This window comes from Arachis hypogaea, chromosome 18 (assembly GCF_003086295.3).
Source record: "Arachis hypogaea cultivar Tifrunner chromosome 18, arahy.Tifrunner.gnm2.J5K5, whole genome shotgun sequence".
NCBI lineage: Eukaryota > Viridiplantae > Streptophyta > Magnoliopsida > Fabales > Fabaceae > Arachis > Arachis hypogaea.
The window spans coordinates 93,274,091-93,346,179 of record NC_092053.1 but is presented as its reverse complement, the minus strand read 5'-3'; the positions used below and the strand labels follow the sequence as shown (position 1 = coordinate 93,346,179).

The 72,089-nt window shown below is 36.5% G+C and overlaps 2 long non-coding RNA genes and 2 other non-coding genes across 4 annotated transcripts; all 4 read right to left on the bottom strand.

Annotated features, from left to right (window-relative positions):
* Positions 1-33,339: 33,339 nt before the first annotated feature.
* LOC112774434 (small nucleolar RNA R71) lies at positions 33,340-33,447 on the bottom strand. Its single transcript, XR_003188926.1, has one exon. It is a non-coding gene; the product is annotated as a small nucleolar RNA R71 (small nucleolar RNA).
* A 17,513-nt stretch (positions 33,448-50,960) lies between these two features.
* Positions 50,961-51,484, bottom strand: LOC112771890 (uncharacterized). The gene is made up of 3 exons (XR_003187257.3): positions 51,327-51,484; positions 51,186-51,247; positions 50,961-51,073 (listed from the first exon to the last, which is right to left on the bottom strand). It is a non-coding gene; the product is annotated as an uncharacterized lncRNA (long non-coding RNA).
* A 6,882-nt stretch (positions 51,485-58,366) lies between these two features.
* LOC112771891 (uncharacterized) lies at positions 58,367-58,833 on the bottom strand. Its single transcript, XR_003187258.3, has 3 exons — positions 58,733-58,833; positions 58,592-58,653; positions 58,367-58,479 (listed from the first exon to the last, which is right to left on the bottom strand). It is a non-coding gene; the product is annotated as an uncharacterized lncRNA (long non-coding RNA).
* A 4,284-nt stretch (positions 58,834-63,117) lies between these two features.
* On the bottom strand, positions 63,118-63,225 carry LOC112774779 (small nucleolar RNA R71). The gene has a single exon (XR_003189240.1). It is a non-coding gene; the product is annotated as a small nucleolar RNA R71 (small nucleolar RNA).
* Between the last annotated feature and the right edge of the window lie 8,864 nt (positions 63,226-72,089).

Sequence of the window (72,089 nt, the reverse complement as noted above, 5' to 3'; positions counted from 1 at the left end):
ACCCTAATTACCCTAATCCTTACCTCATGCCGTAAAGCAAAGGATAACTAAGTACCATGACAATTCTAAGGCTTATACCATAATATATATATAAAGGAAAATAATAATACAAGAAGCACGATGAAGAAATATAGCTCAAGGACATAAAAACAGAGATACAATGAACGAAATGTCACTCACGATAACTAAACACGTAAAGGCACAAGATACAACATGAGATATAATATAATAATAATCAAGATAAATATATATAAATATGATAGTAAAAAAGGACACTAGCCGAAACCCCCGAAGTTTAAGTCGACTGGTTAATACAAACAATACAGAGTATTTGATTTAAAACAACATATACATTCTATCTCTCAAGTTTAGTTTCTAAGGCAACAAAGATATACTTATACAAAATATGAAAGAATAACTATAACAAAAGTAAATTAGATACAAAATAAATTGAAGCCATCCTCTGCTCTGTCACCAATCTGCAACTCACATAGGTGGGTTGCGACCTGCATCTGAAAAATAACAACAATATATGGTATGAGAATCGGAGGTTCTCAATATGGTAACAGTGCGCAATATGTAAGATATAAGGTTCTAGGACGCCAAAGGCAATCCTATAACTTCACATCGATACAAATATTCAAGCTTAAAGAAATAAATAACTTAAACCATAAACGGGTAATCTAACTTAAGCGATTACTAACTATCACTAAAATCACCGCTATCCCACAACCTTCGCCAACTTACCCTCTGTGCGATCCCATCGTCATCGCCTGTCGATCATCCTCAACGCCAGTAAAACACATTTAATGCAAACAAGTAAAGCACAAATAGTATATATATATAGCAAGTAAATCAACTAGAATTTAGGCATGTTATTCAATTAGGCATAACTCAAGTAATCAAAGCAAGTAAGCATGTAGAAGATGCATATGATGAATGTCTATCCTATTTAGCTTGTGATATCACTTGTCGGTTCAAAATTCCAACCCAACACATCTTCGGGATGTCGCCTTTCTACCACGACCAGTGTTATAGTGCCTTGCTCACTCTTTCTAGGCCCAGCACTTTTTCTTGCGGCCCGTGAATTATAGTGTCTGGCACACTCTTTCGGGTTATAGTGCCCAAGTTCACTCTGGCGGTAGAAAGGTTATGTGAGCGAGAGACTGTCTTAGTCCTCACATCTCAACGTTGGCGGGAGACTGACTCGGTCCCTACACCGGTACCGCTACCTCGACAAGCGAGAGACTGCCACAGCCCTTGCCCGAGGCGTATAGCGATTTACCAAAACAATACATGTCACAATAACATACTAAATCTTATTAACCATAAGTATTCATTTCCAAGTCTCAAACTCATCATCCGTCCTCAATATTACAAGTTCATCATCAATATAGTACACCGTCAAAATACCCAACTAGTCCATCCCCCGTACTCCAGAAACCTAAGTCTCCATCTTCTAACTTATTACCAGGAATATCTAGGTAAACTCACCTATTGTACTGTCATATGTTTCAAAGCTTAAAATCATGCTAAAGAAACTTAAAGAAGTATTATGAAAGTTTACAAGCTTACCGGGGAGGTAAAACAGTTAAAAACAGAGTTTTTATTGAAAAACAAGGCTTGTGCGTACGCACGGGATGTGTGCGTATGCACGCAACAAAAAGATTTCCCGGCCTATGCATACGCATGGTGTTGTGCGTACGCATAACTTGAACCCGCTCTGTTCTGTGCGTGAGTACAAAAGTGTGCATGGGCACACATGACAGATTTCCAAACTTTTTGCAACATCACAGAAATCATATTTTTTATCCTAACTTCCAACCTCCATAACTTTCTCTACAAAATCTCAAATTCAATCATCTTTATACCGCTTTAAATCTCTCTTAATTATCTTTAATTTAAGATAAATTTCACTCGAATCCAAGCTCTCAGAGTGAAGTTATAGCCCGTCGAAATTGGCTCAAAACATTTATTTTACCTAATTGTGTAACTTTTCTAATTTACCACATTCTTCCTCCAAACCAATTCCATCACATTTCAACCATACCAAAACAACATTAAACTCATACCAAACCCTTTTCAATCCATTCTACTTTCTAAATCCATTCCAACCTCTCAATTCAACATAATTCCTATCGTTATCCATAAGTTTCCAAACTCGTAAAATTCTTCCAAAATTCATACTCATACATCACAATTCTCAACAACCATCAACCCAACATCAAACAAATCACATATACCTCATTTTAACCCATTATACTCATACCAAACCGTTTTCAATCCATTCTACTTTCTAAATCCATTCCAACCTCTCAATTCAACATAATTCCTATCGTTATCCATAAGTTTCCAAACTCGTAAAATTCTTCCAAAATTCATACTCATACATCACAATTCTCAACAACCATCAACCCAACATCAAACAAATCACATATACCTCATTTTAACCCATTATAAACAACATTTATCTACAACAACATCATCAATCACCATCAATCATCAACATCATCATTCAATATCATAATTCATCAAAAATTCAAAACCAATCCTAAGGTCCACTAGCCTATATCTTACAAAACATTATATATTACATAAAGAAAAATAAAACCATACCTTGACCAATTACCAATATGCACCAAAATCACCAATTGATCACAACCAAGCTCAATCAAGTCACCAACTCAACTCCACTTGCTTCCAATATCACAATTATCAAGCTATACACAATTAATTCATAAAGAACAATACCTAGGATTTCCAAATACACAATTTTACAAGTGTGGAGAGTAAGCTTACCTTACCCACAGTAGATTAGGATGAAACCCAACAAATTCTCGCTAATGGGTGGCACCTAAACAACCAATACATAAAAATCTACTCAAAACCAAAATCTAAATTTCAAAATTCTTAAGGGTTGAGAACTAGACAGATATTTTCAAAAAAATTACCACAATTCTTAGTTAGGAACGATGGGCTCGGCGAGAGTTTCTCGTGGTCGCAAACCGTTCACGAATCGGAGCACCGTAACTCGACTTACAAGCGAAAGAAGATGAATGTGAATAGTATTTTCTTGCAACCCTCACCTCTCTTCTCTAATTCACGTTGCTGCTGCTGTGTTGTGTTGAAAGTGGCTGAAATGGCCACTTAAATGGCTTTATATATGTTGGACTTGGGCCCAACTTAAACTCGGTCCAACCTGTTAGCATTTCTAGCCCGTTTGACCTACTTTGGGCCAAAACCTTTAAAATTAGTGCCTGGTTTTCAACTTTAATTATTTTCCTAAGTTTTTCTACTATTTTTATTATTCTTACACCGTACTGGACAGTCTTAAACCGGCACTGCTGGCTAAATTACCGATACGCGTTTTTACAAAATTTTTCGCAAAAAATTACATTTTCCCACCCAGAAAAATTCACTGAATTCAAATCTCGCCGTTAAATTTTCAAATTAAGACTTATAAATTTTGAACCTATTCCGGGAAATTAATTTATTATGTTAGATTATCTAAACGATCAATTTTTAATAATTACAGTTCTTACATTATCCCTTCCTAATTAGAAATTTTGTCCCCAAAATTCGAATCGCATATTATTTCCTCCAACTCCTAGTTTCTTGATTCTCGGCTAGCCCCTTTTAATATGAAGCATGCCCATATCCTCACAATTCCTTCCTCCACGAAGTATTCTGCTTGTAACGTTGTCAACCTAAGTCGTCAAAGCATTTCGTCCATTGTAGTTCTACCATGTCGAAGTTTCCACACAGGGTTCATCGTTCTCGTCAAGGAAGAAAGGTCGGGCATCTTCAATAGCTTGAAATTTGAAAAAGTAATTTTTAGAATTGTGAAAAGACTCGAAGAACATAGAAAAAACTTTTATCACCTAAATAGCCCAGAAAGAAACCCAACCTAGTTTTTAGAAGAGCTAAAAGGTTTGGTCAACACAAAGAGGTAGAAGAACACTTTAAGAGAAGGTCGGACATCCAGTTCCTGACAAAGGAGCTAGTATATTTATAGAAAAGCCCATGAGTTAGGGTGTAGTTGGGTAGGAGCAACGTTACAAGTTCAGAGGACGTTAATTTCAAAGTCGGAAAAAGGAAGCCTAACATCTAGCTTAGTGAAGAAGCAATCATAGACATAGAAGAAAGGGCGTTCCGACCTATCAATTGGGGAAAACACACCTTCTCTTCGGGATCTGCAACTACTATCTCATAGTTCCTCTCATCCTCCAAGTTTTCACACAGTCTATGGTGCCTACAAATGGTCTCGGCATACTCTCTATCAATAATGGACATCGGAGTAAGAACAAAAATATCTACCCAGGTCAGGTCAAAGGAAATTTCGGTCGACATGTTGTGAATTACAGATTGAGACATTTAAAGCTATACCTACAAATGCAACACACAAAGGAAAAATCGTCACAACAAGTTGGGAAGTCGAGCAAATAATCACAAGAAGTCAGGTCGTCGTCGACAACACCAACAATTCACTACAGCTCGTATAAAATCACATAAATGCAACCAATCACTATCAACATTCCAAATACAGAAATGGTATTGCTTCTGAGAAGGAAAAAGCGACACCATTTGAGGACAACACAACCATATCAAAGCCCGTAGCAACAATCTCAAACAACAAACAGTTTCAATAAATTTCAAGAATAAACAACAAGTGACAGTTCCAAAAGACAGTTCCAAAGAAAATGAAAAACCCTCCATCGACATTTTAAATCACGTTTCAAAGTATCATTCAAAACAAACAAAAAAAATACAAAGTGCTACCCAAAACAGAAAATAACAAAAATGGGCAAAAGCACTAACCTTGGTGGAACAAAAATTAGTAGAGCATGTCAAACAGTAAAAACACGAACGATTCTCTCCAAAAGCATAAACGAAACCCTCTAAAAGCTTCAAGAAAGAAAATTCTTGAATGCTGGAACAAGGCGCACGAAAGGAAGAAGTGAAAAAAAAAAGAGAGGTAAGAGTGCTAATGCTTAAGAAACAGAAAAGGAAGAAATGGAAAAGAATGAGGCATTTATAAGATACGAGGGGTAAAAAAGAAATTTCACACCACTCTTTTAATGTCCCGCACGGATCCCTAGGAAATTACCACTTAACGTACACCATGTGATTAAAGTGGCAACGTTTCAAAATTTGATACACGTCGAGTACCCGATCTCTTGAAGGCGGCGTACCCAACGAAGGAAATTGTAACCACAAATGCTTAAGCCCGACCTCATGAAAGCTCGGACTCAAGTAGGGACACTGCTCATACCCTTGTCCAAAACATAAAGCCAGACCCAACAAGGAAGAAGGCCCACCCAAAAAATGGTAGCCACTTCTATCTTCCCAACCTATTAGGAGGTCGGACGCGACTAGGGAGGTTCAGTCCCACTTATCCAAATAAGTAACTACCTCCCCGAATCTCTCTTACTATCTCTACCTCATCTAGAATGTAGATCTCAACAAACTTCCAAGATAAAAAAAATGGTTATCCACCAACAAAGTTGGAACTACTCCAAAAGATGGTTATATATTCTACTATAAATACACTGATGCCCCTTAGGTATATTCAAGTCTCAATCTGCTAAAAATCTGCTTAAATCCATTGCTAACTTAAACATGAAAGTCTCTTACAGGTACCACCCCCCACCTCCTCACAAGGAACTCGGATGGTGGCACCTCGGCACCAGTACAAGTCAAACATTGCTTAAGGAGTCTGGACCTCACATTCAGGTCCAAATTATCGTTTCAAATAATCCTCGAAACAGAATTTATTAAATACTTTTTGTGAGACAATTTAAACACTTTTTTATGAATAAAAATTTTGAATTACTTTATTTACATTTTACCGTGTGTAATCAAGTGATGTAAAGTAAATTAATGTTAGTTCTTTTAATTTTAACCATTTAATCTAAGTTGTCAAGAACAATTTTTTTTTAAAATCTAATAAAAAAAACTTTTATCTATCTTTTTGTTTCCTCCATATGGTTCATTCATACTCGTTCCTTATTTTCTTATCAAAACTTCTAATAAAAATAGCTGTATTTACTAAGCCACTTGCAGTCTTGCACTATAATTAATAATTAATAAGTAAACCCATACTATTATGAAGAAATAAGATTACGTTTGGGCGGGATTTTTCATCAATGTGTCATTTTTTGAGATTTGTTATCAAAATATTATCTTTTAATAACTAATTATCTATCTGAATTATATGTCATTCTTTGACTACAGTAATTAATTTGATTTTCTATTTTATTTTTAATTATAATTATTTATAGTAATGTAAAAAAGTATCATTTGAATAATTAGTCTCAAAAAAAATAATATTTAATAATAAATTTTAAAAAACTTAGCACATTTGATAAAAAAAACCTAATAAAATAGAGTAAAACTCCTAATAAAAAAAACCCTAATAAAAGTTAGTACGTACATTGAAGTCGGACATGTGGCCTTTTTCATTAATCACTAATTGTGACTATTGATGTGAAACGTTAATTTACACATGTAGAATAAAGTAAAAAATAGTTTTAAAAAATTTAAAAAATTTTAAAATAGTCTCTAAAAAATTTTAAAATAGTCATTTTTTCTAAGTTTATTTGGTATCAACATTTTAAAAGCTAAAGTTAGGTATATTTATATTGACCTTCGTTAATTCAATAATTTCTTAAATTTAGTTGTTATTATTATTGTTTCTATATCACCTCAATGTTGGTATCATATATTAATAATTAAATAATATTATTTCTTATGATATTTTAGTGTTAATATATAAAATTATATTTTAGTATATATTTTGTTATTTTTTGTATTCTTTATTTATTATATAATTTTTAATACTATTTTATTTTTTTATTAACAAAATTATTAGACGATGACTTTTAATAAAGATTAAAAATATCTGAAGAGATTATTTTGAAAATTTTAAAAAAATTCATGAACTGTTTTGAGATTTGTTAAATTTTTTGGGGACTGTTTTGTACTTCACTGTAAAGACTGATTTGTCCAAAATGCACACATGAACATTTAACGACCACATATGTGAGTTAATGTTCTACATCAATAGTCACCGTTAGACGTTAGTAACTAACGGAAGGAAATTGTATTGTATAATGGAAGTAAATGTTAGAGATTATTTTGTATATTTTAAAACTTAAGAGACTAAAATGTTTGACTTCAAAAATTTCAGAAATTGATTTGAGTATTTATTTTATATTTTAATTTAAATAAGTTTAAAATATTTTTTAATTAAATTATAATATCAAATACAGAGAATATATGGCTAAGAATAAATTTTAATTTTTCATGTTATAAATGTCATTCATTAATTGTTGTCCTTTTAACACTTATGCATTTGAAAATTTAGTTATGCTTAATACTTAATTAATGAGTTGACCGCAAATAAGGAAACAAATATTTGAATTAGTAAATTTTGGAAAAGTAAGATAAAATTCTCAACTAATGATAAATGCAATGATATATAGCATCAATGTCACATTTGATTACTGCTCACCAGTTTATTATTTCATTTGACCATTTGAAAGAAAATAGTTAATGCAATAATAATATAATTAACAACGTAACTATATTATTTATTATCTATTATATCTATTATCTGTTATCTATTACATCTATATATTATATTCTATTAATTATATAAAAATTAGTGTTCTCCACTTAATGATAGAATTGACATAATATATTTTAAAAGTATTTTTTAATTTATTTTTTTAACTCATTAAATATAATTTATTATAATAATCTAATTATATAAACTAATTAATTTAATTATTAGATATTTAAGTATTACACTAATTGATTTAATTAATTCATAAATACCAAATTAAATTTCAATCATTTAGTTATGAATTGACATAACTTTCTCTTAAAGATATTTTTCAATTTTATTTTGTTTGATTGATTAATCTAAATCAATTATAATCAATTGTAAATAATCTATTATTATATCATATTAATAACATGTCATAGGTGACAATTTTTTTTTTCCATTTCATTTAGCCTAACATAGTGAACCTAATTATATTAATATGCTAACGTTAATCTAACTCATTAATAAGTTTTATTTTTCATGAAAATAATAATGTTTCACGTTATCTTTAACCTTTTACTAATATTATATTAAACTTAATTTATCATTGTTATTTGATTTTTCAATTATGCAATATGTAATGTTCAAATGAATAATGTGAATTTTTCTTTGCAAATCACATTAAATACATTATTATTTTAATTTGTAAATATAATTTTAAGTTCTCATTTATTATTTAACACTCTTCATATCTTTCTTTTTTTTTAGAGAACTTTTATTTTCTTTTACTCTTTAAAATGTTCAAATAATTTTTTGTGTTATATATTTTTTTCATATATTTTTTTTATATTTTATAATTTTTTTATTTTTTAACATTATTCTTTACGGAGTTATATATTATTTTATTTTTTATTAATTTTTAATATTTTTCTCTTACAAAGAAAGATAAAAGTCCTTTAAAATAAAAATGAATTTCATCTATATAAAGTTGTTTAAAGTATTTTATTCAATTTTTTATACTAATTTTATTTTTTTATTCATTCTACTAAACTATATTTAGTACTTTTATTTTTTAGACTTTATAGGTCCTTCGTTCCTTTCGATTAAACGATAATAATAATATTTTTCCTTCTTTAATATTTTTCTATTTTTATTTTGTTTTATATTTTTGTTATTCTTCATACAAGTTATAAAATATTTACTTTTGTTCTACTATATAAAAAATTTTTATTTTTCTTTTGTCTAAATTAAATTTAGAACTAATTTTTTAGATACTATTATGATTAAAATTTATTTGTTTTTACTCTTCATTCTTCATGTTATTGATCTTATTTATATAGATAATTTGCAAATACTTGGTGATATAAAGAGAAAGTTTATGCGGTATAATCTAAAATTTTTAGTAATAGAGTTGAATTTGGATCTTCTAAATTTTGAATTTTCATTTTAGAAGGTAAAGTATGATCTCTTACCCTTGAATGGTTTCTGTCTCATATTTTCTCTTGATCCTATTTATGAAATAAATGGTGAGAAATCACACTTTTTTCTCTACAAAATTTAGAGGATCCAAATCCAATAGAGTTAGATATCTATCTTTTAGACTTTTAAATTTTGTAATATTTTAATTTATTATAGAGATAAAAAAAAGTATATTTTTGAAGGTTTTTTTAGTTTTAATTTTTATTTGTTAAACCATATTTTGAAACTACAATGATTGTGATTACGAAATTAGCTTATACATTATGATTGATTATGAAAAGAATACAATAAAAAAATTTGCATGTATTATTGGACTCATCAACAAGAAAGTATATTTTTATTTAAAAATTATTTATTTTGATTTAGTGTCGCGTGTTAAAAGTTTTTCATACTCAATAATATATAAAGGTAAGTTACATCTTATGAATAAATAGTGATTCCTTAATTATTTGAATATCAGTATTTTTGTATATTAAATATTTTTATTATTGATCAAACTTTTTACCTTAATAGGTCATGAAAATAGTAAAAGTCAGTCTCTTAATAGAATTAGCTAGTATAGACAAAATAGTTAGTTAAAGTCAACAAAAAGTATTGAAAAAACTTGATAAGATTAAATAAATTTAATTAAAAGTAACATATAATAACTACAAGAAAAAAAAAAGCTTTTGTTCAAATATAAAACTTTTGGATGTCAAATTTATGATAAAGTTGGTTTTTTGGGGGGGGGGGGGGAGAGTGAGAGAGGGGGGACATAGATTAAAAAAATTAGGAGAATTAATATGATTAGTATAAAAATTAAAAAATTATTAAATTATGAAATTTGAAAATAAGAAAATTTAAATTTTGTGGTTAAATTTTTTCAATTTATATTTCTAATCCAATGAAAAAAAATATGTTTTTCCTTTCAATAAAAAATCGATATCATTTTATTTTTTTTATTTGAATTATATCTTACTTTTTTTTACTATAATTAAAAGTTTTTCAAATATAACAAACTATCACATTATTAAATATAATATTAGAGATAAATTATTAAAAAATATATAATATTTAGTTAATTATCATAACCACATTTAAAATTATTCAAGTTATTTTTATATAATAAAAGTAATACACTTCAAAAAATATTTTGTATAATTTACTGACAAATATATGTGGTATTTATCATAATTTTTATTTTAATAAAAAATATTATTGTGTTAAAGTCATATATTTTAAAGGTATATAAATGTAATTTTTATTTAGAAAAAATTATAAGAAAATAAATACAATTTTTTTAATTTTATCCTTAATATTAAATTTTAATTTTACTTTTGACGTTTCAATATATTTTAATTATACTACTAGGGTTAGTAATATTATATATAAATAATCAATTATATTAAATTATTTAGTAAATTATGAATAACAAAATAAAATAAAAAAATTAATTTAAAATTTTTTCTATTATTTTCTATATAAATGAAATTAGAATATAATTTATACCTTTCTTTCTCTCTTTTTCTTTTGTACTTTGTTTATAATTTTTGTAATTTTTTATTTTTTGATTTTGTTTATATTTATTTTGCCAAAATTTTTTATGATTTTATTTTATATTTTTTATGTATTTTGATTAATAATTTTTAAGAGTGTTACTATTTTGTTTATTAATATTTTTCTATAATATTTTCTTAGAATTTGATTAATAGATTTTTCTTCACGATATTTTTCTTGAAATTTTTTAATAAGAATATATTTTAATTTTTGTCTGTCATTTTTTATATTTATTGATGAGTAAAGTATCATTTTTTTCTCTAACATTTGGGGTAAGTCTCAAAGTTGTCCCTAACGTTTAGATCATCTTATTTAAGTCTTTAACGTTTTAAAATTGGTTCAACATTGTCCTGCCGTTAGGGATCTGTTAATAGAATTGATGGCAGAACAAAATTGAGACGATTTTGAAACGTTAGGGACTTAAATAGGACGAAAACGTTAGGGATAAAAATGATACATAGAAATAAATTTTAATTTTATCCTTTAATAATATCAATTTTTTACGGTATATAGTTATTCAATTATTTTTAATCACAACTAAGTAAATTACACTTAATCACATTATTTTCATTCTAAATAATTTTTTTTAATTTTACTCTTAAAAAATTTTACTCATTGTAATATATTTGTAGAATGAGTAATACATAAAATTGTTGAATAGAAAAAAAAAATTATACATATAAAATAAAGTATAAATTGTACATTTTGTCTTTAATATATTGAAATTTTTTAATATTTAATTTAGTTAAACTTTATTTTTAATAATTTTAATCTTTTTTTCAATAATTTCATACGACAAAATCAATACTTAAATTTATTTTTTAATTTTGCTCTTAATAAAAATAAATTCACTTAGAAAAAATAATGTGATTAAGAATAAAATTAAAAAATAATTGAATAATTATCTACCGTAAAAATTTGATATTATTGAAGAATAAAATTAAAAATAAAGTTTAACTAATTAAACATTAAAGAATTTTGATACATTAGAGACAAAAGGTACAATTTATACTTTATTGTCTATGTATCATTTTTTTTCACAAGTTTATATATTAGTCATTCTACAAATATTTTATGATGAGTAAAAATCTTTAAAAGTAAACTTATAAAAAAATAAATTTGTTTACAATGAAAGTAATGTGATTAAGTGTAATTTACTAAGATGTGATTAAAAAATAATTGAATAAATATGTACCGTAAAAAATTGATATTATTGAAGGATAAAATTGAAATATTATTTTTATGTATCATTTTTGTTCTCAACGTTTTCGTCTTATTTAAGTTCCTAACGTTTCAAAATCGTCTCAATTTTGTCCCGCCATCAATTCTGTTAACAGATCCTTAATGGCATGACAACATTGAACCAATTTTTAAACGTTAGGGATTTTAAATAGGACGATTTAAACGTTAGGGACAACTTTTGGACTTATCCCAAATGTTGGAGACAAAAACGATACTTACTCTTCATTGATTTATACTAAACTTTTCTTACAATGTATTTTTTATCAACTGCACTCATAGTCTTTTCTGCCTACTTCTACTTCTTTTAGTTATTATTTTTTACTTTATTTTTAATTGTTTATTTAAATTTTACTCCCAATATGTTTATTATATTCCACCTCATCTTAGTCTCAATTTCATAGTTATCTTTCAATCATATAAAATTGAACCGTTTCTTTTAAAACATACTTAAATATATTATCTATTATAAACAATTATTAGGATAAACAAACAAATATAAATTGAATATATAATTTAATTTTAATTCAAATTAAAAATTGAATAAATTATCAAAAAAATATCAATTAATTTTATTTTTAATTTCTTTATAATTTTATCTAATGGTAAAAGTCTCTCTATAATCACTAACATCGTCGATACGAAAAAAGTATAAATTTATATAAAATAAAATAAAATAGATATAAAATAAATAACACATATGTAATTTCGAAGTTATTAATCATAGACTAAAAATAAAATTTAATCTTATGAATCACTCAGTAATTTTTAATATTTTTTTATTTCTTCTTAAAGTTGTCCAAAGTTATCAATATTTTATAATATAATTTCACAAGTTATAATATTTGATACCAGTCATTGTTATTATATACATAAAAAATGTGATTAATTTAGTGTTTAATCATTTATCTTCGATTAGTATTGTTATAACAAGAATACATGTGACTTTATAAGAATGATATAGCTTGAACTTTGATTATTTAAAAATTTATTAAGTGGTTGGAGTAGCTCCACATCACGAATCATAAATAATCATAGATATCTGTGTTTTCTAAAATGATAATTAAATAGGAATCTACGATGAAGATGGAGAGGAGATGAGGGGCATGTTTTTAACACGGGAGTGAAGGACAGAAAAAGGGGGTCTACATACCTACACAAGTATCTATTACCATCTCTAACTAACAATGAAAATTCAATTTGAGCCGGTTTGAGATGAGACACGTGGACTTCATCTGTATTGGATTCTAAGATAATGAACCTTATTCGGATTTGGAATCCTAACAGTGAACCTAGTTTGATCTTGCTCACTTGAATTAATGTTTTGAGTCATTACTGTAACAAATACTATACTATTAAATATTACTATATTTAGTACATATAAAAATTGGATATACTTATAAAAATTTTTTTAATCAAACTAAAAAAAATTCTGATTATCTTTTTTCTTTCTTTTATTTTTAAATATTATTTACTGACGTAATGAAAAACAGAAAAAGTGAATAACAATAATAATCACTCACATAATTAAAATAAATCATTCTAATATATACATGACATACATTACATATATCAAGGTTTATTATATATGATAATTTTTTTTGTAAAGAAAATTTATGTGTAAATCAACTAATCTTTATAACATATAATTTACTGTATAATTTTATTCCTCTTAATATGGGTAAATTAATAAATTTAATATACAAAATATAATTTAATATTATTTAACATAAGAAATAAAAAAATAAGTCATTATCTAGGACAATAAATATAATAGTACCAATATCTACTAATTTATTAAAATTAAAAAAATATTTAAATAGTATAAACATAATTTTTTGGTAAAAAAGCAATAATAAAGATTATTAATTAAGTTAATTACATAATAAAAAAATATGAATAATTTTTTAAATAATAATAAAAAATAAGATCACTATTTTCACATATTATAAAATTTATAAAAAAAAATTTTTGGACAATAAATCATGTAACACCCTAACTATCAAAATGCTACACTTCCGGTTGTGCCACTCTGATAGCTCGAATATTACGACTACTTTTATAATATTTAATACTAAAATATGAGCTTGTTTAAAATTTTAAACCGTATATTTTAAAAACTTACACCCATACTTACATTGCAAATTGTAATACTCACAGAGAATACATATAAATATATATACTCAAATATTTTTACAAGCATTACATAATCAAATTCCTATCCCTCTTATAAAAATTTGTAAAGATAAAGGCGAGGGAAAAAGTAACTACTACAATACATCATATAAACAGAAAATAGAATAAACTCTTTGTGACTTCTTCGTCCATATCTTGAAAAGCAAACATCTGTAGGGTAGTGATAATATTGTTCTCGAAAGGATTCTCACTATAGGGTTGCAGAATTATTATAATATATAGGATACATGAAAATAAAAACTGTTTTTAAAGTACAATGATTGTTACCCGCCTTATGTATCTTTTCAAAATCATAGATCCACATTCAAAATTCGAAATCCTTTTTAAAAGAGAAATCCATTAATTCTCCAAAAATCCAAACCTTTTTAAAAGAGCTTTTCTTAGGCAGTATGAATGACCACACTGTTCAAAGCATAGGTTCATTAAGTCTATAATGAACCAGTTTAGTTTTTCATAGTTTACTAAACTAAAAACACAAAGCATTCACGGCCTTCGGCCCATCACATAATCAATCATGGCCATAGGCCCAAACATTTCAATCAACAGTCAATCCACCACAATCCAACAAGTTTTTAGTCACAAACACAAGTAAGAAGGTTCAAACACAATCAAACAGTTATATCAAGTAGAGCAATTAGCAATTAGACATAATTATTCACGTAGGCAAACCAATTACAATATGCACACCCAAACAATGTCACATAGATGCATATGATGAATGCCTGCCCTATGGCTGATGATTGATTTATTCATTTATTCATCATCATTTCCGCACTTCATTAACAATTCATATCAAATCAATCATCATTCAAGCCATAAGTCACTTATTCTCAAATCTCTTTCTTTGAAACCAAAAATCAATCCATATCAGTCTTAACTTTAAAATTCTCATTTCTCAAATCATTTCAAGATCACAAACCACTTTTCCTCAAACGTAAATTTCCCTTTTTAAAACACAGTCACCATTGGTGCACGAAATTGTGTATGTCAATGTCAATATTACTATTTCTCACAAATTCGCACAACTAACCAGCAAGTGCACTGGGTCATCCAAGTAATACCTTACGTGAGTAAGGGTCGAATTCCACGGAGATTGTTGGCTTGAAGTAATCTATGGTTATTTTGTAATTCTTAGTCAGGATATCAATTATATTTATCAGTTTGAATTGCGAAAAATAAAAGAGCATGAAATAAATACTTGTTCTACAGTAATGGAGAATATGTTGGAGTTTTGGAGATGCTTTGTCTTCTGAATCTCTGCTTTCCCCTGTCTTCTTCTTTACGCACGCAAGGTCTTCCTATGGCAAGCTGTATGTTGGTGGATCACCGTTGTCAATGGCTACCATCCGTCCTCTCAGTGAAAATGGTCCAGGTGCGCTGTCACCGCCCGGCTAATCATCTGTCGGTTCTCACTCATGCTAGAATAGGATCCGTTGGTCCTTTTGCGTCTGTCACTACGCCCAACCTTTGTGAGTTTGAAGCTCGTCATAGTCATTCAATCCCTGAATCCTACTCGAAATACCACAGACAAGGTTTAGACTTTCCAGATTCTCAAGAATGCTACCAATGGATTCTAGTTTATACCACGAAGATTCTGATTAAGGAATCCAAGAGACATTCATTCAATCGAAGGTAGAACGGGAGTGGTTGTCAGGCACGCGTTCATAGATTGAGAATGGTGATGAGTGTCACGGATCATCACATTCATCATATTGAAGTGCGAATGAACATCTTAGATAGAAACAAGCATGTTTGAATGAAAAACAGAAATACTTGCATTAATTCATTGAGACACAGCAGAGCTCCTCACCCCCAACAATGGAGTTTAGAGACTCGTGCCATCAAAGAGTACAAAGTTCAGATCTAAAAATGTCATGAGGTGCGAAATAGACCTCTAAAAGTTGTTTAAATACTAAACTAGTAACCTAGGTTTACAGAAAATGAATAAACTATGATAGATGGTGCAGAAATCCACTTCTGGGACCCACTTGGTGTGTGCTGGGGCTGAGACTTAAGCTTCTCACGTGCCTAGGCTGTTTCTGGAGTTAAACGCCAGGTTGTAACCTGTTTCTGGCGTTCAACTCCCATTTGTAACCTATTTCTGGCGTTTGACGCCAGACTGCAACATGAAACTGGCGTTGAACGCCAGTTTACGTCATCTATCCTTGAGCAAAGTATGGACTATTATATATTGCTGGAAAGCTCTGGATGTCTACTTTCCAACGCAATTGAGAGCGCGCCAATTGGACTTCTGTAGCCCCAGAAAATTCATTCCGAGTGTAGGAAGGTCAGAATCCAACAGCATCAGCAGTCCTTTTTCAACCTGAATCAGATTTTTGCTCAGCTCCCTCAATTTCAGCCAGAAAATACCTGAAATTATAGAAAAATACACAAACTCATAGTAAAGTCCAGAATTGTGATTTTTATTTAAAAACTAATAGAAATATAATAAAAACTAACTAAATTATACTGAAAACATACTAAAAACAATGCCAAAAAGCGTATAAATTATCCGCTCATCACAACACCAAACGTAAATTGTTGCTTGTCCCCAAGCAACTGAAAATCAATTAGGGTAAAAAGAAGAGAATATACTATAAATTCCAAAATATCAATGAAACTTAGCTCCAATTAGATGAGCGGGACTAGAAGCTTTTTGCCTCTTGAATAGTTTTGGCATCTCACTTTATCCATTGAGGTTCAGAATGATTGGCATCTATAGGAACTTAGAATTCAGATAGTGTTATTGATTCTCCTAGTTTAGTATGTTGATTCTCAAACACAGCTACTTTATGAGTCTTGGCCGTGGCCCTAAGCACTTTGTTTTCCGGTATTACCACCGGATACATAAATGCCACAGACACATAACTGGGTGAACCTTTTCAGATTGTGACTCAGCTTTGCTAAAGTCCTCAGTTAGAGGTGTCCAGGGTTCTTAAGCACACTCTTCTTTTTCTTTGGACATTGACTTTAACTGCTCAGTCTCAAGTTTTCACTTGACACCTTCACGCCACAAGCACATGGTTAGGGACAGCTTGGTTTAGCCGCTTAGGCCAGGATTTTATTCCTTTAGGCCCTCCTATCCACTGATGCTCAAAGCCTTGGATCCTTTTTATCACCCTTGCCTTTTAGTTTTAAGGGCTATTGGCTTTTTGCTCTTGCCTTTTGGTTTAAAGAGCTTTTGGCTTTTTCTGCTTGCTTTTTCTTTTTCTTTTTTTTCGCAAGCTTTTGTATTCACTGCTTTTTCTTGCTTCAAGAATCAATTTTATGATTTTTCAGATCATCAAATAACATTTCTCCTTTTCATCATTCTTTCAAGAGCCAACATATTTAACATTCATAAACAATCAAATTCAAAAGACATATGCACTGTTCAAGCATTCATTCAGAAAATAAAAAGTATTGTCACCACATCAAAATAATTAAACTAGTTTCAAGGATGAATTTGAAACCATGTACTTCTTGTTCTTGTGTAATTAAAACATTTTCTTATTTAAGAAAGGTGATGGATTCATAGGATATTCATAACTTTAAGGCATAGACTCTAATCTTTATTTATTATTTAATAATATAAATTAGGCATAAAAGCAGACACTTAATAATAAAAGACAGGAAATTAAGGACTTAAAAATAAATGACTCTAACTCTAATACTCATATACTCTTAAAATAGATAAAAGGTTATCTCAGAGTTAGGACTCAACAACCTTTATTTTGGGAGGTAGATGCTTCTTTAGTCTGTGGGGTGCTTGGCCCTTCAAGAGACAGCTTCTGGCGCTTCAGTTCCTTTATGTCACGCCCTTGCTCTTCTTGTTCTTTAAGCAGTTTGCATAGCATGCTATTTTGATTTTGCTGTTCTTCCTTTAGTTGATTCACAGCTTCTTGCAACTTGGTGACAGATGCTTCTAGGCGCTCCCAGTATTCAATTTGAGGGATTTTCGGGAGGAGCTCCTCTGCTTTTCTCTTGATGGGGTCGTCCTGCATTTGTAGTCCTTCCATAGACTTTTTGGTGATTGGTTGCTCAACTGAGATATACTTATCTACTTCCATTTTTATTCCAGCATCTTTACATAGCAGAGAGACTAAGCTTGGATAAGCCAATTTAGCATCTTTGGAGTTCTTGTTTGCAATTTTGTAAAGCTCACAAGCAATCAGCTGATGAACTTCCACTTCTTTTTCTAGCATAATGCAATGAATCATCACTGCTCTTCTGATGGTGACCTCACAGCGGTTGCTAGTGGGCAGTATAGAGCACCCAATGAAGTCCAGCCAGCCCCTGGCAACTGGTTTGAGATCTCCTCTCTTAAGTTGGTTTGGGGTACTCTTTATGTTGGTTGTCCACTTGGCTCCAGGGAGGCATATGTCCTCTAGGATTTTGTTCAATCCCAGGTTTGATCTCATCATTCTCCTATTAAAGGAGTCTGGGTCATCTTGCAGTTGAGGCAGCTTGAAGATCTCCCTTATTTTGTCAGGGTGGGTGTGAACAATCTTCCCTCTGACCAGAGTTCTATAGTCATAGAATGCGGTTCCAGCTATTCTCTGCTTGTCCGTCTGCCATAGATTAGCATAGAATTCCTGAACCATGTTTCTTCCCACCTTTGTTTCAGGATTAGCTAGGACTTCCCAGCTCCTGTTTCGAATTTGCTCTTGGATCTCCGGATATTCATCTTCTTTCAAATCGAATTTAACTTCCGAGATCACTGAACTTAGACTCATTATTTTGTAAAAATGGTCTGAATGTTCTTTGGTTATGAACTTCCCTTGATTCCAAAGTGGTTTTAGAATATTCTCCTTCTTGCCTCTTGGGTCGGTTTGTTTTCCCTTGGGAGCCATGATCTTAGTGGGTATTGGCTTAGTGATCACGGATAAACACACCAAACTTAGAGGTTTGCTTGTCCTCAAGCAAAAGAAAAGAAAAGAGAGGGAAAGAGGGAGAGCCAAGCGCAACTTGTGGAGGAGAGGGGGAGGCCGAATTAGGATTTAAAGGGAAAAGGGAGGGTGGGTTAAAAAATTTTGAAGGAGATATGATAGAAGATATGATTTGTAAAAGATAAGTATGATAGGAAAAAGATATGATTTAAAATTGAAAAGATATGAAAGATATTTAAAAAAGATAAATCTGAATTTTGAAAAAGATGATGTGAGGATTTGAAAAAGATATTGATAATTTGAAAAGATTTTAGAGTGAAAAAAGATAGATTTGGTTTGAAAAGGATTTGAAAATAATTTGAAGAGGATTAAGAAAAAGGGCTTATGAATTAAGATACATTTGATATCTTTTTGAAAAAAAAAGGATTTGAAAAATTAGGATTTGTAACATGTTTGTACAAGAAATCATGAATTGAAACATAAAAATTGGAAAAAAATTGAATTGGAAATGAAATTGCCTACTCCCCACAATCCTGGCGTTAAACGCCCAACTGCTGCATGTTCTGGGTGTTTAACGCCCAGTTGCTGCTTGTTTTGGGCGTTTAACGCCCAGCTGTTGCTTCTAGCTGGCGTTAAACGCCAGAAACCCCTTTGTTACTGGGCATTTTTCTGAACGCCCAGGATGCTGTCAATCTGGCGTTAAACGCCCAGAAGCTGCTTCTTTCTGGCGTTTAACGCCCAGATGGCTATCTTTACTGGCGTTAAACGCCCAGTGGATGCTCCTTTTGGGCGTTTAACGCCCAGTTGTGCCTCTTACTGGCGTTTTCTTGCCAGTGAGCTCTTTTTCTCTGTTTTGTGTGCTGAATCCTTCTGTAACCCTTTGAACCTATGCAATTGACTCTTTACCTTATTAACATTGAACTTATATGCTTTAAAAATAAATAAATAAATAAATGAAGAATAAGGCAAAATAACAGAAAAAGTTTTGCTAATGGCTGGGTTGTCTCCTAGCAAGCGCTTCTTTATTGTCTTTAGCTGGACCTTGCTGAGCTTTTAATCTAGCCTCGGCCTTGAGCACTCTTGCTCAACATTGCCTTCAAGATAGTGCTTGATTCTCTGTCCATTGACAATGAACTTCTTATCAGAATCAATGTCTTGAAGCTCCACATAACCATATGGTGATACACTTGTAATCACATATGGTCCCCTCCACCGGGATTTCAGTTTCTCAGGGAATAGCCTGAGCCTAGAGTTAAACAACAGAACCTTTTGTCCTGTTTCAAAGACTCTTGATGACAGCTTTCTGTCATGCCACCTTTTTTATTTCTCCTTATAAAGCTTGGCATTTTCGAAAGCAGTGAGTCTAAATTTCTCTAGCTCATTTAGCTGGAGTAATCTTATTTCTCCGGCTAATTTGGCATCAAAGTTCAGGAATCTGGTTGCCCAGTAGGCCTTATGTTCCAATTCCACGGGAAAATGACATGCCTTACCATACACAAGCTGGTATGGAGAGGTCCCTATAGGAGTCTTGAATGCTGTTCTGTAAGCCCACAGAGCATCATCTAGACTTCTTGCCCAATCCTTTCTACGGGTACTTACAGTCCGTTTTAGGATTTTTTTTAGTTCTCTGTTAGAGACTTCAACTTGTCCATTTGTCTGTGGATGATATGGAGTTGCCACCTTGTGGCTAATCCCATACCGGACCATGGTAGAGTAAAGCTGTTTGTTGCAGAAGTGAGTGCCCCCATCACTGATTAGCACTCTAGGGACACCAAACCTGCTGAAGATATGTTTCTGGAGGAACTTCAACACTGTTTTAGTATCATTAGTGGGTGTGGCAACAGCCTCTACCCATTTTGATACATAGTCGACTGCCACCAGAATATAAGTGTTTGAGTATGATGGTGGAAAAGGTCCCATGAAGTCAATTCCCCATACATCAAACAACTCAATCTCCAAGATTCCCTGTTGAGGCATGGCGCAACCATGAGGCAGATTACCAGCTCTTTGGCAACTGTCACAGTTACGTACAAACTCTCAAGAATCCCTATATAGTGTAGGCCAGTAGAAGCCACATTGGAGGACCTTGGTGGCTGTTCGCTCACCTCCGAAATGGCCTCCATATTGTGATCCATGGAAATGCCATAAGATCCTCTGTGCTTCTTCTCTAGGCACACACCTACGGATTATTCTGTCTGCACATCTCTTAAAGAGATAGGGTTCATCCCACAAGTAGTACTTTGCATCAGTAATTAATTTTTTCTTTTGTTGCATGCTGTACTCCTTGGGTATGAACCTTGCAGCTTTATAGTTTGCAATATCTGCAAACCATGGTGTTTCCTGAATGGCAAACAAATGCTCATCCAGAAAGGTCTCAGAGATCTCAATAGAAGGGGGAAACTCCCCTTCTACTGGTTCTATTCGGGACAGATGATCAGCCACTTGGTTCTCTGTCCCTTTTCTGTCTCTTATTTCTATATCAAACTCTTGCAGAAGCAACACCCATCTTATGAGCCTGGGTTTTGAATCCTGCTTTGTGAGTAAATATTTAAGAGCAGCATGGTCAGTGTACACAATCACTTTTGATCCTACTAAGTATGATCTAAACTTGTCAATGGCATAAACTACTGCAAGCAATTCTTTTTCTGTGGTTGTGTAATTTTTCTGGGCATTATTTAAAACACGGCTAGCATAGTAAATGACATGCAGAAGCTTGTCATGCCTCTGCCCCAGTACTGCACCAATGGCGTGGTCACTGGCATCACACATTAGTTCAAATGGTAAAGTCCAGTCTGGTGCAGAGATAACTGGTGCTGTGACCAGCTTAGCTTTCAGAGTCTTAAATGCTTGCAGACACTCTGTGTCAAACACAAATGGCGTGTCAGCAGCTAGCAGATTGCTCAGGGGTTTTGCAATTTTTGAAAAATCCTTTATAAACCTCCTGTAGAATCCTGCATGCCCCAAAAAGCTTCTGATTGCCTTAACATTAGCAGGGGGTGGTAATTTTTCAATTACTTCCACTTTAGTTTGATCCACTTCTATTCTCTTGTTTGAAATTTTATGCCCAAGGAGAATTCCTTCAGTCACCATAAAGTGACATTTTTCCCAGTTTAAAACTAGGTTTGTCTCTTGGCATCTTTTCAGAACAAGTGCTAAATGGTTAAGGCAGGAGCTGAATGAGTCTCCAAATACTGAAAAGTCATCCATGAAGACTTCCAGAAATTTTTCTACCATATCAGAGAAGATAGAGAGCATGCACCTCTGAAAAGTTGCAGGTGTATTACACAGACCAAAAGGCATCCTTCTATAAGCAAACACTCCAGAAGGACATATGAATGCTGTTTTCTCTTGGTCCTGAGGATCTACTGCAATTTGGTTGTAACCTGAAGAGCCATCCAAAAAGCAGTAATATTCATGACCTGCTAGTCTCTTTAGCATCTGGTCTATGAATGGTAAAGGAAAATGATCCTTTCTGGTGGCTGTGTTGAGCCTTCTGTAGTCAATACACATGAGCCACCCTGTAACTGTTCTTGTAGGAACCAGTTCATTTTTTTCATTATGAACCACTGTCATGCCTCCCTTCTTGGGAATAACTTGAACAGGGCTCACCCAGGGGCTATCAGAAATAGGGTAAATAATCTCAGCCTCCAGTAATTTGGTGACCTCTTTCTGCACCACTTCCTTCATGGCTGGATTTAGCCGCCTCTGTAGTTGAACCACTGGCTTAGTATCATCCACCAATAGGATTTTGTGCATGCATCTAGCTGGGCTTATGCCCTTAAGGTCACTTATGGACCACCCAAGAGCTGTCTTGTGTGTCCTCAGCACTTGAATTAGTGCTTCCTCTTCCAGTGGGTTTAAAGCAGAGCTTATGATCACTGGAAAAGTGTCACCTTCTTCCAAAAATGCATATTTCAGGGATGGTGGTAATGGCTTGAGCTCGGATTTAGGAGGTTTCTCCTCTTCCTGAGGAAATCTCAAAGGCTCTTTCAGTTCCTATGAACCTTCCAAATCAGGCTGAACATCTTTAAAGATGTCTTCTAGCTCTGATTCGAGACTCTCAGCCATGTTGACCTCCTCTACCAAAGAGTCAATGAGATCAACTTTCATGCAGTCTTTTGGTGTGTCTGGATGCTTCATGACCTTGACAGCATTCAACTTAAACTCATCCTCATTGACTCTCAGGGTTACTTCTCCCTTTTGGATATCAATGAGAGTTCGTCCAGTTGCTAGGAAAGGTCTTCCTAGAATGAGAGTAGCACTCTTGTGCTCCTCTATTTCCAGCACTACAAAGTCAGTGGAAAAGGCGAATGGCCCAACCCTGACAATCATGTCCTCAATCACGCCTGATGGGTATTTAATGGAGCCATCAGCAAGTTGGAGACATATCCGGGTTGGTTTAACTTCTTCAGTTAAACCAAGCTTTCTGATAGTGGATGCAGGTATTAAGTTGATGCTTGCCCCAAGATCACATAAAGCTGTCTTGGTACAATTACCCTCTAATATGCATGGTATCAGAAAGCTCCCGGGATCTTTAAGCTTTTCTGGAAAGCTTTTCAGAATGACTGCACTGCATTCTTCAGTGAGAAGAACTCTTTCAGTTTCTCTCCAATCCTTCTTATGACTCAAGATCTCCTTCATGAACTTGGCATAAGAAGGTATTTGCTCAAGTGCCTCTACAAATAGAATCTTTATTTCAAGAGTCCTGAGATAATCTGCAAAGCGAGCAAATTGCTTATCCTGCTCCTCTTGGCGGAGTTTTTAAGGATAGGGTATCTTGGCTTTATATTCCTTAACCTTAGTTGCTGCAGGTTTATTTCCTACAGAGGTGGTTGGAGAAGCCTTTTTAGAGGGGTTGTTATTAGCAATTGTGTGTGTCTGATCCCTCACTGGCATTTGAATGCCAGGGTTAGAAGCTGGAGTGGCATTGGATGCCAACTCCTTACTTGTTCCTGGCGTTTGAACACCAGAACTGAGCTTCCATTGGGCGTTTGACGCCAAATCCTTGTCTGTTTCTGGCATTTGAATGCCAGAGTTATTCCTCTCTGGGCTCTTACTGTCCTCAGAGGGATTTTGGGTAGCAGTTTGTTCTTTTCTTGGCTTCCTGCTGCCTTGAAGTGAGGTATTTAATGTTTTTCCACTTCTTAATTGAACTGCTTGGCACTCTTCTGTTATTTGTTTTGATAACTGTTTTTCTGTTTACTTCAACTGTACCTCCATATTTATATTAGCCATTCTTGTGTCTTGTAGTATCTCCTTGAATTCGGCCAGCTGTTTTGTTAGAAAGTCTAATTGCTGATTGAATTCAGTAGTTTGTTCTGCAGGACTGAGTTCAGCAGTTACTGTTTTAGCCTCTTCTTTCATGGAAGATTCACTATTTAGGTACAGATGCTGATTTCTGGCAACTGTATCAATAAACTCTTGAGCCTCTTCAATTGTCTTTCTCATGTGTATAGATCCACCAGCTAAGTGATCTAGAGAAATTTGAGCTTTCTATGTAAGCCCATAATAGAAGATGTCTAACTGCACCCATTCTGAAAACATTTCAGAGGGGCATTTTCTTAGTATCTCTCTGTATCTATCCCAGGCATCATAAAGAGATTCATTATCTCCTTGTTTAAAGCCTTGGATGTCCAGTCTTAGCTGTGTCATCCATTTTGGAGGGAAGTATTGATTCAAGAATTTTTCTGACAGCTGTTTCCATGTCCTTATGCTAGCCTTAGGTTGGTTATTTAACCACCTATTAGCTTGGTCTTTTACAGCAAATAGAAATAGTAATAATCTGTAGACATCCTGATCTACTTCCTTATCATGTACTGTGTCAGCAATCTGTAAAAACTGTGCCAGAAACTCTGTAGGTTTTTCCTGAGGAAGACCGGAATACTGGCAACTTTGCTGCACCATGATAATGAGCTGAGGATTCAACTCAAAGTTACTAACTCCAATGGAGGGTATACAGATACTACTCCCATATGAAGCAGTAGTGGGGTTGGCATATGACCCCAGAGTCCTTCTGGACTGTTCAATTCCACTTAGATCCATGATGGAGAAAAGGGAATTGATATGAATAGCAAATAGAATATATTTTTATATTTTTTTTGTAAAAAGGGAACGAATAAATAATAAAAGAAAAGAGAATAAAATAGTTTGAAATTAAATATAGAATTCGAAAATTAAGAACAAAAAAATTTAAGACTAAAATAATTACTTAATTAAGAAGATTTGAAAAATTTTGGATATGATTTTTGATAAAGATTTGAATTTTGAAATTTTAAAACTAAGATAAGATAAAATAAAAAATTTTAAAATAAAATCTGAATTTTTAAAAGGAAAATTCGAAAAATCAATTAAAATAAAGGAAAAAGATATTTTTTGAATTCAATGAGGAAAGAGAAAAATATTAAAAAGACACAAAACTTAAAATTTTTAGATCTAATGCTCCTTATTTTCGAAAATTTTGGAGGGAAACACCAAGGAACACCAAACTTAAAAATTTTAAGACCAAAACACAAGGAAGACTCAAGAACACTTTGAAGACTCACAAGAACAACAAGAACATGAAGATAGAACACCAAACTTAAAATTTTTAGAAAACCAAAACAAAATTTTCGAAAACTAAAGAAAAATCAACAAGAAAACACCAAACTTAAAGTTTGGCACAAGATTTATTCAAAGAAAAATTAATTTTGAAAAAGTTTTTTTTTTTAAAAAGAAGATAGCCAATTACCAAGAACATAAGCATCACGCTCTAGCCAATTGAGATATAAATTTAAAGTGTTTTAACAAGGTATTTAATAAATAATTTTTTTTAGATACTAATAATTCGAAAATGCACAAGAAAAACATGAAAAATCACAAAACAAGAAAAACTAAAGATCAAACAAGGAAAATAAACAAGAACAACTTGAAGATTAAGAAAAAAAAACAATGAACACAATTTCAAAAATTTAAAAGAAAATAAAAACATGCAATTGACACCAAACTTAAAATATGAAACTAAACTCAAATAGAAAAACTCAATTATTAGTTTATAAAAATTTTTCAAAAAATTTAAAAAGAGAAAATAAGGATTAAAAAGAAAATTTCAACCAAAAACAATAATATAAGACTCTAAACCAAAAAGAAAAATTTTTCCTAATCTAAGCAACAAAATAAACCGTTAGTTGTCCAAACTCGAACAATCCCCAGCAACGGCGCCAAAAACTTGGTGCACGAAATTATGTATGTCAATGTCAATATTACTATTTCTCATAAATTCGCACAACTAACCAGCAAGTGCACTGGGTCGTCCAAGTAATACCTTACGTGAGTAAGGGTCGAATCCCACGGAGATTGTTGGCTTGAAGCAATCTATAGTTATTTTGTAATTCTTAGAAAGGATATCAATTATATTTATCAGTTTGAATTGCGAAAAATAAAAGAGCATGAAATAAATACTTGTTCTGCAGTAATGGAGAATATGTTGGAGTTTAGGAGATGCTTTGTCTTCTGAATCTCTGCTTTTCCCTGTCTTCTTCTTTATGCACGCAAGGTCTTCCTATGGCAAGCTGTATGTTGGTGGATCACCGTTGTCAATGGCTACCATCCGTCCTCTCAGTGAAAATGGTCCAGGTGCGCTATCACCGCCCAGCTAATCATCTGTCGGTTCTCACTCATGCTGGAATAGGATCCGTTGGTCCTTTTGCGTCTGTCACTACGCCCAACCTTTGTGAGTTTGAAGCTCGTCACAGTCATTCAATCCCTGAATCATACTCGGAATACCACAGACAAGGTTTAGACTTTCCGGATTCTCAAGAATGCTGCCAATGGATTCTAGTTTATACCACGAAGATTCTGATTAAGGAATCCAAGAGACATTCATTCAATCGAATGTAGAACGGGAGTGGTTGTCAGGTACGCGTTCATAGATTGAGAATGGTGATGAGTGTCACGGATCATCACATTCATCATATTGAAGTGCGAATAAACATCTTAGATAGAAACAAGCGTGTTTGAATAGAAAACAGAAATACTTGTATTAATTCATTGAGACACAGCAGAGCTCCTCATCCCCAACAATGGAGTTTAGAGACTCATGCCATCAAAGAGTACAAAGTTCAGATCTAAAAATGTCATGAGGTGCGAAATAAACCTCTAAAAGTTGTTTAAATACTAAACTAGTAACCTAGGTTTACAGAAAATGAATAAACTATGATAGATGGTGCAGAAATCCACTTCTGGGGCCCACTTAGTATGTGCTGGGACTCAGACTTAATCTTCTCACGTTTCTAGGCTGTTTCTGGAGTTAAACGCCAGGTTGTAACCTGTTTCTGGCGTTCAACTCCCATTTGTAACCTGTTTCTGGCGTTTGACGCTAGACTGCAACATGGAACTTGCGTTGAACGCTAGTTTACATCATCTATCTTTGAGCAAAGCATGGACTATTATATATTGCTGGAAAGTCCTAGATGTCTACTTTCCAACGCAATTGAGAGCGTGCCAATTTGACTCTTGTAGCTCCAGAAAATCCATTCCGAGTGCAGGGAGGTCAGAATCCAACAGCATCAGCAGTCCTTTTTCAGCCTGAATCAGATTTTTGCTCAGCTTCCTCAATTTCAGCCAGAAAATACCTGAAATTATAGAAAAACACACAAACTCATAGTAAAGTCCAGAATTGTGATTTTTATTTAAAAACTAATAGAAATATAATAAAAAACTAACTAAATTATACTAAAAACATACTAAAAACAATGCCAAAAAGCGTATAAATTATCCGCTCATCAACCATCCACAACATATTCCCAAAATATTTCACAAACCACACCAAATTAAAAGTTTCTTCTAAAAGATTCAAAATCATTCATCCTAAAACAGGATGTAGTAATAAAAATTTCTCAGCAGAGTCACAAGACTTTAGGGGAGAATAACCTAACCCATTTCCTCAAATTGATAAAAATCTTGAAAACCTTATTTTCTTGATTCGAATAAATAAAAGAGGATTTAAGCCAAACCAAATCGTGTACCAATTACTCCAAACAAATTTCAAAGAAACCATCTCTTTTACTTAAACCAAAACCAACTTCAATTCCATGATAAAATCCGGAGCATTTCCAACTGCTCAGAAATTATTTTAGTTTTGCCAAACTCAGAATTTAAAGAATGCTTTAAACTTCTCCTAAAGACCTTGTAAAATGAGACCTGTCAATTGAAATCCAAGTTCTTTCAAAGTCACTAAAACTCCTCCAATTGAAAATTCTCAAGCCAATTTTCTAAAAACATAAACCATTTTCATATTTAAAATAGCCTTAAACATAAGTATCTTCTAAATGATTCGCTCCCAAAAGAGATAGAATACTTTTCTTAAGAAACTAGGCTAAATCAAAATTTTTCTTTTCAATAATTTATTTCAAAACATATTTTATAACTTTCTTAAACAATTTAAATGAAATAATAAAAGTCTTAAACTCATAATTTTCCAAAGGATATTTCAATAAAGTCTCGAATTTTATAGGAATTTCGGCAGCACCTCCCCTAAAACTTGGACTTTGCCACCCTCTCCGGGTCCCAACCAAACTATTCCACAACCCTCTTTAACGGGTTCAAAACCAAATCAATTCAAAATCAAGCTGAATCCAAAAGTGCATACCATTTTCATATCTAAAGAAAACCAATTCAAACTCAAATCATTTTCCAACGGATTAAACTCGATTTCGAAACTTTAAAGAAACAACTTTAAAGAAACGCTTCAAGAACTGTCCGTTTCACAAAACCAAACAATAATCCAATCGAACAAGTATTCATATCCATCCAAAACAACCAAACAACACATAAGACTTATACAATCACTAAAAATACATTTCTCATATAAATATCCATATATAATAATTCTAATTTATAAAGTATGGTTTTCCGAAAAGGCCCCTACCTCGACACGTTCAAACCTCAATCCAAGCGCCTCAAGGAATTCCTTTCCTCTCGACCCGAAATCAATGGCAACTGAAACCTCAGCTCCGCTTGCTTTCTCAAAAGCAGAACAGCCTCAAACGTGACGTGCGACCTCGGTTTCTAATTCCTAAAACATTAATATCACAAAAAATCTTAAAACACATAATGGAAAACTAATGGCGAGGATTCCGAGATAGAGACACTTACTGGGATAAAAGGAACGGCGCAACAGCTATAGCAACATCTACACGACTGATAAACTCCCTTTGTAGGGTTTATCTTGTGTTGAATTTAGAGCATTTTGATAACTGATGAGCGGATAATTTATACGCTTTTTGGCATTGTTTTTAGTATGTTTTTAGTAGGATCTAGTTACTTTTAGGGATGTTTTCATTAGTTTTTATGTTAAATTCACATTTCTGGACTTTACTATGAGTTTGTGTGTTTTTCTATGATTTCAGGTATTTTCTGGCTGAAATTGAGGGACTTGAGCAAAAATCAGATTCAGAGGTTGAAAAAGGACTGCTGATGCTGTTGGATTCTGACCTCCCTGCACTCAAAGTGGATTTTCTGGAGCTACAGAACTCGAAATGGCGCGCTTCCAATTGCGTTGGAAAGTAGACATCCAGGGCTTTCCAGCAATATATAATAGTCCATACTTTGGCCAAGAATTGACGACGTAAACTGGCGTTCAACGCCAGCCTTCTGCCCAAATCTGGCGTCCAGCGCCAGAAAAGGATCCAAAACCAATGTTGAACGCCCAAACTGGCACAGAAACTGGCGTTCAACTCCACAAATGGCCTCTGCACGTGTAACACTCAAGCCCAAGCCCAAGCACACACCAAGTGGGCCCCGGAAGTGGATTTATGCATCAATTACTTACTCATGTAAACCCTAGTGACTAGTTTATTATAAATAGGACCTTTTACTATTGTATTAGTATCTTTTGATCAATTTTAGATCTCTAGACCTCCATGGGAGGCTGGCCATTCGGCCATGCTTACCCTCTATTCACTTATGTATTTTCATACGGTAGAGTTTCTACACTCCATAGATTAAGGTGTGGAGCTCTGCTGTTCCTCAAAGATTAATGCAAAGTACTACTGTTTTCTATTCAATTCATCTTATTTCGCTTCTAAGATATTCATTCGCACTTCAACCTGAATGTGATGAACGTGACAATCATCATCATTCCTTATGAACGCGTGCCTAACAACCACTTCCGTTCTACCTTCGACTGAATGAGTATCTCTTAGATCTCCTAACCAGAATCTTCGTGGCGTAAGCTAGAATGATGGCGGCATTCAAGAGAATCCGGAAGGTCTAAACCTTGTCTGTGGTATTCTGAGTAGGATTCAATGATTGAATGACTGTGACGAGCTTCAAACTCGCGAGTGCTGGGCGTTAGTGACAGACGCAAAAGGAGGGTGAATCCTATTCCAGCATGATCGAGAACCGACAGATGAATAGCCGTGCCGTGACAGGGTGCGTTAGCATATGATTCACTGAGAGGAGGGGATGTAGCCACTGACAACGGTGATGCCCTTGCATACAGCCAGCCATGGAAAGGAGTAAGAAGGATTGTAGGAAGAAGTAGGAAAGTAGAAAAAGAAAGGGCACAATATCTCCATTCGCTTATCTGAAATTCCTGCCAATGAACCTACATAAGTATCTCTATCCCTATTTTATTAATTAATATTCGAAAACTCCATGATTATTTTATATCCGCCTGACTGAGATTTACAAGGTGACCATAGCTTGCTTCATACCAACAATCTCCGTGGGATTCGACCCTTACTCACGTAAGGTATTACTTGGACGACCTAGTGCACTTGCTGGTTAGTTGTATCGAAGTTGTGACAATAATGAATTAAGATCAGAGCACCAAGCTTTGGAGCCATTACCAGGATTTGTTCGAGCCTGGAGATCACAATTTCGTGCACCAAGTTTTTGGCGCCGTTGCCGGGGATTGTTTGAGTTTGGACAACTGACGGTTCATCTTGTTGCTCAGATTAGGTAATTTTCTTTTTGTTTTCTTTTCAAAAATTTTTCAAAAATCTTTCAAAAATTCTTCTTTGTTTTCGAAAAAATAAAAATGTTTTCAAAAATAAATTATTCTATGGCTTCAAAATTTTTAAGAATGAATTCTAGTGTTTCATGAAATATGTTGAATCATATCTGGCTGTAAAGCCATACCCAAACTACTTTGGGATTGGTATTAAACTAATCACTCCAGCCCATGTAATTATATGTTGCATCCTGGCTGGCTGTAAAGCCATGTCTAAATTCGTTTGGACTGAGGCTTGCAATTGGTTATCAAGAGCAAGCTAGTTGGAGCTAATCCACCTGCTACTGTTCCTGATCTACCCGCTGTTGATCCACGATCACCTGCTGAAGCTTGGCTGGCCATAGGCCATGTCTAGTGTTTTGGACTGGAGCTTTCATTGAAAGCTTGGCTGGCTAGTGAGCCATGTCTAATTCCTGGACTGAAGCTTTAGACCAACATGGCAAGATTCCTGGAATTCATATTAAAAATTTTGGAATCCTTATTTTTTTTCTTTTCTTTTTTTCTTTTTTCATATAATTTTCGAAAAATATAAAATAAAAATCCAAAAAAATTAGAAAATCATAAAAATCAAAAATATTTTCTGTTTCTTGTTTGAGTCTTGAGTCACATTATAAGTTTGGTGTCACTTGCATATGCATCTTGCATTTTTTCGAAAATATCATGCATTCATAGTGTTCTTCATGATCTTCAAGTTGTTCTTGGTAAGTCTTCTTGTTTGATCTTGATGATTTTTTGTTTTGTGACTTTTCATGTTTTTCATATGCATTCTTGAATTCTTAGTGTCTAAGCATTAAAGAATTCTAAGTTTGGTGTCTTGCATGTTTTCTTTGCATTAAAAATTTTTCAAAAATATGTTCTTGGTGTTCATCATGACATTCAAAGTGTTCTTGGTGTTCATCTTGACATTCATATCATTCATGCATGCATTCATTGTTTTGATCTAAAAATTTCATGCATTGCATATTTTTCATGTTTTTCATAAAAATTTCAAATATCAAAAAAATATCTTTCCCTTTTTTCTCTCATCAAATTCGAAAATTTGGATTGACTTTTTCAAAAATTTTTAAAATCAAGTTGTTGCCAATGAGTCAAATCAAATTTTCAATTTGAAAATCTTATCTTTTTCAAAATCTTTTTCAAAAATCAAATCTTTTTCAAAATTCTTAGTTATTTTCGAAAATTTCAAAAATATTTTTCAAAAATCTTTTTCTTATTTTTATAAGCAAATTTTCGAAAATAACTAATCAATTAATGTTTTGATTCAAAAATTTGAAGTTTGTTACTTGCTTGTTAAGAAAGATTCAAACTTTAAGTTCTAGAATCATATCTTGTGATTTCTTATGAATCAAGTCATTAATTGTGATTTTAAAAATCAAATCTTTTTCAAAACTAATTCCTATCATATCTTTTCAAAAAAAATATCTTCTTATCTTATCTTTTTCAAAAATATCTTTTCAAAATATCTTTTCTAACTTCCTAACTTCTTATCTTTTCAAAATTTGTTTCAACTAACTAACTAACTTTTTGTTTGTTTCTTAACTTTTTCAAAACCACCTAACTAACTCTCCCTCTCAATTTTCGAAAATATCCTCCCCTTTTTCAAAAATTTCTTTTTAATTAACTAATTATTTTTATTTTTTTTATTTCAAAAAAAAAAAATTTTCGAAAAATACTAACTAATTTTTCAAAAACCATTTTCAAAAATCACTAACCCCTTTTCAAAAATGATTTTCGAAAATTCCCTCCTTCTCTCTCATCCTATTCTATTTATTCATTCATTAACTAACATCTCTTCCTCACATCATCACCAAAATCGAACCCCCTCTTCTATCTGTGTTCGAATTTCTTCCTCTTTTCTTCTACTCACATAAGGGATCCCTATACTGTGGTATAAAGGATCTCTATTATTATTATTATCATTTTTCTGTCCATTCTTCCTTGTATTATGAGCAGGAGCAAGGATAAGAACATTCTTGTGGAAGCAGATCCAGAACCTGAAAGGACTCTGAAGAGAAAATTAAAGAGAAGCTAAAATACAACAATCCAGAGAAAACCTTTCAGAAATTTTCGAACAGGAAGAGGAGATGGCAGCCGAAAATAATAATAATGCAAGGAGGATGCTTGGTGACTTTACTGCACCTAATTCCAATTTACATGGAAGAAGCATCTCCATTCCTGCCATTGGAGCAAACAACTTTGAGCTGAAACCTCAATTAGTTTCTCTGATGCAGCAGAACTGCAAGTTTCATGGACTTCCATCTGAAGATCCTTTTCAGTTCTTAACTGAATTCTTGCAGATATGTGATACTGTTAAGACTAATGGAATAGATCCTGAAGTCTACAGGCTCATGCTTTTCCCTTTTGCTGTAAGAGACAGAGCTAGATTATGGTTGGATTCTCAACCTAAAGACAGCCTGAACTCTTGGGATAAGCTGGTCACGGCTTTCTTAGCCAAGTACTTTCCTCCTCAAAAGCTGAGCAAGCTTAGAGCTGATGTTCAAACCTTCAGACAGAAAGAAGGTGAATCTCTCTATGAAGCTTGGGAAAGATACAAACAGTTGACCAAAAAGTGTCCTTCTGACATGCTTTCAGAATGGACCATCCTGGATATATTCTATGATGGTTTATCTGAGCTATCAAAGATGTCACTGGACACTTCTGCAGGTGGATCCATTCACCTAAAGAAAACGCCTGCAGAAGCTCAAGAACTCATTGACATGGTTGCTAATAACCAGTTCATGTACACTTCTGAAAGGAATCCTGTAATCAATGGGACGCCTATGAAGAAGGGAGTTCTTGAGGTTGATACTCTGAATGCCATATTGGCTCAGAATAAAATATTGACTCAGCAAGTCAATATGATTTCTCAGAGTCTGCATGGAATGCAAGCTGCATCCAACAGTACTCAAGAGGCATCTTCTGAAGAAGAAGCCTATGATCCTGAGAACCCTGCAATAGCAGAGGTAAATTACTTAGGTGAACCTTATGGAAACACCTATAACTCAACATGGAGAAATCATCCAAATTTCTCATGGAAGGATCAAAAGCCCCAACAAGGCTTTAACAATGGTGGAAGAAACAGGTTTAGCAATAGCAAGCCTTTTCCATCATCAACTCAGCAACAGACAGAGAACTCTGAACAAAATGCTTCTAATTTAGCAAATCTAGTCTCTGATCTATCTAAGGCCACTGTAAGTTTCATGAATGAAACAAGGTCTTCCATTAGAAATTTGGAAGCACAAGTGGGCCAGCTGAGTAAAAGGATCACTGAAATCCCTCCTAGTACTCTCCCAAGCAATACAGAAGAGAACCCAAAAGGAGAGTGCAAGGCCATTGACATAAGCGCCATGGCCGAACCTGTGAGGAGAGGAGAGGACGTGAATCCCAAGGAGGAAGACCTCCTGGGACATCCAGTGATCAATAAGGAGCTTCCCTCTGGGGAATCAAAGGACTCTGAGGCTCATCTAGAGACTATAGAGATCCCATTGAACCTCCTTATGCCCTTCATGAGCTCTGACGAGTATTCCTCTTCTGAAGAGAATGAGGATGTTACTGAAGAGCAAACTGCCAAGTTTCTTGGTGCAATCATGAAGCTGAATGCCAAATTGTTTGGCATTGATACTTGGGAAGTTGAACCTCCCTTGTTCATCAATGAACTAAGTGATCTGGATCAACTGACATTGCCTCAGAAGAGACAGGATCCTGGAAAGTTCATAATACCCTGTACCATAGGCACCATGATCTTTAAGGCTCTGTGTGACCTTGGTTCAGGAATAAACCTCATGCCCCTCTCTGTAATAGAGAAACTGGGAATCTATGGGGTGTAAGCTGCTAAAATCTCACTAGAGATGGCAGACAGCTCAAGAAGACAGGCTTATGGACACGTAGAAGATGTATTGGTAAAAGTTGAGGGCCTTTACATCCCTGTTGATTTCATAGTCCTGGATACTGGAAAGGAAGAGGATGAATCCATCATCCTAGGAAGACCTTTCCTGGCCACAGCAAGAGCTGTGATTGATGTTGACAGAGGTGAAATAGTCCTTCAATGGAATGAGAACTCCCTTGTATTCAAAACTCAAGGATCTCCCTCTGCAACCATGGAGAGGAAGCATGAAAAGCTTCTCTCAAAGCAGAGTCAACCAGAGCCCCCACAGTCAAACTCTAAGTTTGGTGTTAGGAGGCCACAACCAAACTCTAAGTTTGGTGTTGAACTCCCATATCCAAACTCTAAGTTTGGTGTTGGAAAGTCTCAACAAAGCTCTGCACATCTGTGAGGCTCCATGAGAGCCCACTGTCAAGCTATTGACATTAAAGAAGCGCTTGTTGGGAGGCAACCCAATGTTTATTTATCTAACTATATTTTTCTTAGTTATGTGTCTTTATAGGTTCATGATCATGAGGAGTCTCAAAATAAATATAAAAATTGAAAACGGAATCAAAAACAGCAGAAGAAAAATCACACCCTGGAGGAGCATCTGTCTGGCGTTCAAACGCCAGAACAGAGCATAGTTCTGGCGCTGAACGCCCAGAATGGGAGCATCCTGGCGCTGAACGCTCAGAACAAGCATGGTTCTGGCGTTCAACGCTAGAAATGGCAGCAAATGGGCGTTGAACGCCCAAAATGGGCACCAACCTGGCGCTGAACGCCCAGAGTTGTGTGCAAGGGCATTTTGCATGCCTAAATTGGTGCAGGGATGTAAATGCCTTGACACCTCAGGATCTGTGGACCCCACAGGATCATCTCAGGATCTGTGGACCCCACAGGATCCCCACCTACCTCATCATCTCTCTTTCCATTCATGATCATCCCTTCTTTTTTTCCATTTACCACCCTTTACCAAACACCCACTTTCCTTCAAAATTCAACATCTCTTTCCCACCCAATCCCACCCATATGGCCGAATACACATCTCCCTCCATCTCCTCCATATCTTCTTCTTATTCTTCTATTCTTTCTTCTTTTGCTCGAGGGCGAGCAACATTCTAAGTTTGGTGTGGTAAAAAGCATAGCTTTTTTGTTTTTTCCATAACCATTGATGGCACCTAAGGCCAGAGAAACCTCTAGAAAGAGGAAAGGGAAGACAAAAGCTTCCATCAAGGGTCTATAGCTCAGTGGTAGAACATTTGACTGCAGATCAAGAGATCCCTGAGATACCTCAGGGGATACATTTTCTTCCACACAATTATTGGAAGCAACTAAGGGTGGAAAATCAAGAGCACTCCATCATCCTTCATGAAATCAGAGAAGATCTAAAAGCAATGAAGGAGGAGCAGCCAAGGCAAGGAAGAGACATAGAAGAGCTCAAGGACATCACTAAGGTGGACTCATTCCTTGTTCTTACTTTCTCTGTTTTTTTCGTTTTCTATGTTATGTGCTTATCTATGTTTGTGTCTTCATTACATGATCATTAGTAGTTAGTAACTTTGTCTTAAAGTTATGAATGTCCTATGAATCCATCACCTTTCTTAAATGAAAAATGTTTTAATTCAAAAGAACAAGAAGTACATGAGTTTCGAATTTATCCTTGAACTTAGTTTAATTATATTGATGTGGTGACAATGCTTCTTGTTTTCTGAATGTATGCTTGAACAGTGCATATGTCTTTTGAAGTTGTTGTTTAAGAATGTTAAATATGTTGGCTCTTGAAAGAATGATGACTAGGAGACATGTTATTTGATAATCTGAAAAATCATAAAAATGATTCTTGAAGCAAGAAAAAGCAGCAAAGAACAAAGCTTGCAAAAAAAAAAAAAAAAATAAAAAATAAAAAAAGAAAGAAAAAAAAATAGGCGAAAAAAAAAAAGAAAAAGAAAAAGCAAGCAGAAAAAGCCAATAACCCTTAAAACCAAAAGGCAAGGGCAAATAAAAAGGATCCCAAGGCTTTGAGCATCAGTGGATAGGAGGACCTAAAGGAATAAAATCCTGGTCTAAGCGGCTAAACCAAGCTGTCCCTAACCATGTGCTTGTGGCGTGTAGGTGTCAAGTGAAAACTTGAGACTGAGCGGTTAAAGTCAAGGTCCAAAGCAAAAAAAGAGTGTGCTTAAGAACCCTGGACACCTCTAATTGGGGACTTTAGCAAAGCTGAGTCACAATCTGAAAAGGTTCACCCAATTATGTGACTGTGGCATTTATGTATCCGGTGGTAATACTAGAAAACAAAGTGCTTAGGGCCACGGCCAAGACTCATAAAATAGCTGTGTTCAAGAATCATCATACTGAACTAGGAGAATCAATAACACTATCTGAACTCTGAGTTCCTATAGATGCCAATCATTCTGAACCTCAATGGATAAAGTGAGATGCCAAAACTATTCAAGAGGCAAAAAGCTATAAGTCCCGCTCATTTGATTGGAGCTATGTTTCATTGATAGTTTGGAATTTATAGTATATTCTATTCTTTTTATCCTATTTTGATTTTCAGTTGCTTGGGGACAAGCAACAATTTAAGTTTGGTGTTGTGATGAGCGGATAATTTATACGCTTTTTGGCATTGTTTTTAGTATGTTTTTAGTAGGATCTAGTTACTTTTAGGGATGTTTTCATTAGTTTTTATGTTAAATTCACATTTCTGGACTTTACTATGAGTTTGTGTGTTTTTCTGTGATTTCAGGTATTTTCTGGCTGAAATTGAGGGACTTGAGCAAAAATCAGATTCAGAGGTTGAAAAAGGACTGCTGATGCTGTTGGATTCTGACCTCCCTGAACTCAAAGTGGATTTTCTGGAGCTACAGAACTCGAAATGGAGCGCTTCCAATTGCGTTGGAAAGTAGACATCCAGGGCTTTCCAGCAATATATAATAGTCCATACTTTGGCCAAGAATTGACGACGTAAACTGGCGTTCAACGCCAGCCTTCTGCCCAAATCTGGCGTCCAGCGCCAGAAAAGGATCCAAAACCAGAGTTGAACGCCCAAACTGGCACAGAAACTGGCGTTCAACTCCACAAATGGCCTCTGCACGTGTAACACTCAAGCCCAAGCCCAAGCACACACCAAGTGGGCCCCGGAAGTGGATTTATGCATCAATTACTTACTCATGTAAACCCTAGTGACTAGTTTATTATAAATAAGACCTTTTACTATTGTATTAGTATCTTTTGATCAATTTTAGATCTCTAGACCTCCATGGGAGGCTGGCCATTCGGCCATGCTTACCCTCTATTCACTTATGTATTTTCATACGGTAGAGTTTCTACACTCCATAGATTAAGGTGTGGAGCTCTGCTGTTCCTCAAAGATTAATGCAAAGTACTACTGTTTTCTATTCAATTCATCTTATTTCGCTTCTAAGATATTCATTCGCAGTTCAACCTGAATGTGATGAACGTGACAATCATCATCATTCCTTATGAACGCGTGCCTGACAACCACTTCCGTTCTACCTTCGACTAAATGAGTATCTCTTAGATCTCCTAACCAGAATCTTCGTGGCGTAAGCTAGAATGATGGCGGCATTCAAGAGAATCCGGAAGGTCTAAACCTTGTCTGTGGTATTCTGAGTAGGATTCAATGATTGAATGACTGTGACGAGCTTCAAACTCGCGAGTGCTGGGCGTTAGTGACAGACGCAAAAGGAGGGTGAATCCTATTCCAGCATGATCGAGAACCGACAGATGAATAGCCGTGCCGTGACAGGGTGCGTGAGCATATGATTCACTGAGAGGAGGGGATGTAGCCACTGACAACGGTGATGCCCTTGCATACAGCCAGCCATGGAAAGGAGTAAGAAGGATTGAAGGAAGAAGTAGGAAAGTAGAAAAAGAAAGGGCACAACATCTCCATTCGCTTATCTGAAATTCCTGCCAATGAACCTACATAAGTATCTCTATCCCTATTTTATTAATTAATATTCGAAAACTCCATGATTATTTTATATCCGCCTGACTGAGATTTACAAGGTGACCATAGCTTGCTTCATACCAACAATCTCCGTGGGATTCGACCCTTACTCACGTAAGGTATTACTTGGACGACCCAGTGCACTTGCTGGTTAGTTGTATCGAAGTTGTGACAATCATGAATTAAGATCAGAGCACCAAGCTTTGGAGCCATTACCAGGATTTGTTCGAGCCTGGAGATCACAATTTCGTGCACCAATAACCTTTTCTCATATTTATTCAATGAAATAGCATGATTTTGTGATTGTCTCTGTACTTGTGCTTAGATGTGAAAATATGCTTTTTAGACCTTTAATTTGATAATTCTGATTCACCTTTGACTTCCACTAGATGCCTTGATGTGTTTGCTAGTGATTTCAGGTTGGAAAGGGCTAGGAAGGGATCAAAGGAGTGAAAGGAAAGCATACAAAGTGGAGAAATCATGAAAAGCCAAAGATTTGAAAAAGCCCATGGGCGCGCACGCGCACTGTGCGCATCCGTGCGGATTGCGAAATGCCCCAGGGGCACGTACGCGCGTTGTGGGCATACGCGCCGAAGGTCACACATGATTCTTTAGTCAAACACGTGCCTGGCAATTTTGGAGGGTTTCCAAGCCCATTTGGAGCTGAGTTTTTGGCGGGAAAAGGCTAAAAAGTCCAAGGAATGAAGGGGAAGGCATATCATAGACACATACACATTAGGCTAGTTTTAGTTTTAATTTTAGAGAGAGAAGCTCTCATTTCTCTCTAGGATTAGGGTTAGGATTAGGTTTAGTTTTTAGATCTAGGTTTTAATTCATGCCCTCTTCTACTTCTTCTTCTTAATTCTTTGTTGTGACATTTATCATTCTTCTATTGTTTGTTATATTTTCTTCTACTTTATTTGTAGATCTACTTTTGTTCATTCTATTCTCTTTTAATGCAATTTGAGGTAATTCATGATAGTTGTGTTTCTTTTGATTGTTGTTATTAATTCTTTTCAATAATTGTTGTTAGCTTTCCTTGATGATGCCAATTTACTATGCTTTTCTTTTGTGCCTCCCAAGTGTTTGATGAAATGCTTGGTTGGATTTTGGTATAGATTTTTATCCCTCTTGGCCTAGGTGGAGTAATTAGTGACGTTTGAGTTATCTAATTCCTTTGTTGATCGATAATTAGAAGTTGCTAATTGATTTGGATACCACTAACACTAGTCTTTCCCTTGGGAGTTGGCTAGGAATTGTGGAATCAAGTGGATTCATCCACCTGACTTTCCTCCATGGTTAGAGGATAACTAAGTGGTAGCAATGAACAATTTGTGGTTACAATTGAGGAGGATAAGTAGGATAGGACTTCTAGTTCTCATATCTTGCCAAGAGCCTTTTTAGTTGTTAGTTTATTTTCTTTGCCATTTATATTTCTTGTCTAAAATCTCAAAAAAAAAATCCCCAAACATACCTCATAACCAATAACAAGGACACTTTATTGCGATTCCTATGGAGAACGACTCGAGGTTCAATACTTCGGTTTATAGATTATTAGGAGTTTGTTACTTGCGACAAACAAATTTTTGTATGAAAAGATTAGTGTTGGTTTAGAAACTATATTGCAACAAGGTTTCATTTATGAAATTCTAAACCACACAAAAGTCCCTCTCATCAAAATGGCACCGTTGCCGGGGAATTACAATGGTGTTATATTATTGGTTATTGTATATATGTGAATAGTGTGAATAAATTCATCTTTTGCTTGTTTACTAGTTTTTACTAGTTTTATTTTGCTTTTCCCTTATGAATTCTCACCCTCTTGGCTATGAGTTTGGTTCCAATTGTGTTGTAGAAAATGTGGACTTTAATGATAACATGTATCAAGGATGGAACACTCCAAGATGGGAGGAGCCTCAAGGAATTGATCACTCCTATTGGTAACAACCTCCGGATACTTATAAGTATAATTCACATCCTAGTGCATGTCAATTTAATGGCTATGGTGATTCTTTTTGTGATAATCAAGTACCACCACCATATGCTCATGAATCTTATCCTCAACATGACTATCAACCATGCTCACAAGCCCACCTTTACCAAGCACCTTCTTGTACCCATATCCACCATATGACCAATCACCCATCCCACATCATTATGACCACTATGTGCAAGAACCTTTAGAACCACCACAACCTTGTCATGACTACTATGAAGAATCACCCTCCTACTATGAACCCTTTCTCCAAAATAATGAACCCTCTTATCCATCCCAAGCCCCAATAGATGACTCTCTCACCTTGCTACTTCAAGGCCAAGCGGATATGCAAAGAAACACCCTAGAGTTTGTGACTAATCTGACTAAGGTGGTGCACACTTTAGCCTACCAATATTTGAACACTCAAGGTGTTTCCGTGGCCACATGTGAAAAATCAAAAGAAGAGCAAAGTATAAAAGAGAAATTGGAAAATCCGATGGAGAAGAGGGATGAGTCAAGCTTTGTATTGGAACAATTGGAGATACCTAGGGTCATTGAAGAAAAAGAAGAAGTGGTTAAAGACCTAGGAGATGCGGAACCATCATAGACGTCTCAACAACCTCCGGAGCATATCAAGATTGAAGAATATGAGAAGGTTGATCAAGAGATGGACTCAATCATCAATGATTTTCTATCAATAATTGAATCATCTCCCATGAGGCATGAAATTGAAGCTATTGAAGACAACTCAACACCAAATGATGTTGGTAATCTTATTGAAGACTCTTCTGTCAAAGGTGAAGTTGATATGGAAGTAGATTTCACACAACCTCCCAAATTTGATTTGATTGATGATGAGGAGGAATTGGAAGAAGTCAACAAGTATGAAGAAAATGAAAGAAGTTGTCAAGAGGTGGAAATACTCGAAGAAGAGCATAAGGAAATCAACTTTGCATTGTCTAAGTGTAGGGAGGTTTCTCTCCCTAAGCCACCATCTAACACACCATTCAAGTGGGTAAAACTCTTACCTTTAAGCTTTACCTTCTCACTTGAATATAGCTTGATTGAAACGGATGGACAACTTAGAGATCTTTGCGGAACTAAAGGTAAGAAGGAGTTGTGTAGTGGTTGGAAGTTTGGAATTAGGCTCATCAAGGTCAAAGCTTCAAAGTATAGGGACTATGATTGGATGAATGCTTCTTTACATGGGTCTAGGAAGAAGGCTGGGTACGCTAGAGAGAATTCTGCTTGTTCTACTTGTCAACTGCCCAAACTGAAAATTCATGAAGATCAATAAGAAGACGGGTGCGAAAATAAGATATGGGATCCCGGATCGAAGCATGAAGACCAACTAAGGGAGCTCATATCTTGGGTGGAACTCCATCCAAACTTGGTGAAGATGGTTGGAACTTCTGTCAACCCTTCGGGAAGCATAGATCCTTGGAGATTCAAGGATGAGCACAAGCATAAGCCACCATGATAAGAGCTTCCTAAAAGGTCCAACTTAAGGACTTAAACTAAAAGTGCTAGGTGGGAGACACCCCACCATGGTAATCTCTTCCCACCCTTACATTCTTGATTAATAAGTGAGTTAAGTCACCATTATAGGTAGTTTTCTTTCCATATACTTGGTTCAATAAATTGGTTGTAGGTTGCTTGTGGGGCAAGTAACCCTTGTTATATTTTAAAATTCCCGAAAAGCCAAAAAGAATTTTGTTATTTTGTATTTTTTGAGCTAATTTTGAGCTGTAGGCAATGTTAAAAAGGGTTTAGGCTGTTTTTTCCTTCTCTAATAAAAAAAATGTCAAGGACGTGTACGCACGCTGTGCGCGTGCATGTCCATGCGCATATGCAAGCCTATACTCTTTCCAGAGAGTTGGGCCAATTGCACAACTGCGTGTACGCGTGCGCGCACTGCGCGCTTACGCGTCCATATCCTTATTTTGTATATGCGTGCGCCCGCGCACATGCCGCGCGCGCCGATTCGCCAAAACCGTTTCCAGGCCAAGGACCCGAGACTTGTGCCAGCTCTCGGCTGGCTTTGAGCCTTTAGCCCAACTCACCTCGCGTGGACGCGCACGGTATGCGTCCGCGCCCACGCCCATTCCTCCCATCTGTGCGTAGGCGCACTTGCCGCTTCCGCGCACCTCACCTGTTTTGCCACCCACGCAAACGCGCACTTTGCGCTTCCGCGTCATTCACTCCTTTCACCTATCCGCGCGGACGCGCACGGTGCGCGCACGCGCGGATTCAAATTAATTAACCCCAAAGGATGCAAGAGAACCTCACTCGCACCTCACCCACTTCCCCTCAACGTTCTCTCTTCTCCCTCACCCTCGAACAACCAGTGCCGCACTACCGCGCTGACCGCCCCACCCCGCTGTCGCCACCACCCTCTCTGTTTACCCCTTTCCTCTTTTCTTTCACCATTTCCTCCCCCTGCTCCCTCTCTCATCTCTCTGCTCTGCTTCAGCCCGTGACCACCATCAACCGCCGCGACGACCATTGTCGCCGGCGAACCCTCAGCCATCGCCCACCGTACCCCCTCCACCGTTTCCTCTCCCGTCGCCACTATCCTTCCATCTCTCTCTCTCTCTTCACCACTCACACCCTTGCTCTGTTTCCTGCCCCGCCACTCACAGCCCTCTGCGCCGCCACCACTGCTGAGCGACGTTGCTACCACCACCCATTCCGGGGAGTGCTACGTCTAGTCCTCCCCTCTCTTCCATTTCCATTTTTGCACCTCCGCTCTCAAGTTTCATAGCCTGAGCCACTGCTCTATTTTCTTTACTGCTTTTATTAATTTTTGTTAATTAGTTTTAGTTAGTTAGTTGAATATTTTGCATGTTAGGATAGATAGATATAACTGCAGTTAGGTAGTTAGGTTGTGGTTAGAGGATTCTAGGCCTGATAATTGCTCCGTTTGTGTTTATTTGTTTGGATGTTACATGCTGAGTGATGCGTGGTGTGCTCTATTTTGTATTCAGTTTCACTACTGCCTTACTTGATTAATGCTGCCCGAGTCATGTGCATTCTTTGATTGCTTAAATATTGATATGTGTACTCATATGACTGATTTCTGCTGCTATTTGCTATCCGAGAACTTCCAAATTGCTGCCGGAATGCTGCCCAATTTTCTAGAAATTGCTTTGCTTTTATACATGTCACCTACAATTGAACTTGTGCCTTTGGAACTGAATATTCACTTAGTTACATCAAGTTCAATTCTTAGGTGCCCTTAGGTCGGTTTTCCCGTGTTTCATATGTTTCCCGCAACTTGTCTTGAACCATTCCATGCTTACTCTTTTCAAGATGCTCAAATGTCTTTAACTTGTGTTTCGCTCATCATTTGATTTAACTTGCAATTTTGTTGAATATGGTTCATGCATTTGTAACAATTGGTGAATTCAACTTGTGTGACTTCTTTTTAACTCAAATTAGTTTCTATCTTGGTTTATGTTACACAAAGTGCATTTCAACTTTTGCAACACCAATTAGTGCAAACCTAGTGACCAAGGCTTTGATTGATGACTTGTTTTAAACTAGTTGCTTCTTTTGTAATTTCATATTTCATCATCAATGACTGCTTCCTCCTCATGTTTGTGAGCATGCTTGTTCTCTTTGCTTTTTGAATTTCTCTTGAATTGAGACAATGCCCATCATACCCCTAACCTTTGAATTTCTAACTTGTTTTACCTTCCTAAATTTTCTTTTGGTTTAAGCTAACACATTGACCATTCTTTCGGGTATGATGCTCATTGTACTTCATAAACAAGCATGATGTGTTTAATGTTGGAATTCTTGGTTTATGATTTTTTTTCTCTCCTTCTTTGGCTGTGGTTACTTACATTCCAAGTTTTCATTCTTTTAACTCACTGCATGACTATGCCATTACTTGCTTGCTATCCCTCTACTTGGCTAAGGGATTATTTATCATATTTGATTTCAGGATGGCTGACAGAGGGAAGGGAAAGGCCACTACCTCAAAGAAGAGGAAGAAATCTCATGCTTCTGCCATGTCCCCTTATGCTAATTATGCAAGGAACCCACTGAATAAAGTGGAGAAGCAAAATCAGTTGCTACTACCCACTGACACCTACATGTTTCCCAACCTCTACTATGAGCTTCGTTTTCCCACCTACCAGAAAACGAACCTGAACATTGAGAAGAAACTGGCCCTTCCGATTGATCTGAGGCACTCCATTAACACCCGCATTTAGGAATTGGGTTTGGGATTTGTTGATAGAGAGTTGGGACGGATAAACATTTCATGGGTCAAGGAATTCTACTGCAACCTCTTCCGCACGACTCTTGAGTCGGTCCACCTACGGGGAGGTCAGGTTCTAGTGACTGAGGCTGCTATTGAGAGTGTTCTGCACTGCCTACCGCGGACTGGTGACGCATGTCCATATCAGCAGGCAGAGACAGCTATAAATGCCTTGACTTTTGATTATGAGGAGCTGAAGTGTGTTATCGCCACACCGGAAGCCCCTTGGGTAATGGATTCTGGCAACACAAGGCCCAAGGGGATGTTATTTACTCATCTGTCTAGAGAGGCTCAGACTTGGTAGCAGATATTCTCCCACTATGTCCTGCCCACTACACACTTTTCTGAGATTCCAATGGATATGCTTCTTCTGATTGGCTGTGTCATGGAGGGAAAGGAGGTTTATTTCCCCCGGCTGATCAGGAGAGGCATGTGGCGAGCACACATCTGTGACCTTCTACCATTTCCCACCATGGTCACTAGGATGGTTGAGTTGCCTGCCGCCCCTTGGAGGGATGATGATGCGATTCCGCCACTCCCGGACGAGGACGACAAGGAGGTTACTATTCCTTGGGGTACGTGGGTGCACGAGAAGCCCCCATCCAGGCGCCGCTCTCGGGCTAGATCAGTGGTGGAGGCAGCCAGACCTTCATCTTCCACAGCAGCAGAACCATCCTCTTTTACAGCACCAGCAGCAGTACCTCTACCACCACCAGCACCCGAGCCGATATACCTGCTAGTACAGCCCCTGTTTCACTTCATGGAGCGTAGCGAGTGTCGTATCATGCGACGTCTCGACTGCATAGACCAGGTATTTGTATCCCAGGGCATTGAGTTACCCCCTCTCCCCGACTCTTCCGCTTCCGACGAGCCAGATCATGAGGAGGAGCACGGGGCAGAGCATGAGGCCGAGCATGTTGAGGAGCCGGTTCAGCAGGAGGTACCTCCAGAGACACAGGCTACCCAGGATACTCCACAACATGCCGAGGTACCAGTGCCCCAGTCTGAGATCCATCAGGAGACAGATGCGGCTATTGACCCTCACCATGAGCTTGATCATTAGCATCGAGAACGATGCTTCATCTTAAGTGTGGGGAGGTCACCGCCGTTGCCGTCGGTGGATTTGGTGAACACTTTTCGGACATTATCACTTTGTTCTTCTTATTTTATTTTATTTCACTTTATTTTGCACTATTTTGGGATTATTGTATATATTTGCTAATATGGATACTTTTATTTTGGTTGTTGCACATTTTTATTGTATATATTGCATCTTAGCCTTGTGGTTGTGATTTGGAAAATGTTTTGAATTGTTGAAAACTTAGTTAAACCCTTTTTTGCATAAAAGATGTTGTTTTGATTGGAAAAGAGGGTAAACTAAGGAATTCTAGAAATTCTTAATCATAATATTGCATTTAGGATAGGCTTAGTCAAAATGATAGAATTTCCAAAAGAATTTATTTAGAGGGCACCACCCCAATTGAGTGGAGAATTTTTTTTATAGAACTTGCTTGAATTCATACTTTTGTGAATCATATTTTTGAGCTAAGAACACACGCTTGTGAGTTTTGAGCCTATTGGTGTGGTTACATCTTATAGCCACTTATTTTTCCTTCTTGTGTGAAATTATTCTTCTCCAACGATTGTGATCCTTGATTTGTTTAATTCTATATGTCCAATTATTCCTTGTATTCATGCATCTATATGATTGAGGTCATTATTTCATTAGCTCACTTACCCAAATAGCCTACCTTTTACTCTCCATTGTTAACCAATGTTGAGCCTATGCTTAACCCAATTGTTCTTTATTTTAGCACATTACAAGCCTAAAGCAGAAAACAATAAAGTCCCTTGTTTGGATCTTTGATTAGCTTAGGCTAGTGAGAGTGTTTTATATTCAAGTTTGGGGAGATTGGGAACATTGGTTGGGATAAAAGAGTGTTTTGTATTTATATTTGGGAATTGGGTGAATACTCATGTATTGATTAAGTATATAAACCTTATTCATTGATGCTCTTATATGTAGCTTAAAAAAAATATAAAAAAATAATAAAATAAAATAAAATATAGAAAAATAAAGAAATAAAAAAAGGGGAGAAAGTGCCCCAAAGTGGAGCTCAATAAAGATCAATGCATATGTGTTATAATCAAGAGAAAAAAAATGCATGAGTATGTAAAAAGTGAAGAGGATGGGTAGTTAGATTAGTACTTAATTGTATAGGTCATTACATAGGTTAGGTGGGAAGGTCTAGACTAATCAAAGATTCAAATTCTAGTCCACTTAACCATACATGATCCTACCATGACCCTAGCCCCATTACAACCTTTGAGAAAGACCTCATGATATTTGTATGCATGCAGTAAATGATTGTTGATTGTTAGATGAAGAACAAACTTTGAAAAATATGATTATGAGAGAATTGAGTGAATTAACCCCTAAACACTTGAGTGAATAGAGCGGATACACATCTGGTGAGGGTTCGATTGCTCAATTACATGTATTCACCACTATCATCTATGTTCATGCACGTTTGTAAATCCTTATGATAACTTGATGAGTGGATAATTTATACGATTTTGGCATTGTTTTTACATAGTTTTTAGTATGATTTAGCTAGTTTTTAGAATATTTTTATTAGTTTTTAAATAAAATTCACATTTCTAGACTTTACTATGAGTTTGTGTGTTTTTCTGTGATTTCAGGTAATTTCTGGCTGAAATTGAGGGACTTGAGCAAAAAAATCAGATTCAGAGGTTGAAGAAGGACTGCAGATGCTGTTGGATTCTGACCTCCCTGCACTCAAAGTGGATTTTCTGGAGCTACAGAATTCTAAATGGCGCGCTCTCAATTGCGTTGGAAAGTAGACATCTGGGCTTTCCAGCAATATATAATAGTCCATACTTTGCCCGAGTTTAGACGACGCAAACTGGCGTTCAACGCCAGTTCCATGCTGCATTCTGGAGTTAAACGCCAGAAACAGGTTACAAACTGGCGTTCAACTCCAAAAGAAGCCTCTACACGTGTAAAGCTCAATGCTCAGCCCATACACACACCAAGTGAGCCCTAGAAGTAGATTTCTGCATCAATTACTCATTTCTGTAAACCCTAGTAACTAGTTTAGTATAAGTAGGACTTTTTACTATTGTATTTACATCTTCGGATCATCTTTGGATTATCTTTTGATCCTTTGATCATGTTTAGGGGGCTGGCCTCTCGGCCATGCCTGGACCTTGTTCTTATGTATTTTCAACGGTAGAGTTTCTACACACCATAGATTATGTAACACCCTAACTACCAAAGCTCACGCTTCCGGCTGCGTAACTCTGATAGCTCGGACATTACGACGACACTTATACTATTTAATACTAAAATATGAGCCTGTTTAAAACTTTAAACCGCAATACCGATCCAAAAGTACTTTCGTTCGATAACGTACATCCACAAAAACCATACAACTTACAAAAACTCATAAAGAGTACATCCATATATATACATACATATATATAAATAATATTACAAACATAATCCAATACAATTCCTATCCCTCTTACAGATTATATCGAGATAAAGGCGAGGGTACAATGAACCATAACTAAAATAATATAGAGCATCACAACAACAATTAAATAAGCTCTTCGTAACTTCTGCGCCCATATCCTGAAAGGGGAAAAATGTAGGGGGGTGAGAACATCATCCTCGAAAGGGTTCTCAGTAGAGGGTTTTTGGGAATTACTGTAATAGGATACATGAAGATAATCGCACCAGTGATTCATAACCGTCTTATGCCTCTTTTCAAAACAACGGTTTACAATGAAAGTAAAGTCGAAAATCTTTTCAGAAAGAAGAACCGTTCAATTCTCAAAAACTCAAAAGCCTTTCACAGCGGTTTATCTAAGCGAAACCAAAATAGCCTTTCATATTTTATTCCAAACCAGAAACACAAAACCGAAATCAACCATCAGTTCATCTTATTCCAACCACGGCCCTAGGCCCAAACAATCCAACCAGCAACCAATCACCACAATCCAACAGAGTCCCAGATGCAAACACAGATAGGAAGTTCAAGCACAAACAAACAGTTATTACAAGTAAAACAATTAGCAATTAATCACATAGGCAAACCAAGTATAATATGCACACCCAACCAATGTCACACAAATGCATATGATGCATGCCTGTCCCTAGTGGCTGATGATATCATCTGTCGGTTATAGAGCCAACCCGACAAGTCCTGGTAGCTAACCATTGGACTGTCCCTCTGTCGTGCATCCCCAACTCGAGTTATACTCATCATAAACTTGATCATAATCATGATCCATATCCATCACCCTCACTGGTGAATATTTATGGGGGCGAGCTCATCCGGGCCTTTCACAGTGCCCGGCCACACTTACAACATAGGGTCAACAGAGTATCAAGTCTCGACCTGGAGCACGTGGTGGCTAGCCACTGCTACTACCCAGAGAAACTCGTATCTCAGATAGTGGAAGTGCAACATTCACATTTATCAATGATTCAGCATAAACATGCATTCAATCTCATCCATGGATCAACATCCATCTCAGCCATCCGGCTCACGGTTCAGTCCAGAACCAGCCAATATGTATAATCATACACAGCCATTCCGGCTCACAACAAAACAGCACTTCCACCATTCAACATCATTAAATTCATAAAATCGGCATTTAAGCCATAAATCATTTTCACAATTCATTTCACTTTGAAATCGAGTTTCAACTCTTTTCAGCCTTGGCTTTAAAGATCTCATTTCTCAAATCATCTCAGGCTCATAAGCCACTTTTACTCAAGGTAAATTCCCCTTTGAAAACAATGCCACTCTCGGCATCCTCTTTCCAAACTTCCATAACCATGGCAAGTTAAAGATTTATTTTGAAACATTCAAAATCATCCATTCAACAATGGGGTTTTATAACAAAGTTTCTCGACAGAGTCCCAAGTCTTTAGGGGAAGGTCAACTTACATCAATTCTTTAAAATTCATTGAAACTCTTAAAATCATAGATTCTCGGTTCAAGTAAATAAAATTGAATTTATTATGAAACCGAACCATACAAAATCACAAATTCCAACCCGGTCCAAAAATCAACTCATTTGAAACAGAACCGGTTCATTTGAATCAAACCGCTTTCAGATTTCTTTTTGGAACCCATTATTCCAACTCTTCCAAAATGCCTCAAACTTGATTACTCAATCAAAAGTCTAGGTTCCTTTAAAAATCACTAAAAACTCCTTTTTGTATTGAAATCAATATTAGAGCATCATTATTTCCTTCAGTGATTCAAACGGTAAAAATAGTTCAGTTCTAAATACGCCGAACTCAACGTATAAGGTTCATCAAATAAATTAAGCTGGAAAGCGTAAATATCCTCTTAATAAATCAAATAATACAATTTCTCAAATCCAACCCTTTTAAATAACCTTTCAAGCAAGACTAAGATTTTATAGAAATTTCGACAGCACCTCCCCTAAAACTTGGACTTTTGCCACCCGGTTCGGGTCCCAACTAAACCGTTTCTCATTCCTTTTCAACAGCTCAAAACCAGAAATCAATTCAAAAGCAAGCTAACTCCAACAGTCGCCTCAGTGGCATATCTCAAGGAAGCCATTTCAAAAATCAACTCAATATCAACCGATTTAACTCATTTCTAAAGCTTTAAAGAATCGGTTCAGCAATAAATCATTTATCAAAACCAAATCAATTAAAGCAACCGAGGCTGAATTTCAAGAGTATTCTATCTTCCACATCATCAAAATAATTGACTCAATTCAAACCAATACTCAATGGATTAAACTCATTTCAAATCTTTAAAGAATCAACTTCAAACATTACATTTCACAAGCCACACAACAATTCGGCCAAACCGACATCCATAGTCATTCGAGTCAATCAAATAATACATAAGGCAGATACAATCACCAAATACACAATATCTCACATCAGTACCCATATGTAATAATTCCAATAATAAACTATAGTTTTTGGAAAGCGCCCCTACCTCAAAACGCAAATCCATAACCCAAACGCGTCACAGGAATCTCCTCTCTTAAACCGGGATCACCAACAACCGCAACCTCGGCTCCAAGCTACTCCCGCGGTAACCATAGCAACACTAATCGCAGCATATAACAATCAGGAATGACCCCACGTTACCAAAACTCATATTCATTAACCAAACACAACCGAATACTAACGCGAGGCTTTTCGAAACATAAATTACTTACTGAGCTAGCGAAACGAAGCAGTCGCAAACTCCGAGCACGACACGCAAGCATCGATATAAACCCTGTGACAAATAACGCTACAACGCCTCAGCCGAAATTATCAGAACAACGACAAAAGGCTCCTCGAACCAAAACGCTTACCAAGACCGAGGGAGAAAGGCTGAACCGAAACAGCGACGATCTCCGAACCGGATCGGCGGCAGCCCGGCAGCAGCTCCGCCAATAATTCTCGAGTGACGGCGGCGGCCCGAATTTCTGATAATAGTAGCTGTACAACAACACAGTATCAACAATCTTCCCGGGATTTCAAAAGAACAGAAATCTCAATTAAAACCCTTACCGGCAGAATTCTCCGACGACGCAGCAGGGGCATTTTCCGGCGGCAGAAGCTAACTGGCGTAACCCCATGAGCAACGGCAGGGCTCCCAACTGCAGCTGGGCACGGCAGCAGGGACAGCTCCGCGACGGTCCGGCGGGCTCTCTTTCTCATTGCGACAACACCGGCGACGTTGGCGGCGTGCAGGCCGGCGCGACTCTTTCCCCCCTTGCGGTCCTTTCCCTCGTCTCCGATCTGTTCTGCGGCGGCACAGAGGCGGCGGCGCGGCTGGAACTGGGTGCGGCTCCACCAACCTCGTGTCTTCTCCCTCAGAGTCGTCCGTGGCTCGCCCCCAAACGGCGACAGGCAGATCGACGAGGAGGCCCGACGGCGTGACACTGATGGAATGAGCTCGACGGCGAGGACACGGTGCGGCGGCACGACGCGGTGAGGGCGACGCGACTGCACGCCGTGAGATGCGGCCCCCTTCCCTTCCGATTTCGATCTCCCTCTTCTTGGATCCCTTCGCTTGCTTTTCTTCGTTTCTTCTCAAGAGCAGTGGGTGTGTGTGTGTTCATCACCAGGCTGCGCAGCAAAGAGGATGAAGGAGAGGCTGTTGGCTGCGCAGCATGAAGAGAATGGTGATGGCTGGGTTTGGGAGCTGAGTGGGGTTGAGTAAGAACCGGGTCGAGTAATGGGTTACCGGGTTAGGGTTTTCCTTATGTGAAAATTAGGGTTAAGGGCATTATGGTAATTTCACATAAAATTAGGAATAATATGGTAATTGAAATCCAATGTAAATCCAACACTTATTGTATATGGAAAAACACTATTTGTTCATCTACTTTTACAAATTATTTTCAACAAAATGCCCAAATCTAAAGATTAGAAATAATATAATTAATTTCTCTATTTTCCAAAATAGCAGTACTAATATTCAAAATATTAGTTACTTAGTCCAAAACATATAAAATCCTTATTATTTCATAACTATCAACTTTATACTTTGAATATAGAAAATAATCCAATAATTATAAAATTGGATAATAATCATAACTTATCTCAAATCCAATAAATCAAAACTTGCCATAATTATCTTTAATAAAATAATCTCTGAAATTAAGGCTATAAATAACTGTAGGATTTGAGACTTGATCATAATAAGACTTTTCAAAGATTCTGGGTCTTACATTCTACCCACCTTATAAAAATTTTCGCCCTCGAAAATTGATACAAAATGAAAGAAATTCCATAACAGTTCACCCTTGAACACATTTAAGGAAGAAGCAAAAATATCTCAAAATACAATCATATATACGATTTCTAAATACTTTGATTGTCATAAGCATAAGGATGTAAAGGTAGGAGTGATTGCAAAGCAAACGTTACCAGGTAGGCTCAATGCAAAAGATAACATGGGTCAATCATGTGATAGAAGGGCAAGGCATCAAAGGCTATCAAACAGGATGGAGTTAAAACGACGTGTTCAACCTCCGCATACTAATCTCATATCAACCTCAAAGTTTCAACTTTCCAACTCCATCAAGCACTTTACAAACCCCAAATTTGATCACAAGCCTGACAACCACAAACCCGTTCGCAAGGAACAAAATACCCACAACTCTTAACGTTGCACACCTACCGCTTCAACTTTCGTATGCACACATCACGTCTTAAAGAACTAACGCATCGCGTTACTATATCTATAGATCGCACGTGATATCAAAACAATTCTCGAGTCTACTCAGAAGAATACGAGATCTTAGAAAGGAGAGACAAATGCCAAAGACAATACTCATAGATTTGAAAGAATATACCCAATTCCAGATAAACAAGGATGTTCAAGCAATGAAGTTTGCTAGACACAATTCAATTGACAACTTCAAAGATAACCCTTAGATCAAAGAAGTTCAATAGGATCAATAAGAAGAATCAGCACATTAATTTGAACCAAATTCAAACTGGGTCGAAGAAGTATGAGGTTTACAGAAGAGAATATTTCAGACCCAAGACAAAGCTCACAGAACTCAAGAGCATAATTAAAATACTTTCGAATACATGTTCTTAAAAGAATCGAAAACATGTAAAAATATCACTTCGCAGTCTGAAAGAGAAGTTAAACAACAAACATCCTTCAAGAGAGTAACAAAAGCATAAATGTGGCTTTACTTCAATACAATTTCATGTTGAAGTAGATTATGTAGAGTTCCAAAAACAAAATGCACACAACTTTGACTAAGAGCTAAAATATTTCCTCAAATACTTTAGGAGGATAGTTAGGTGCACAATGTAACCAAAAGCAGTTCATAAAAACTCGGAAGTAATCAAATGCTTGTTCAAAATTCTCAAAATTTCGTATTCAAACAAGCGTGTATAACATTCATAACAAGTACGAAAGAGGAAGGTAAACTCTTTTTAGAAAAGAAACTCCGAAGTAAAAATTTGCTTACAATTTGGTAAAGGAAATAAGTGGTGCGTTACAAACAAACCGGTTTCCACTAAACAAAGAAGCTTTTCAAAACTTCATTTAAAATAGCGCATGACAACTTTAAATTAACTTCGTCAAAATTGAACAATGGTTTCAATCTAAATCAAGCAACTGAAAAATAAGTTCGATTTGGAACTTCTTCAAAGAGAATTCAATCTGCTTTATAAAATTCAAAACAAGATTCCAAAAGCGTTCTTAAAATCACCATTTCAAAAGAACATTCAAGAAGTTCAAGATGTACTAAAAATGAGTCAAGCCTCGCAAGAAAGGATCTTAAACCAAAATAGTTCAAACAAGATCCACTAGGCATGAGACATCAAATAAGCTTTCAATTGATCCAAAAGAATACAAAAGTCAGAAAAAGACAACTCAATCATTTGTAATTTCTTAATGATAAATCTTTGACTAAAAACTTTTGTAGAGATAATGGAAGAATAAACAATGCACTAACTTGAAACGAATCAAACTGACTCACGTAAGGATGAGATTCACAAGAGAGGACAAACCAAGATCAATGGTAATGTTCACAAGATGTAAAAGAATAGTTAAAAACAGAGTCACGTATGACATTCATAGAGGTGAAAAGCTTAAGAAGGAACCAGTCCGTTCATAAGAAGAAAGCCATGAGTCCAACATTTTCAAAAGAACAACAATGGCATAAACCATATAGCATGCTAAATCAAACTCAATTCAAAATAAGTTAAGTAGAGCTTATCAAACGAAACTCAACCGAGACAAAAGTGGTAAATCCTTTCTTTTCAAAATTTTGAAAAATATTCAAATACATAATCAAATGAAGATGTGCCTTGGAACTATAATAAAATTACTAGAAGGTCAAATTGTAATTTAAAGTAAATGCAGTTCCATAAACCAGTAAAAGTACGGTCGAGGTATTAGGAATAAATAGTTGTTAAACTGTATAAGAAATCTTCAAAGTTCCACATATAGATAAGTGTATATCTAGTCAACAGCAATTTTTATAAAAATCTCAAATTTAGCTGTAATCACTGTCAAATAAGAGGAAAACTGAATCAACAAGTTCTCTAAGAATGAACTCGGAACCCAGAGTTAAAAGTCACAGCACATTAAGACAAGTTCAAGACTATATCAAAGAATACTTGAATCAAGAAGAACTCAAATAGAGGAAGATAGATGCAACAAGGATCTTAAACCAGCATATGTACTTAAGGTCAAACAAGAATGCATATGGATAGAGGAATAGAATTGAAAAATCAAACTACTTTTCAAAAGAACTAGCAAACTAGAACTTCAAGTTAGGATATAAAAGAACAGGTCGACTCGAACAGAATTCAAGACACACAATTGAATAGCCTCAAGAAATAGTTTCTAGCGTTCCCAAAACCCGCGATTCGCTTTACTCGAAACTTGTATATCATCTATGATAACCCATCAGTGCTTTTATATACATAATTCACTAGTATTAAGCCGGCCAAACTTAATATCAGGAATTATGCAACGCAAGACTAACAGCGTTAATCAATAGACCGTCATGTGCATAAAGCTCTAATTCTCGTCTTTCGACAAGACCTAATGCATGACAAACACTCAGAGTATGCAACTGAAGCATAGTCAGTCCATTCCTCAGGCTCTACAGGAAGAACTGCTCTGATACCATAATGTAACACCCTAACTACCAAAGCTCACGCTTCCGGCTGCGTAACTCTGATAGCTCGGACATTACGACGACACTTATACTATTTAATACTAAAATATGAGCCTGTTTAAAACTTTAAACCGCAATACCGATCCAAAAGTACTTTCGTTCGATAACGTACATCCACAAAAACCATACAACTTACAAAAACTCATAAAGAGTACATCCATATATATACATACATATATATAAATAATATTACAAACATAATCCAATACAATTCCTATCCCTCTTACAGATTATATCGAGATAAAGGCGAGGGTACAATGAACCATAACTAAAATAATATAGAGCATCACAACAACAATTAAATAAGCTCTTCGTAACTTCTGCGCCCATATCCTGAAAGGGGAAAAATGTAGGGGGGTGAGAACATCATCCTCGAAAGGGTTCTCAGTAGAGGGTTTTTGGGAATTACTGTAATAGGATACATGAAGATAATCGCACCAGTGATTCATAACCGTCTTATGCCTCTTTTCAAAACAACGGTTTACAATGAAAGTAAAGTCGAAAATCTTTTCGGAAAGAAGAACCGTTCAATTCTCAAAAACTCAAAAGCCTTTCACAGCGGTTTATCTAAGCGAAACCAAAATAGCCTTTCATATTTTATTCCAAACCAGAAACACAAAACCGAAATCAACCATCAATTCATCTTATTCCAACCACGGCCCTAGGCCCAAACAATCCAACCAGCAACCAATCACCACAATCCAACAGAGTCCCAGATGCAAACACAGATAGGAAGTTCAAGCACAAACAAACAGTTATTACAAGTAAAACAATTAGCAATTAATCACATAGGCAAACCAAGTATAATATGCACACCCAACCAATGTCAGACAAATGCATATGATGCATGCCTGTCCCTAGTGGCTGATGATATCATCTGTCGGTTATAGAGCCAACCCGACAAGTCCTGGTAGCTAACCATTGGACTGTCCCTCTGTCGTGCATCCCCAACTCGAGTTATACTCATCATAAACTTGATCATAATCATGATCCATATCCATCACCCTCACTGGTGAATATTTATGGGGGCGAGCTCATCCGGGCCTTTCACAGTGCCCGGCCACACTTACAACATAGGGTCAACAGAGTATCAAGTCTCGACCTGGAGCACGTGGTGGCTAGCCACTGCTACTACCCAGAGAAACTCGTATCTCAGATAGTGGAAGTGCAACATTCACATTTATCAATGATTCAGCATAAACATGCATTCAATCTCATCCATGGATCAACATCCATCTCAGCCATCCGGCTCACGGTTCAGTCCAGAACCAGCCAATATGTATAATCATACACAGCCATTCCGGCTCACAACAAAACAGCACTTCCACCATTCAACATCATTAAATTCATAAAATCGGCATTTAAGCCATAAATCATTTTCTCAATTCATTTCACTTTGAAATCGAGTTTCAACTCTTTTCAGCCTTGGCTTTAAAGATCTCATTTCTCAAATCATCTCAGGCTCATAAGCCACTTTTACTCAAGGTAAATTCCCCTTTGAAAACAATGCCACTCTCGGCATCCTCTTTCCAAACTTCCATAACCATGGCAAGTTAAAGATTTATTTTGAAACATTCAAAATCATCCATTCAACAATGGGGTTTTATAACAAAGTTTCTCGACAGAGTCCCAAGTCTTTAGGGGAAGGTCAACTTACATCAATTCTTTAAAATTCATTGAAACTCTTAAAATCATAGATTCTCGGTTCAAGTAAATAAAATTGAATTTATTATGAAACCGAACCATACAAAATCACAAATTCCAACCCGGTCCAAAAATCAACTCATTTGAAACAGAACCGGTTCATTTGAATCAAACCGCTTTCAGATTTCTTTTTGGAACCCATTATTCCAACTCTTCCAAAATGCCTCAAACTTGATTACTCAATCAAAAGTCTAGGTTCCTTTAAAAATCACTAAAAACTCCTTTTTGTATTGAAATCAATATTAGAGCATCATTATTTCCTTCAGTGATTCAAACGGTAAAAATAGTTCAGTTCTAAATACGCCGAACTCAACGTATAAGGTTCATCAAATAAATTAAGCTGGAAAGCGTAAATATCCTCTTAATAAATCAAATAATACAATTTCTCAAATCCAACCCTTTTAAATAACCTTTCAAGCAAGACTAAGATTTTATAGAAATTTCGACAGCACCTCCCCTAAAACTTGGACTTTTGCCACCCGGTTCGGGTCCCAACTAAACCGTTTCTCATTCCTTTTCAACAGCTCAAAACCAGAAATCAATTCAAAAGCAAGCTAACTCCAACAGTCGCCTCAGTGGCATATCTAAAGGAAGCCATTTCAAAAATCAACTCAATATCAACCGATTTAACTCATTTCTAAAGCTTTAAAGAATCGGTTCAGCAATAAATCATTTATCAAAACCAAATCAATTAAAGCAACCGAGGCTGAATTTCAAGAGTATTCTATCTTCCACATCATCAAAATAATTGACTCAATTCAAACCAATACTCAATGGATTAAACTCATTTCAAATCTTTAAAGAATCAACTTCAAACATTACATTTCATAAGCCACACAACAATTCGGCCAAACCGACATCCATAGTCATTCGAGTCAATCAAATAATACATAAGGCAGATACAATCACCAAATACACAATATCTCACATCAGTACCCATATGTAATAATTCCAATAATAAACTATAGTTTTTGGAAAGCGCCCCTACCTCAAAACGCAAATCCATAACCCAAACGCGTCACAGGAATCTCCTCTCTTAAACCGGGATCACCAACAACCGCAACCTCGGCTCCAAGCTACTCCCGCGGTAACCATAGCAACACTAATCGCAGCATATAACAATCAGGAATGACCCCACGTTACCAAAACTCATATTCATTAACCAAACACAACCGAATACTAACGCGAGGCTTTTCGAAACATAAATTACTTACTGAGCTAGCGAAACGAAGCAGTCGCAAACTCCGAGCACGACACGCAAGCATCGATATAAACCCTGTGACAAATAACGCTACAACGCCTCAGCCGAAATTATCAGAACAACGACAAAAGGCTCCTCGAACCAAAACGCTTACCAAGACCGAGGGAGAAAGGCTGAACCGAAACAGCGACGATCTCCGAACCGGATCGGCGGCAGCCCGGCAGCAGCTCCGCCAATAATTCTCGAGTGACGGCGGCGGCCCAAATTTCTGATAATAGTAGCTGTACAACAACACAGTATCAACAATCTTCCCGGGATTTCAAAAGAACAGAAATCTCAATTAAAACCCTTACCGGCAGAATTCTCCGACGACGCAGCAGGGGCATTTTCCGGCGGCAGAAGCTAACTGGCGTAACCCCATGAGCAACGGCAGGGCTCCCAACTGCAGCTGGGCACGGCAGCAGGGACAGCTCCGCGACGGTCCGGCGGGCTCTCTTTCTCATTGCGACAACACCGGCGACGTTGGCGGCGTGCAGGCCGGCGCTGGGCGGCGCGACTCTTTCCCCCCTTGCGGTCCTTTCCCTCGTCTCCGATCTGTTCTGCGGCGGCACAGAGGCGGCGGCACGGCTGGAACTGGGTGCGGCTCCACCAACCTCGTGTCTTCTCCCTCAGAGTCGTCCGTGGCTCGCCCCCAAACGGCGACAGGCAGATCGACAAGGAGACCCGACGCGGTGAGGGCGACGCGACTGCACGCCGTGAGATGCGGCCCCCTTCCCTTCCGATTTCGATCTCCCTCTTCTTGGATCCCTTCGCTTGCTTTTCTTCGTTTCTTCTCAAGAGCAGTGGGTGTGTGTGTGTTCATCACAAGGCTGCGCAGCAAAGAGGATGAAGGAGAGGCTGTTGGCTGCGCAGCATGAAGAGAATGGTGGTGGCTGGGTTTGGGAGCTGAGTGGGGTTGAGTAAGAACCGGGTCGGGTAATGGGTTACCGGGTTAGGGTTTTCCTTATGTGAAAATTAGGGTTAAGGGCATTATGGTAATTTCACATAAAATTAGGAATAATATGGTAATTGAAATCCAATGTAAATCCAACACTTATTGTATATGGAAAAACACTATTTGTTCATCTACTTTTACAAATTATTTTCAACAAAATGCCCAAATCTAAAGATTAGAAATAATATAATTAATTTCTCTATTTTCCAAAATAGCAGTACTAATATTCAAAATATTAGTTACTTAGTCCAAAACATATAAAATCCTTATTATTTCATAACTATCAACTTTATACTTTGAATATAGAAAATAATCCAATAATTATAAAATTGGATAATAATCATAACTTATCTCAAATCCAATAAATCAAAACTTGCCATAATTATCTTTAATAAAATAATCTCTGAAATTAAGGCTATAAATAACTGTAGGATTTGAGACTTGATCATAATAAGACTTTTCAAAGATTCTGGGTCTTACAGATTAAGGTGTGGAGCTCTGCTGTTCCTCATGAATTAATGCAAAGTATTATTGTTTTTCTATTCAACTTAAGCTTATTCCTATTCTAAGATATTCATTCGCACCCAAGAACATGATGAATGTGATGATTATGTGACGCTCATCACCATTCTCACCTATGAACGTGTGCCTGACAACCACTTTCGTTCTACATGAAGATGAGATAGAATGAATATCTCTTAGATATCTAATACAGGAGACCGAGTCCGAGATATTAGAATCTTCGTGGTATAAGTTAGAACCCATGGACGGCCATTCCCGAGATCCGAAAAGTCTAAACCTTGTCTGTGGTATTCCGAGTAGGATCTGGGAAGGGATGGCTGTGACGAACTTCAAACTCGCGAGTGCTGGGCGTAGTGATAGACGCAAAAGGATAGTAAATCCTATTCCAGTATGATCGAGAACCGACAGATGATTAGCCATGTAGTGACAGCGCATTGGACCATTTTCACAGAGAGGACGGGATGTAGCCATTGACAATGGTGATGCCCAACATAAAGCTTGCCATGGAAGGGAGTAGGAATGATTGGATGAAGACAGCAGGAAAGCAGAGGTTCAGGAGGAACGAAAGCATCTCTATACACTTATCTGAAATTCTCACTAATAAATTACATAAGTATCTCTATCCTAGTTTATATTTTAATTATGTTTTAATTATCAATTCACCATAACCATTTGAATCCGCCTGACTGAGATTTACAAGGTGACCATAGCTTGCTTCAAGCTGACAATCTCCGTGGGATCGACCCTTACTCACGTAAGGTTTATTACTTGGACGACCCAGTGCACTTGCTGGTTAGTTGCGCGGAGTTGTGACAAAGTGTGATTCACGTTTGAGAGCACCAAGCCTTTGGCTCCATTGTTGATGATCGCAATTTCGTGCACCAAGTTTTTGGCGCCGTTGTCGGGGATTGTTCAAGTTTGGACAACTGACGGTTCATCTTGTTGCTCAGATTAGGTAATTTTATTTTAATTTTAAGCTTTTTATTTCTTATTTTCGAAAAATACAAAAAAAGTTTCTTCTTTTTTGTTTTTCCCAAAATAATTTTCGAAAAAACCAAAAAAATTCTTATAAAATCATAAAACCAAAAATAATTTTGTGTTTCTTGTTGGAGTCTTGTGTGAAATTTTAAGTTTGGTGTCAATTGCATCTTTTTAATTTTTCTCAAAATTTTCGAAAACTCATGCATTTGTTCTTCATGATCCTCAAGTTGTTCTTGATGAATTTCTTTGTTTGATCTTTAAATTTTTCTTGTTTGGTGTCTTTTCTTGTTTTTCATATGCATTTTCAATTTGTTAGTGTCGTTACATTAAAAATTTCTAAGTTTGGTGTCTTGCATGTTTTTCTTTTCTTAAAAAGTTTCAAAAATAAGTCTTGATGATTCATCTTGATCTTCAAAGTATTCTTGGTGTTCATCTTGACATTCATAGTGTTCTTGCATGCATCATTTGTTTTGATCCAAAATTTTCATGCATTAAGTCTTTTTGATGTTTTTCTCTTTCTTCATTAAAAATTCAAAAAATCAAAAAAATATCTTTCCCTTTTTCACTCATAAAATTCGAAGATTTGAGTTGACTTTTGCAAAAATTTTTAAAATCTATTTGTTTCTTATGAGTCAAATCAAATTTTCAATTTAAAAAAATTCTATCTTTTTCAAATCTTTTTCAAAAATCAAATCTTTTTCAAAAATCAAATCTTTTTCATTTTTCTTTCATAATTTTTGAAAATTTCAAATTGATTTTCAAAAATCTTTTTCTTATTTTTATTTCATATTTTCAAAATTTATGCTAACAATTAATGTGATTGATTCAAAAATTTTAAGTTTGTTACTTGCCTAGTAAGAAAGGTTCAATCTTTAAATTTAAAATCTTATTTTTTTGTTTCTTGTTAGTCAAGTAATCAACTTTAATTTTCAAAATCAAATCTTTTTAAATTTCTTTTTCAAATCTTTTTCAAATAAGTTTCAATCACATCTTTTTCAAAATTAATTTCAAAATCTTTTCTAACTTATTTTCTAACTTCTTATCTTTTCAAAATTGATTTTCCAATCTTTTTCAATTAATCTTATCTTTTTGTTTGATTCATATCTTTTTCAAAACTACCTAAGTAACTCTCCCTTTCTAATTTTTGAAAATCCCTTCCTTCTTTTTCAAAATTCTCTTTTTTTTAACTAATTGTTTTAATTTTTACTTTAATTTAATTTAATTTTTCTTTTTTGTATTTTCGAATTCTAACTTTAAATTTAATTTAAAAACAAAAATATTTTTCTTTTCTTTTCAATGATTTTCGAAAATTCTTCTCCCTCATCTCCTTCTAATTATTTATTTATTTACTGACACTCCTCTTCATCTAAGAATTTGAACCCACTCCTCTCCCCTGTGTTTGGATTCTTTTCTTTTCCTTCTTCTATTCTTATCTTCTACTCACATAAAGGAATCTCTATACTGTGACATAGAGGATTCCATATTTTCTTTTCTGTTTTCTTCTTTTTCATATGAGCAGGAACAAGGATAAGAACATTCTTGTTGAAGCTGATCCTGAACCTGAAAGGACTCTGAAGAGGAAGCTAAGGGAAGCCAAAGCACAACTCTCTGGAGAAAATTTGACAAAAATTTTCGAAAAAGAAAGAGACATGGACGAAAATAATAACAATGCAAGGAAGATGCTTGGTGACTTTACTGCACCAAATTCCAACTTACATGGAAGAAGCATCTCAATCCCTGCCATTGGAGCAAACAATTTTGAGCTTAAGCCTCAATTAGTTTCTCTGATGCAACAGAATTGCAAGTTTCATGGACTTCCATCAGAAGATTCTTTTCAGTTCTTAACTGAATTCTTGCAGATCTGTGATACTGTTAAGACCAATGGGGTTGATCCCGAGGTCTACAGGCTTATGCTTTTCCCATTTGCTGTAAGAGACAGAGCTAGAGTATGGTTGGACTCTCAACCTAAAGATAGCCTGAACTCTTGGGATAAGCTGGTCACGGCTTTCTTAGCCAGGTTTTTTTCTCCTCAAAAGCTTAGCAAGCTTAGAGTGGATGTTCAAACCTTCAAATAGAAAGAAGGTGAATCCCTCTATGAAGCTTGGGAGAGATACAAGGAACTGACCAAAAAGTGTCCTTCTGACATGCTTTCAAAATGGACCATCCTGGATATATTCTATGATGGTCTGTCTGAGCTATCAAAGATGTCACTGGACCATTCTGTAGATGGATCCATTCACCTAAAGAAAACGCCTTCAGAAGCTCAGGAACTCATTGACATGGTTGCAAAGAACCAGTTCATGTACACTTCTGAAAGGAATCTTGTGAGTAATGGGACGCCTCAGAGGAAGGGAGTTCTTGAAATTGATACTCTGAATGCCATATTGGCTCAGAACAAAATATTGACTCAGCAAGTCAATATGATTTCTCAAAGTCTGAATGGAATGCAAGCTGCATCCAACAGTACTCAAGAAGCATCTTCTATAGAAGAAGCTTATGATCCTGAGAACCCTGCAATAATAGAGGTGAATTACATGGGTGAACCTTATAGAAACACCTATAATCCCTCATGGAGAAATCATCCAAATTTCTCATGGAAGGATCAACAAAAGCCTCAACAAGGCTTTAATAATGGTAGAAGAAACAGGTTTAGCAATAGCAAGCCTTTTCCATCATCCACTCAGCAACAGACAGAGAATTCTGAGCAGAATCCGTCTAGCTTAGCAAATATAGTCTCTGATCTATCTAAGGCCACTTTAAGTTTCATGAATAAAACAAGGTCATCCATTAGAAATTTGGAGGCACAAGTGGGCCAGTTGAGTAAAAGAGTCCCTGAAACCCCTCCTAGTACTCTCCCAAGCAATACAGAAGAGAATCCAAAAAGAGAGTGCAAGGCCATTACCTTACTTGGTGTGGCCGAACTCAAAGAGAAGGAGGAAGACGTGAATCCTAGTGAGGAAGACCTCCTGGGACGCTCAGTGACCAATAAGGAGTTTTCCTTTGAGGAACCAAAGGAATCTGAGGCTCATCTAGAGACCATAGAGATTCCATTGAACCTCCTTCTGTCCTTCATGAGCTCTAATGAGTGAGACTTGGGAAGATGAACCTCCTTTGCTCACTAATGAACTGAATGCATTGGATAGGCAGAAATTACCTCAAAAGAAATAGGATCCTGGTAAATTCCTAATTCCCTGTAATATAGGCACCATGACCTTTGAGAAGGCTCTGTGTGACCTGGGGTCAGGCATTAACTTAATGCCACTCTCTGTAATGGAGAAACCTGGGATCTTTGAGGTGCAAGCTGCCAGAATCTCATTAGAGATGGCAGACAACTCAAGAAAACAGGCTTATGGACTAGTAGAGGACGTGCTAGTAAAGGTTGAAGGCCTTTACATCCCTGTTGATTTCATAATCCTAGACACTGGGAAGGATGAGGATGAATCCATCATCCTTGGAAGACCCTTCCTAGCCACAGCAAAAGCTGTGATTGATGTGGACAGAGGAGAGTTGATCCTTTAACTGAATGAGGACAACCTTGTGTTTAAAACTCAAGGATCTCTTTCTGTAACTATGGAGAGGAAGCATGAAAAGCTTCTCTCACTGCAAAGTCAACCAAAGCCCCCACAGTCAAACTCTAAGTTTGGTGTTGGGAGGCCACAACCAAACTCTAAGTTTGGTGTTGAACACCCACATTCAAACTCTATGTTTGGTGTTGGGAGGTTCCAACCTTGCTCTGATTATCTGTGAGGCTCCATGAAAGCTCACTGTCAAGCTATTAACATTAAAGAAGCGCTTGTTGGGAGGCAACCCAATGTTATTTAATCATATCTATTTTATTTTCTTTTTGTTATTTCATGTTTTATTAGGTTGATGATCTTGTGGAGTCACAAAAATTACTGAAAAATCAAAAACAGAATGAAAAACAGCATTAAAAATAGCACACCCTGGAGGAGGAGCATTCTGGCATTTAAACGCTAGAAACAAGCATCTGTCTGGCGTTTAACGCCAGAAACAAGCACCAAGCTGGCGTTTAACGGCAGAAACAAGCATCTACCTGGCGTTAAACGCCAGAAACAGGCTACATTTGGGCGTTTAACGCCAGAAACAAGTAGCAGTCTGGCGTTAAACGCCAGGATTGCACAACAAGGGCATTTTACACGCCTAATTGGAGCAGGGATGTTAAGTCCTTGGCCCCACTGGATCTGTGGACCCACAGGATCCCTACAGGATCTGTGGACCCCACAAGATCCCCACCTACCTTCTTCTCTCCTCTTCATACCTTTTCATAACTCTCTTCCCCAAATATCCTTCACCAATCACCTCGCTCACTCTTCCCCATCATCTCTTCACCACTCACATCCATCCCCTCTTCCCCAAAAACCCCACCTACCTTCAAATTCAAACTATTTTCCCTCCCAAACCCAACCCTAATGGTCGAACCCTAACCCTCCTCCCACTCCTATATAAACCCCTCATTCCTTCTTCATTTTCACACAACACAACCCTCTCTTCTTCCCCTTGGCCGAAACCACATTTCTCTCCCTCTCCTCCATTTCTCTTCTTCTTCTTCTTCTTCTTCTTTCTTTCTTCTTTTGCTCGGGGAGGAGCAAAAATTTTAAGTTTGGTGTGGTAAAAGCATTGCTTTTTATTTTTCCATAACCATTAATGGCACCTAAGGCCAGAGAAACCTCTAGAAAGAGGAAAGGGAAGGCAATTACTTCCACCTCTGAGTCATGGGAGATGGAGAGATTCATCTCAAAGGTCCATCAAGACCACTTCTATGAAGTTGTGGCCAAGAAGAAACTGATCCCTGAGGTTCCTTTCAAGCTCAAAAAGAATGAGTATCTGGAGATCCGACATGAGATCCGAAGAAGAGGTTGGGAAGTTCTCACCAACCCCATTCAACAAGTTGAGATCTTAATGGTTCAAGAGTTCTATGCAAATGCATGGATCACTAGGAACCATGATCAAAGTGTGAACCCGAATCCAAAGCATTGGCTTACCATGGTTCAGGGGAAATACTTAGATTTCAGTCAGGAAAATGTAAGGCTGGCATTCAACTTGCCAATGATGGAAGAGAACGCACGCCCCTACACTAGAAGGGTCAATTTTGATCAAAGGTTGGACCAAGTCCTCATGGACATATGTGTAGAAGGAGCTCAATGGAAAGTTGACTCAAGAGGCAAGCCGGTTCAATTGAGAAGACTGGACCTTAAACCTGTAGCTAGAGGATGGTTGGAGTTTATTCAACGCTCAATCATTCCTACTAGCAACCGGTCTGAAGTTACTATAGACTGGGCCATCATGATCCATAGTATCATGATTGGGGAGGAAGTGGAAGTTCATGAGATTATACCTCAAGAACTCTACAAGGTGGCTGACAAGTCCTTTACTTTGGCAAGGTTAGCCTTTCCTCACCTCATTTGCCACCTCTACAATTCGGTTGGAATTGACATAGAGGGAGACACCCTCATTAAAGAGGACAAGCCCATCACTAAGAAAAGGATGGAGCAAACAAGAGATCATGGACCTCAACAAGAGCATGAGGAAATTTCTCACCATGAAATCCCTGAGATACCTCAAGGGATGCACTTCCCTCTGCAAAACTATTGGGAGCAAATCAACACCTCCCTAGGAGAATTAAGTTCCAACATGAGACAACTAAGGATGGAACACCAAGAGCATTCCATCATCCTCCATGAGATTAGAGAAGATCAAAGAGCTATGAGGGAGGAGCAACAAAGACAAGGAAGAGACATAGAGGAGTTCAAGAGCACCATTGGTTCTTCAAGAAGAGGAAGATGCCACCCTCACTAAGGTGGACCCGTTCCTTAATCTCCTTGTTCTTATTTTTCTCTGTTTTTCGTTTACTATGCTTTATGTTTATTTATGTTTGTGTCTTTACTATATGATCATTAGTATTTAAGTGTCTATGCCTTAAAGTTATGAATCCATCACTTCTCTTAAATGAAAAATGTTTTAATTACAAAAGAACAAGAAGTGCATGGTTTCGAATTCATCCTTGAAACTAGTTTAATTATTTTGATGTGGTGACAATACTTTTTGTTTTCTGAATGAATGCTTGAACAATGCATATGTCTTTTGAAATTGTGGTTTATGAATGTTAAATATGTTGGCTCTTGAAAGAATGATGAAAAAGGAGAAATGTTATTGATAATCTGAAAAATCAAAAAATTGATTCTTGAAGCAAGAAAAAGCAGTGAATACAAAAGCTTGCAAAAAAAAGAGAAAAGAAAAATGGCGAAAAAAAAGAGAAGAAAGAAAAAGAGAAAGCAAGCAGAAAAAGCCAAAAGCTCTTTAAACCAAAAGGCAAGAGCAAAAAGCCAATAGCCTTTAAAACCAAAAGACAATGGTAAATAAAAAGGATCCAAGGCTTTGAGCATCAGTGGATAGGAGGGCCTAAAGGAATAAAATCCTGGCCTAAGCGGCTGAACCAAGCTGTCCCTAACCATGTGCTTGTGGCGTGAAGGTGTTAAGTGAAAACTTGAGACTGAGCGGTTAAAGTCAAGGTCCAAAGCAAAAAAAGAGTGTGCTTAAGAACCCTGTACACCTCTAAATGGGGACTTTAGCAAAGCTGAGTCACAATCTGAAAAGGTTCACCCAGTTATGTGTCTGTGGTATTTATGTATCCGGTGGTAATACTGGAAAACAAAGTGCTTAGGGCCACGACCAAGACTCATAAAGTAGCTGTGTTCAAGAATCAACATATTGAACTAGGAGAATCAATAACACTATCTAAATTCTAAGTTCCTATAGATGCAAATCATTATGAACTTCAATGGATAAAGTGAGATGCCAAAACTATTCAAGAGGCAAAAAGCTACAAGTCCCGCTCATCTGATTGGAGCTAAGTTTCATTGATATTTTGGAATTTATTGTATATTCTCTTCTTTTTATCCTATTTGATTTTCAGTTGCTTGGTGACAAGCAACAATTTAAGTTTGGTGTTGTGATGAGCGGATAATTTATACGCTTTTTGGCAATATTTTTACATAGTTTTTAGTATGATTTAGCTAGTTTTTAGTATATTTTTATTAGTTTTTAAATAAAATTCACATTTCTGGACTTTACTATGAGTTTGTATGTTTTTCTGTGATTTCAGGTAATTTCTGGCTGAAATTGAGGGACTTGAGCAAAAAAATCAGATTCAGAGGTTGAAGAAGGACTGCAGATGCTGTTGGATTCTGACCTCCCTACACTCAAAGTAGATTTTCTGGAGCTACAGAATTCCAAATGGCGCGCTCTCAATTGCGTTGGAAAGTAGACATCTAGGGCCTTTTAGCAATATATAATAGTCCATACTTTGCCCGAGTTTAGATGACGCAAACTGGCGTTCAACACCAGTTCCATGCTGCATTCTGGAGTTAAATGCCAGAAACAGGTTGCAAAGTGGAGTTAAACGCCAGAAACAGGTTACAAACTGGCGTTCAACTCCAAAAGAAGCCTCTACACATGTAAAGCTCAATGCTCAGCCCATGCACACACCAAGTGCGCCCCAGAAGTGGATTTCTGCATCAATTACTCATTTCTGTAAACCCTAGTAACTAGTTTAGTATAAGTAGGACTTTTTACTCTTGTATTTACATCTTCGAATCATCTTTGGATTATCTTTTGATCCTTTGATTATGTTTAGGGGGCTGGCCTCTCGGCCATGCCTGGACCTTGTTCTTATGTATTTTCAACGGTAGAGTTTCTACACACCATAGATTAAGGTGTGGAGCTCTGCTGTTCCTCATGAATTAATGCAAAGTACTATTGTTTTTCTATTCAATTCAAGCTTATTCCTATTCTAAGATATTCCATCGCACCCAAAAACATGATGAATGTGATGATTATGTGACGCTCATCACCATTCTCACCTATGAACGCGTGCCTGACAACCACTTTCGTTCTACATGAAGATGAGATAGAATGAATATCTCTTAGATATCTAATATAGGGGACCGAGTCCGAGATATTAGAATCTTCATGGTATAGGTTAGAACCCATGGACGGCCATTCCCAAGATCCGAAAAGTCTAAACCTTGTCTGTGGTATTCCGAGTAGGATCTGGGAAGGGATGGCTGTGACGAGCTTCAAACTCGCGAGTGCTGGGTGTAGCGACAGACGCAAAAGGATAGTAAATCCTATTCCAGTATGATCGAGAACCGACAGATGATTAGCCATGCAGTGACAGCGCATTGGACCATTTTCACAGAGAGGACGGGATGTAGCCATTGACAACGGTGATGCCCAACATAAAGCTTGCCATGGAAGGGAGTAGGAATGATTGGATGAAGACAGCAGGAAAGCAGAGGTTCAGAAGGAACGAAAGCATCTCTATACTCTTATCTGAAATTCTCACTAATGAATTACATAAGTATCTCTATCCTAGTTTATATTTTAATTATGTTTTAATTATCAATTCACCATAACCATTTGAATCCGCCTGACTGAGATTTACAAGGTGACCATAGCTTGCTTCAAGCCGACAATCTCCGTGGGATCGACCCTTACTCACATAAGGTTTATTACTTGGACGACCCAGTGCACTTGCTGGTTAGTTATGCGGAGTTGTGACAAAGTGTGATTCACGTTTGAGTGCACCAAGCCTTTGGTGCCATTGTTGATGATCGCAATTTCGTGCACCATAACTCCATGCAATTGTGGGTTGGGTTCGATTCCCATAGTTTGAGCCTTTGTGCTTACATGTATTCTCTTGGAATTTGATTTGTTTTGACTAAGTATTAGCATTCGTATAGTTAGTTGCATTCATTTAGATAGTTGCATTTAGATGATTTAGTTGCATTGAATAAATATCATACCCTTTGCTTCATCCTTGGTTAAGCATAAGGACATGCTTGGTTTAAGTGTGGGGAGGTTGATAAACCCCTTTGTAGGGTTTATCCTGTGTTGAATTTAGAGCATTTTGATAACCTTTTCTCACATTTATTCAATGAAATAGCATGATTTTGTGATTGTCTCCGTAATTGTGCTTAGATGTGAAAATATGCTTTTTAGACCTTTAATTTGATCATTCTGATTCACCTTTGATTTCTACTAGATGTCTTGATGTGTTTGCTAGTGATTTCAGGTTGAAAAGGGCTAGGAAGGGATCAAAGGAGTGAAAGGAAAGCATACAAAGTAGAGAAATCATGAAAAGCCAAAGATTTGAAAAAGCCAATGGGCGCGCGCGCGCACTATGCGCATTCGCGCGGATTGGGAAATGCCCCAGGGGCGCGTACGCGTGCTGTGCACGTACGCGTCGAAGGCCGCACGTGATTCCTTTAGTCAAACACGTGACTGGTGATTTTGGAGGGTTTCCAACCCCATTTGGAGCTGAGTTTTTCACGGAAAAGGCTAAAAAGACCAAGGAATGAAGGGGAAGGCATATCATAGACACATACACATTAGGTTAGTTTTAGTTTTAATTTTAGAGAGAGAAGCTCTCATTTTTCTCTAGGATTAGGGTTAGGATTAGGTTTAGTTTTTAGATCTAGCTTTTAATTCATGTCCTCTTCTACTTCTTCTTCTTAATTCTTTGTTGTGACATTTATCATTCTTCTATTGTTTGTTATATTTTCTTCTACTTTGTTTGTAGATCTACTTTTATTCATTCTATTCTCTTTTAATGCAATTTAAGGTAATTCATGATAGTTGTGTTTCTTTTGATTGTTGTTATTAATTCTTTGCAATAATTGTTGTTAGATTTCCTTGATGATGCCAATTTACTATGCTTTTCTTTTGTGCCTCCCAAGTGTTTGATGAAATGCTTGGTTGGATTTTGGTATAGATTTTTATCCCTCTTGGCCTAGGTGGAGTAATTAGTGACGCTTGAGTTATCTAATTCCTTTGTTGATCGATAATTAGAAGTTGCTAATTGATTTGGATACCACTAATGCTAGTCTTTCCCTTGGGAGTTGGCTAGGACTTATGGAATCAATGAATAATTTGTGGTCACAATTGAGGAGGATAACTAGGATAGGACTTCTAGTTCTCATATCTTGCCAAGAGCCTTTTTAGTTGTTAGTTTATTTTCTTTGCCATTTATATTTCTTGTCTAAAATCTCAAAAAAAAAAAAACCCCAAACATACCTCATAACCAATAACAAGGACACTTTATTGCAATTCCTAGGGAGAACGACCCGGGGTTCAATACTTCGGTTTATAGATTATTAGGGATTTGTTACTTGTGACAAACAAATTTTTGTATGAAAGGATTAGTGTTGGTTTAGAAACTATATTGCAACGAGCTTTCATTTGTGAAATTCTAAATTACACAAAAGTCCCTCTCATCAACGACATGCAACGTCAAAACTGAAACCTACGTTACCAAACCTCAAAGTCTTTAACCAAACATAACCGAACACTAATGCAGGGGTTTTCAAAATATAAATACATACTGAAATGATAAAACGAAGCAGCGGCGGTCCTTAAACCGGTTCGGCGGTAGCTCTGGCAGCCACCTCAAGTAGCAGCAGCTACTGGACTCCGGCAACGGCAACTGAAATTAACATGCAACGACAATAAAGCTTCCGAAATCTCAAAAGAAACGTAGGCCAAACCCAAAACCCTTACCGGAAGTGCGTTCTCCGGTGGCAGAGGCAGCTTCGTCCCCTCTCATCCACAATCAGCCTCGATGGAGATGGAAGTTGGCAGCGACGGTGGAGGTTCCGACGAAGGCGACGCTGGCGACTGGGTGCGGCGGTTGGACCTCAGCTCAGCATCAGATGCTTCTCTCTCTCTTTCACGCATCCTTCTCCCGTGACAGAACAATGGCGGCAACGGTGTGGAGCACGGCGCGGCGGTGCTGACGAAGCGTGGTGCAGTGGCGGCACAGCTTCTCTGCTCCTTCAACCCCGCGCTCTTTCTCTCAGATCTCCCTCTTGGCAGCACAGCGGCGGCGACGATGGCAGTGATGCTTGCTGGCGCTCCCCCTCTCTTCCTCCTTCTCCCTTTCCCGCGGCTCCCCTCTCCTTCCTTCCCTTTCTTTCTTTTCTTTTATTCTTTCTTC